This window comes from Xenopus laevis, chromosome 7S (genome assembly GCF_017654675.1).
Source record: "Xenopus laevis strain J_2021 chromosome 7S, Xenopus_laevis_v10.1, whole genome shotgun sequence".
NCBI classification, from domain to species: Eukaryota; Metazoa; Chordata; class Amphibia; order Anura; family Pipidae; genus Xenopus; species Xenopus laevis.
The window spans coordinates 28,158,705-28,230,793 of NC_054384.1; the positions used below are offsets into that span (position 1 = coordinate 28,158,705).

Below are 72,089 nucleotides of genomic sequence, written 5' to 3' on the forward strand. Positions count from 1 at the left end.
TACCAAAGTGCTACAGGTTACACTGGTGAACAAAAACCTAGCAGCACATTCTGTGGCAACAAATGCACCTCAAAATGCTTTTATCCTTGATTAGAGTTTTTGGGATTCTGGGAGTTGGAATCCTGCAACATATGAGGAGCAAAGGCTAAAAACACAGCTCTAGGGTTTTATTTCCCAAAAGTTTTAATCAGGGTCGGATATCTGGTGCCCCTCGGCCGGCACGTGTCTTTTAGCTCCCATCCCCTCTCGAGTGCTCATGCGCACGCATTTTAAGTGTTGGCAATAGGACGCTGTGTTCCACCTGTGTTCGGGGGTTACGTGAACACATTAAAACTGACCGCAGGGGAACAGAGCAAGAAATGCTTGTGTGGAAGTGCCCTTATAATTGGGCGCTGCTTGACCCACACATCACAGGTGTTTTTCCCATTTCAAGCCGGTGCTTATTAGAAGTATTACTGTGCCAGGATGTGCTCTGAATATTGGGGTACAACTAACGACACCCAATGAAGCTCCTTGTTTGCTGAGTTTGATCCCAGCTGTTGTGTTTGTTTGCAACTTGTAGTGTTTAGTCCTTAAATCATATTGGGTTTATGTCTTAAAGCCCGTATATAGTCAAAAGCAAAGATTTAAAGTCAGTCATGATTAGTTGACAGGCCCGTATTTTTGGAAAGGCCACCTAGGCCCGGGCCTAGGGCGGCAGGATTTTAGGGGGGCGGCATACTGCCCAACCACACCCTCATTGGTTCAAGAACACTGGGGATGTGCTGGAGATACAATAATTTCTTAATTTACCAGTACTCCAATCCTCATTACTCCGGTCCCGATGATCGATGATGAAAATTTGCATGAATAAAGGGGAGGGGACAGGGGAGACTGACGACAGTGGGCCTAGGGGCACCCACTATGTAAATCTGGCCCTGTTAGTTGATCCAAGGAATAATGTAGCCACTTGGCATCATTCTGTTTACATTACCTATGACAGTGTGGGACTACTGCCAGTGGGACCTAAAGGGGCCCCCCTTGTGACATCAATCAGTGCTTTGATTTTCATTTTTTCAGAGTTCATTTAAAGGGGGTTCTTCACATTAAAATTAACTTTTAGTATGATGTAGAAAGTGGTATTTTGAGACAATTTGCAAATGGTCTTCATAGTTTATTATTTGTGGTTTTTGAATTATTCAGCTTCTTGTTCAACTCTCCAGTTTAGAATGTCAGCAACTACACCTGGTTGCTAGGTTCTAAATTATCCTAGCAACCAGGCAGTGGTTTGAATGAGAGACTGGAATATAAATATGAGAAGGCCTGAACAGAATGATGCATATTAAACAGTAACAACAGCTTTTAGTCTGAAATACATTCAAAAACGATACAAAATAAAAAATGAAGAAAAAAGTTGCTAAAAATTGGTCTTTTTTTATAACATACTAATAAAAATAACTTAAAAGTGAACCAAACTTTTAAAAAGACCTCAACAGTGCAGATAACAGCAAAGGGACAGACACACACTATTTTCAACAGCAATTTCAGTGAAAGATAACTTTAAAACCACTATCGTTTGTAATAAGAATAGTATCACATGATTTTTTACTTTACATCCCCTATTTTGCTCGTACGGCCCTTTTTTATACGGTGTGCCAGCCACACACACTGTCACATACATACTAGAAGTAGCACGGTTACTATATTTAGAAATGTCTCCGAGAAGCATAATATTTTAAATAAAGTTTCCGGATTATGAATATGAGGAACGTCGTTGCGTTCTACTTCACGTGACCGTGCGTTGCTTGTATTGCGCATGCGCGGTATATGGCAGCAGCCTGTGAATCGCTGCAGCGCAATGGCCGAGACAGCTCTATGGGGGCTGTTGGAGGAGTTTCTGGTCGGAGAGCAGGATTCCAAGTCTGCCGAAGTAGCAGCAGGTGTGTGTAAATGTATTTGCTGGTAATTGCATCAGTGTGTTGGGTGTAGTGTAGGTAGAACAGAGCCAGTGTTATGTCAGAGTTACTCAGGTACCTTCTTTCAGGAATACTACAGGTCTCTGCTTCAGGTTACAGGGGATGCTGGGAGTTGTATTTCATCATTAACTTAGAAGTAAAGGAGATGCATGTTTGTAATATAAGCTGGCGCTCGCTGTCACCTTGGCATTGACAATTAGTTGCATTTTGCACGTCAGTGAGTGGAGGGATGTCTTTATCCTGTGCTAACCACACAGTGTTCTGTTGTGAGCCTCTTACTGTTATCATTCACTTCATCTGTTATTACAGGTATGGGACTCATTATCCAGAAATTTCAGAAATAAGGGAATGACATGTCACACAGAGTCAATTTTAAAGGAGTATTCAACCCTTACTGAAAAAAAAACCCTACCCTAAGTAGACCCCCTGCCCCCCCCCCCGGGGAAGGGCCCCTAACTTTTAACTTACCCATCGGTGCAGATTCAGGGATCGCAGTTCACGGAAGCCATCTTCCGGGTCTTCAAGTCTTCTTCAGCCGCTTCGGCAATTTCCGTCCATTTCGGTGCATGCACAGTTGCTCCAACTGTGCATGCGCTGCTTCGCCGGTCTCATTGTCAGATTACCGAAGACCCGGAAGATGGCTGCTGTGAACTCCGATCCCTAAATCTGCACTGAGGAGTAAGTAAAAGTACAGTACTAGCTGCATACTGCCATATTTTTTTTTTGTTTTTTTTTTAATGGACATAAGGTGGGGGGATCCAGATAATGGAACCCTGTTCCCAAGCATTCTGTATAATAGACCCCATACCTGTACTAGATCAGTGAAGGATTACATTTGGGAAAAACCACAAAAGACAATTTCCACGGATCCCTAAAATGTGGCACAAGCATATTTGATTAGTCCTCAGGCTGCAAATTGATACAAAGAAATATTTATTTACTGGAAATTTTACTTGCCTCACAAGGAAACTTCAGTATAATGTACTGTTGTGCTGATAAAACTGGTGTATTTGCTTCAGAAACACAACTATAGTTAATATAAACAAGCTGCTGTGTAGCCATGGGGGGGGGGCAGTCATTCAAAGCTGATAAAGAAGAAAAGGCACAGGATACAGAGCAGATAAAAGATACGATCTTTAGTTTACAATGGGATTCTTCAGACCTTATCTGTTATCTACTGGGTATCCTGTGCTTGAATGGCTGCCCCCATGGCTACACAGCAGCTTGTCTGTATAAAATATAGTTGTCATTCTGAAGCAAACACACCGGTTTTACCAGTGCATGGAAACCGTACATTATATAGTGAATAAAGTACCCCCTCTTGTAAAATATAAGGATATAATAAGTTACCGAGGAGTTTCATGACCATTTTTTTTAAATACAGGTCATGGAACTCCGAGGTAACATCTAATATCCTCGTATTTTACAACTTACCAATTTGTTATAATACATAAATTTCAGTGAGTCATGTGACAAAAATGACATCAGAACTCACCGTTTATAAGGATATTCTATAACATACTAAAAGTTGGTTTCAGTCACGTATTTTCATTAAGTTTAATACAGGTTCTAAGGCAACACACACTTTTTATATTTAAATATAGCCAAACTGCTTTTATTATCTGGTGTTACTGGCCCTTTATGAATGTGGATGCACTGTTGGAGCTATATGAAAGGGTACTGTGTAGTGATGAGCAAAATCTTTCACCAGTTTTCACCACAAAAAAAAGACACCAATAAATGTCAATGGGTGAAAAAAATTGTTGCTTGAAAAAAAATAAAAATAAATAAATTGTCGCCCATAGACATCAATGCATATGGCGAATATGGCATATGTATGCCGGCCGGTTTTACAAATTTACCGGCAATGTAGCTGCCGGTAAATTTGTAATACCCCTAAGAAATGCCCTTGGCCCATCCCCAATCCGATCCAAACCTACCTTTTTCGCCTCCTGCCCATTGCGTGCCGTAGCTCCACCCCCTTTGACATCATGGTCCGCCCCTTTTGTTTCCGCCCCCCACCACTGGCTGGTGAAAATTTTGTAAAAAGGTGGCAACACTAGGCATATGGCAGATTCGTCCTTCACCAGTGCTGTGTGCAAAGTTAAGATAAAGTTGAAAAGGACTGGTGCTAATGTGAAAATTGTCACTTTATCTTTTGTTGTCTTTCTTTTGAGAAGTGTTACTGTGCACCAAAGCGGCAAATGTACATTCTGTGTGTAATTATATGTGTGTGAATAAGTGTCATGTGCAATGCCTGCCAACAGAGGAAACATCTGGGCTTCAAACACCAGTGCCCAAAAAAATATGTTGTCTAGTTAAAAGTGTTCACGAAAACCCTAAGGATTAGGCCTTAAATATTTGTCTACTGTGACATTTCTGCAGGAGGAGTAATGCTCACTACCACTCTATACCGTCAGTCACTGACATGAATGGAAACCATTCATGTCAATGCATTTGCATATTTTGTGCTCACAAACAGAATTTTTTTTAAAATACGCACACCATCGGCTAAATTTTTATACAGGTAATAAATCTATTATCCAGAAGAGACAGATCGCATTTGGATTTTATTTTGTTTTTTTTTGTGATTTTTTTTAAAAAAAAATATATTTAGCTTTTTTATTCAGCATCTCACCAGATTGGAATTTCACCAGCTATCTGGTTGCTAGGGTCCAGTTTACTCTAGCAACCAGGCAGTGATTTAAATGAGAGACTGAAATATGAACAGGAGAGTGCCTGAATTAAAAGATAAGTAACAGGGGGATATACCGCTACTTTAAAAAGCCAGTTTGCTGTTCCTGTAAGTTGTTTAAGTGCACTGTTTATGACTGGGCGAGTGGGAGTAGGCACGGGGAGGCACATTTATCAAAGGTCAAATTTCGAATTCATGTGAATTTTTAAAAACTCCCATAAATTTGAAATTCAACCAATTGGAAATTTATTTAAAAAAAAAAAATCTAATTTTTTAAACTCGAATGAATGTAATCAACCCAAAAACTCGAATCGAATTTGATTCTGATTCTCCGAAAAAAACTTGAATGTTAAGTAGGCTGCAAACAATTCAAAATTGATCCCTGGACCTCTTCCATTGACATAAACAGCAATTTTCGTCAGGTTTTAGGTGGCGAATTTAAAAAAAAAAAACAACTCAAATCAAAATTGAAGAACTACCCATTTGAATTTGACCATAAAAAAAATTGAAAATTCTAATTTCGAATTCTAATTTTCAATTTGACCCTTTATAAATCTGCCCCTTAATGTTCCACCGATTTATGTCCTGCTTTGCTTAACAATAACTTTACAGGAGGAGGCCAGGTGCAGCTTCCTCTGCTGCAAAACAGGAAATGAAGTGTACAAAGGAAATTATATCACCATGTTGACTGTCTTGTGCTCTTTCCAAATGTTTCCTCTAAGATAATTCACGTGATTGATTATCAGATGACTGCTGCCTATTTTTGTGCCATACTACAGCAGCATCAGACAAGCATATGATGTTGCTGCATATTAGTTATTTCCCTTAGGGCAAAGCATAGAAATGTTTACAGTAGCAGGAACAAGAGGTAATGACAAAGATGTCATTGTAATTGCTGTTGTGTAATGCCACAGTTATAGCCTGAAGGGCTGGTGAGACGTGAATGGCAAGTACTGCTACTACTTCTTCACAAAGTCTGGAGCCAGTTTTCTTTGGTTTTTGCATGAAAATGTGATTCCAAAAGATTACTTTGTTTATGACTTGGATGGTATAGCTGGTACAGAAGCAATAGATTTTTGAAATGTTCCTGTTGATGGCAATCCTGTCCGTTAGAAGGTCTGCAGCCTTGTTCATTTGTTTTCATAAATAATTTTAACTTGGCTCATGGGCCTCATATAAGTATGGGACCTGTTATCCATAATGCCTATGGATATGACTAATCAGCCTTATATTGTGACATTTATATTCTATGTGTACTGTATATTGTGAGTGGGTCCCTAAGCTCAGTAAGTGACAGCAGCAAAGAGCATGTGCAGTGAATCAGCAGAAAAGAAGATGGGGAGCTACTGGGGCATCTTTGGCCACACAGATCTTTACTGCTAAAGGACTGTGGTTGCATTAGGCTGTGTGGTAGAGTGCCCAATGAAAAGTGTAAAAAGGTGTATTTTATCTTTGATTTCTCCCCAATAGGAGATGAAGGCTGCAAGGGAGATGTTACTAATCAGAGCATAGTCTCCCTGTTTAATGGATATTGCTATCTGGCCCTGGATGCTATAGTGTTCTGGTAGGAACAGGCATTCCATTCCAGTGGTCCAGTTTGCATTTTCGGGTTCACCTTCCTCAGGAAGGCTATCCTGTGGAAAGGGTATTTAAAGGACCAGTAACATCAAAAACTGAAAATGTTTTAAAGTAATGAAAATATCATGTAGTGTTGCCCTGCACCGATAAAACTGATGTTTGCTTCAGAAAAACTACTATAGTTCATATAAACAAGCTGCTGAGTAGCAATGGCGGAAATTGAAAAACGGCTATATGGCACAGGATAGATAATAGATAACATTATGTTCTACAGAGCTTATCTGCTATCTGCCGTGTAACTTTTCTCCTTTGAATAGCTGCCCCATGGCTACACAGAAGCTTATTTATATAAACAATAATAGTGTTTCTGAAGCAAACGCAGCAGTTTTACTAGTGCAGGGCAACACTGCACTATATTCTTATTACTTTAAAACAATATAATTTATTGATGTTACTGGTCCTTTAAGCTTAATTGGAAGTTTAGAGAGTGGCTCTCAGCAGGGCACTGCAGGTAGGAGACCTGGCTATGTTAGGAACTCCCAGTGGAGCTGGGGGTGTCGTGCCGCCATGACTGTGACTAAGAGACAGATTTTGTTGTCTGTGTGGGACATTGAGGAAAAACCAGGAGGCTGAGAAATTCCCTCAAAGACTGTGAGTACATGGGTGACCCCAACCTATGTTTTGACTGGTAGCCAACAACGGGCCCCGGTATAGTGAGGGAACACTTCATATGAAGGTAGCGCCCAGTGGGCAAGGATTTATTTTTATGTTTTGTTATAAATACTGAAATGGTCACCCCTGTTTGTGAATGATTATTCTAAGGAAAATAAACCAATGTTTCTTTGAAGAGCCTGTCCAACTGCTCTTTTACTATGCTGCCTGCCCTACCATTTGCTAAATTCCCCCCAAAGTTACGTGTTCAAGCCGCCAGCTTGCCAGAGCTGGTACACAAACCCAAAACATAATATACAACATTTCTAGCTACTGTACATCTTTAGTTAGTCTTTAGTTCTCCTTTAATAATCAGAATATGCAGACTGCACTGGGTCTGTGGATACTGACCTATACACAGTCACTTTATAAAGCTACTGAAGTAAGGAAGTAAGATTGTTTCCCTGCAGAGCAGTTAGGGACCGTCTGAAGTTTCCTATCTGCAGCAGTCAGAGCAAGCAAAACATTAGCGTTCAGTAAAAACCATGCACAATACAACCATTTGCAAAAAATATGCACTGTGCGAACTTTATAAATGACCCCCCACTGACTAACTCAAAGTTAGAGAGCTGAAAAGTAGGAAACTGGGTTCTGGCTATTATGTTACAAACCCAGTCACTCCAGCCTTTATAGATTACATTTTTGGCTAGCTAACTATATTAGAAACATATTTTTATGTTGCATAGCCTATCATTTTATCTAGTTTTTATTTTTACACTGAACTGTTCCTTTAACAGAGTTGAGTTTTTAGCCTTTTTGCAATCTAAAATTTGGCTAAAGTAAAGGAATTTGGTGTGAAGTTGGCAAGCATCTCTTCTTCTAAGCTTTAGTCAGCACCTGTTATTGTTCATTACAGCTATTCTTTACACACCAGAAACAGTTTTTTTTTCCCTTCTTCCTTTTTTTTTGTGGCGTAAATAGATATTCTGTTATTGCAAGTTATGTGCTGATGATAATTACAAATGCATGAGCAGAGTGGAGCAAATTCAAAGCGGCCCTTTACCTTGTTTGAACTATTAGATTTAGGCTAATTCCATTGGGGAAGCAAGCCTTTGTAATTATACATTTTCTCATTGGCTGTAAGTGAATATGAGTCACCTGAAACACACAACATTTGGTTACCATAGGTTACTGTCCAGGGCAAATATGCCCGGTGTTGATAAATGACCGCCAGTAGTTGTGGTAACAGGACGCACTATTGGGCAGAAGGCACTCGGTGTACAGTCTGCTTCTCTCTGTCTGCATTTTGTACATGGTTGGAGAGAAGTGGATCCATGCCCATCCCTCCTGCAGCTACATGAAGTGGAGATCGGCCTGAAAACCATGACAACATGAATTATCCGAATGATCTCTGCTCCATGTAGCTGATTCAGACCATGGAGCTACACACCTCCACACAGTAGTAGATAGGAGCAGATACGTCCTGTGAGCCCTCTGCCCAATAAATAATGGGGAAATTATTATTGCCATCAAGTATTTTAAGAGTGCCAACAGTTTGCGCAGCGCTGATGCCAATACAATTACCTGTGTAACATTCAGTAAAATTTAATGGCATCTGCTGCCATTGTGTACACAGGGCAGACTTTAGCTCGAGTCCCAAATCCACCCAATCTATGCAGTGATAGTTGGATGCTACTGATGTGAAAGACATTAGGTAGACGTTGGCATTTTCTCCACCCAGTCACAATTTTTTTTAAAAAAATTTGGCCTGTCCCAGAACCAGCAAAATCCATATTACATGGATATCTGTCACTATCTGTTGACCGCCATACACCTACCAAAAATCATATGCAAGTATAAGTATATACATGGCCACCTTTAGTGAAAATGTATTATTTATTATTATTTATTTATTACAGGTATGGGACCTATTATCCAGAATGCTCTGGACCTTGGGGTTTCCGTCTGGGTAACGGATCTTTCGTAATTTGGATCTTCATACTTTAAATCTACTAGAAAATCATGTAAATATTAAAAAAAAAACAGTAGAATGGTTTTACATCCAATAAGGATTAATAAAATCTTAGTTTGGATCAAGTACAAGGTACTATTTAATTATTATAGAGAAAAAGGAAATAATTTTTAAAAATTTGGATTATTTGGGTAAAATGCAGTCTATGGGAGCAAGCCATTCTGTAATTCTGCTTTCTGGATAATGGGTTTCCGGATGACGGATCCCATGCTTGTATTAATAATAATAATCTGATGCCATTCACTTTTTAGAGAATATTTTACTAATGTTTATTCCCTCTTTACAAAAAAGTCACCCTATGTAGGTGTTTTTCTTATACCCTAGTAAAGAAGGGAGTGATAGCGTCGGTGGTTCTTTGACAAAATACAAAGTTAGATTTTAAATTTATGTTCTAGAAAAGAAAAATGGTACACTTCTGGTTTGCAAACCCAATATGTTTGGAACTCTTGGCATTCACATTATATTGTTTGTTACAAAATTGACAGTTGTTTGCATGGTTTACATGCAGTAACAGCAGAAAATATGTATCCAGCTACCCTTATTATTTTATTAAGAGGTAGCACCTTATCTGGCCTTGGGTGCAGTTGTAGATCAGCAATAGACCCTCCATCACCCACCAGTATCTGTGCCCCCCCCCCCTTTGCCAATGGCATCTGAACTCTTACAGATCAGATGGGAGGCCTATTCATTACTCACAGGAGTAATTGCTCCTTTTATCATTTAAGGTCCTGATAGGTCAGAAGCAAGGCTCTTCCAAAACTATATTAGTGGTTATGTGCACTGTTTGCTCTGTAGAATAACAATATGGAGCATCTGAGGGCACCAATTGAATTTTTAAATTGCACTTGTCGTGACAGATCACAGGGATGTCATCTAATTAGAGGACAGATGGAAATCTAGAGATAAAGTGCACAGTGTTCCTATGGAAAGTAACGTTTTGTAACGACCATTACATTAATTTAATTTCCTCTGTTTTGTTCATGAAAGCCATAGGCAGTTTTGAGAGGGGTGATGTCATCTCACCCCTCTGTGTCCAGCAACCATTGTATTCCTTTATTTATTCTTTGCCATGTCTGATACTACTGAACTCTTTATGTCAAGGTTTCTTACGCTTTCTCAAATCAAGTTTGGCACTCTGCTTCGCAACCCCCAAAAATAGCCTTAGAAGTAATTATGCGCCTTATTTAATTATTATTGGCTGTTATATTCCACTAGGGAGTCTTTGAGACCCACCATAAACACCATAGGAGCCAAATTTTGGTTCCAGATCCATAAGTTAAGAATTTCTGCTTTTGTGTTATCCAACTACTGGTATGGGATCAATTATCCGGAAAACCGTTATCCAGAAAGCTCAGAATTACAGAAAAGTCATCTCCTATAGACCCAATTTTATCCAAATAATCCAAACGTTTAAAACTGAGTTCCTTTTTCTCTGTAACAATAAAACTTAGTTCTTGATCCAAACTAAGATATAATTAATCCTTATTGGAAGCAGAACCAGCCAATTGGAGTTATTTAATGTTTACAGGATTTTCTAGTAGACTTAAGACATGAATCCAAATTACAGAAAGATCAGTTGTCTGGAATGCCCCAGGTCCTGAGCATTCTGGATAACAGGTCCACACCTGTATACAGAAATGCATCTCCCTTGACTCCTTCCACAGTCCTTAAATAGGGTAATAATAATTCTTTTTGGAGAAGCTTGTAGGAGGCATTTCATAGTCATGGAAGGACAATGGGACACTGCTCAGCATAACTTAGGGCCCTTGCAAGCCAAATATTATTGCTTAATTGCAGCGGGAACAACCCCTTTAAATAGTCCATTACAAAGCTGTACTGTAAAATTGTCAGCACAACAGGTTTTGTAGCAGCGCACACCGGCACCCGAAGGAATCGCCCACACGAGGTTATGGTTAAAAAGGTATAACTTTATTTTCTCATCTGATCAAACATCTAGCGTCTGACCTAGCGACCTCAGACGCTAGATGTTTGATCAGATGAGAAAATAAAGTTATACCTTTTTAACCATAACCTCGTGTGGGCGATTCCTTCGGGTGCCAGTGTGCGCTGCTACAAAACCTGTTGTGCTGTGAATACGTCTCCTCTGTGAAGGACTCGGGGCGGCTGCACCCGGGTCACCACGTGGACAGGGTAAGACTCTACAAATATCTATCTACTAATAACTTGATGTTTTTCGATGGGGAGCCCGATGGGACGTACGTTTGTATAGAGCTTCAGTGCAGGGTACGGGGCTATTAGCACCCGGACCACTAGCCTTAAACGGTGAGCGACGCTAAGGGTGGTATAAGTTCCCGAGAGAGTTAAAATCCCTGTGCCCTGTAATTGATTGACTATATAATTCTTAATAGAAGCGCTGAATTGATGAATTGTCTGTAAAATTGTCAGCATAGTTATTTCCTACACTATGCAAAATTAAGTAGGGAAATATTTTTTTTTTAAAAAAAATAGCTTTTGTGAAACCACAAACATCTCATAATTTTGAATGATCTGTCATTTTGAGTAGGAGCACAATAATAAAATGATTTCAGCTTTGATCACTTGTAGGCCGAGTGCATTTTTCCCTCGGCAGTTTAGAAAATGTGGATTTACAGAGTTGAAGGTTAATTTGTTTAAACTGAAAACAGCACAGACATTTCAGTGTCTTATAAGCACTATAACGTGTTAGTGGAATGCAGTCTGCTAACTGCAAATGAATAGGCACTTTACAGCTTGCTTACAGACAAAATATTTGCTGCATAAGGGCTTAATTCATTTGTAATAGCCAGTAATTGGCCTAGAGGATTGGTGGTTTGGTGGGTTTCAGCTCTCCTCACCTCAGGTACCATAAGAGAAATAGTAAATGTGATGTTTTGTCACCTGTGCTAAACCGTCTCCAGCATGGGCAACAAAATGTCCAAAAATACCTTTGTATTGAAGTCAACTAGAATTGTTTCTCCTCTGGCAAGTACGCAACTAACAGGCAGCAATGCCAATTGACTTTGATACAAATGTATTTTCGGGCATTTTGTCACCCGCACTGGAGATGATTTTGCATGGGTGACAAAATGTCTGGTCGGCCATTAACCTTAGATTTTATGCTCTCGTGAGTATGGCCCTCTCATCCTATTATAATCTTGTAAATCTTGTTGGTTAAGTTATTGTTAGTCTCCTATTTGCTATAAATGATTGTTACTTGCTGGCACTGTATAAATAAATGATGAGATAAGGAAATAAATTGGATCATTGGTAAATTGTGGGGTGGTTCGTCTTTAACTTTTGTAAAAGAAGTTGGGCCTTTTACAGAAGCTGTCCAACTGCTTCTGTCCCAAAAGAAGCAGATATAATTAAAATAGTGAAGGCTGTGGATATAGGCTCGTAAATGCAGATACTGTGCTGCAAGGTTTAGTCGCACCCTGTGTGAATAAATAGTTTGTCAGTGAGCCTCATCTGAAAGCTACAAGGGGGCAGTATTGTTATTGCCTCTTTTCATAACTCATATTTCTATTCAGGCCTCTCCTGTTCATATGTAAGTTTTTTATTCAAATCATTGCATGGTTGCTAGGGTAATTTGAATCCTAGCAACCGGTTTCCTGAATTTACTAACTGGAGAGCTGCTGAATAAAAAGCTAAATAACTCAAAAAAACAAGAAAATAAATAATGGAAACCAATTGCAAATTGTCTCTGAATATCAATCTCTACATCATACTAAAAGTTAATTTAAAGTTGAACCACTTTTAACATCTCTGGGGGTGGTTGCATATGGTCCCCTGTGACCACATTTTGGGTAGTCCTGTCTTCTATATTAGCAAGTGTACAGTAAGCAACCCACAGTATTCATTCGGATATCAGTAAAGGAGCAACAAGTTGTGCAGCATTTGCTGTCTGTCTTTGTTTTTCCCAAAGTCTCTAGCCAACTGTCCACTAAAGGGCTTGGAAAGCATTTTGCTTTACCATCTGTTTGCGTCCCAGAAATGAGCAATTCAGCTATTTTACTGTGATAGGTAATCACATGGCTCTGTATCGTGTAGCTGCCCTAAACGCTCTGCAGCCTTCAAGGGAATCTTTATTGAAAATTAGTTCCAGATTTGCTAAATGAAGGCCATAACATAATACAGGTATGGGACTTGTTATCCAGAATCCTCAGGACATGGGTCTTTTTGTAATTTGGATCTTCATACCTTAATTCTACTAGAAAATCATGTAAACATTAAATAAAGGTAATAGGCTGGTGCTGCTTCTAATAAGGATAAATTATATCTTAGTTTGGATCAAGTACAAGGTACTGTTCTATTACAGAGAAGAAGGAAAAAATTTTTTTGGATAAAATGGAGTTTATGGGAGACGTCCTTTCGCCAATTTGGATCTATCTGGATAACGGGTTTCTGAATCCCATACCTGTACCATCAAGCATTGTAATTCTTCTTGTTGTAATCGGGCAGTTTTGGGTTCTTCAGAACAACATGCACATTGGCTTCATGATGCCATCAACATCATTTAGGAAATGTATTTAGGGGCCTAACTACAGAGAAAACAGACTCTGTTTCCATATGTTCATTAAAATTATCTATAAACCATGTCTTATCCCCAAAAGTTTAAGGGCTTAAGTGACTTTTTGTTGTAGGGCCTAGTAATTCTAGTTTCATTGCTGTGTGTAAGTTTTAGGGTAGGGGCACACTGGGCGATTCAGGGAGATTTTCGTCTTTGCGAGACCAATCTCCCTGAACGCCATCCCTCTTGCGCAGGCTAAAATAAAAAATCGCCTGCGCTAAAGCACACGCAGCATTTCGTTTTTTGAAGTCATCCGAATTTGCCTCACAAGGAAACTTCGGGCGACTTCGGAAAACGAATCGCTGCATGTGCTTTATCACATGTGATTTTTCATTTCCATTTTTTTTAAATGATTTCCTTTTTCTCTGTAATAATAAAAAAGTGACTTGTACTTAATCCAAACTTAGATATAGTTAATCCTCAATGGAAGCAAAACCAGCCTATTGGGTTTATTTAATGTTTACTTAATTTTCTAGTAGACTTAAGGTATGACGATCCAAAATATGGAAAGATCTGTTATCTGGGCAACTACAGATCCCAAGCATTCTAGATAACAGGTCCCATACCTGTATGTATCTCACTGGGAATGAGACGGTAGAGCTTTCAAAGTCAACTTTCTGCACCCTGGTACCTCTCCATCATAATGAACCAATACCCCTGGTCAGTGCAAATTGCTTTAGAACATTCTTTATACCAAACAGAAAACTGCTCTTTTAGATAACAATGTCACTACCCATGTGGACACGTACTCCTTCTATCATTATAAACTGATCTCACTTCTAGGGCTTCCAGGAAAACCATCATGTTATAATTCTGATATAATAAATAATCTTAATGACAGTAATCTTTGTGTTTATTTCTCTAGGCGTGAAAGATGGGGTCTTCACTGTGCTGCAGGTGGTGGAGTCACTTGGGTAAGAAATGTGAAATTCTTCTCTGTCTTCTGCTCTGTGACCTGTTCACGCTCTGCATGGCTGCTGTTGAAGGGAAAAGTGTGAAAGATGTTAATAGTGTTCTACCTATCATGTCCATTTAAAAAAAATATTTTATTGTTTTGTCTCACAACCCTTTAGTTAGAAGTTTAAGTGGGTTGGGTCACTGATCGTAGAAAGCAGGCAGCAGTTTAATGACAGACGGGAAAATTAATGCAAGATTGATTCTAATGTAAATAATTATCTTAATCCATTCACGGATTGCCGGCGTCACTTATCCCCAATAAAAATTAATAAAAAAAAAACTAGTAAGATTATCATTTTTTCTGTGCTGTTGGCATAAGGAAGATGGTAAATACCTACTTAGAGAAGCCTGAAATTTCATTACGAGGTAAAATCAAGTATCCCCTTTTTTTTCTGTAAACAGATACATTGCAGAACATTTGAAAAATGCTACTGGGTGCCATTTCTGAACTAAAGCTCCCCATAGACGCGATGATTCTTCTTGCCAAACTACCGATTTTAGGGAACCCCGACCAATCCTTCGAAATTATCGTGCTCTTAGTGGAATTAGAGCACAAGTCACAAGTCACATGACTTGGGGCAGCTGGGAAATTGACAATATGTCTAGCCCGATGTCAGATTTCAAAATTGAATATAAAAAAAATCTGCACTATTAACTGGGATTCATTTTGAAAAAAATTTTTTTTCCCCATGACAGTATCACTTTAAAGAAAGTAAAAATGAGATTCTATTTTTTTGCCTTTACATTCCCTTTAAGTTCTTTCTCTCTTATTACTGAAAGTGGACCCAAATGTTGAATTTCATTTGTCGGTTTTCATTATTTTGCCTGTTACGAGATTACTTAATCAGTCCCTTGGGTAGTTATTTCTTTTAGCGGCATTGGCCACATAAATTGGAGGTAATTTTGTCCACAGAGAGCCTTATCATGGTGTGCAAAATCTTTTCATCCAAGTTAAGCTGGCCATAGACGCCAGTTGTACGAATCGTGGATCGGACTGGTTAGAAAATTTCTGTCCCCTGCCGATAATATCTCTGCATGTATTGCCGATCGTACGATTTTCAGTGGGAGACTGTCACTAGCTTTGTCAGACATAACTATCATACGATTGCTGTCAGAGGTAGTACATTGGCTGATCTGTTCTTTTGTACTTTATTTGATCGGAATGGTTAGTGGCAGGTCTGGAGATGGGGAAGTCCGATCGTACATAGATTCATGCGATCAGATCTTTGCGTCTATGGCCAGCTTTATACTCTAGGAGAAGACATAGGCGAGGAACCCAGACTGAAGTGAGAGTATGGTGAATTTTGTAGCAGGCTGGCCATTATGAGTCTATTTTATTATATATGTAACCTTATAGGAGAACTTAAACCTCCCCCAAGCCTCAGCCCACAATTCAGGAGTGCAGCTGATTGTTCATACATGAGCCATCAGAACAATAGAAAGGCAGATATAAAGTGTGACCCCTCTTGCACGCTCATTCTGCTCAGCCCGTGGGTCAGCCCAGTTAGCCCATCTATAGCTGCCTTTACATAGAAGCAACTTTCCAAAATGAGTACCTGAGGTATGAGATATCTCATGGAGAAGTGGTGTTTGTGACCTGCTTTGGTAAGGTACAATCATCAAATCTAACTTTATGGCCGTTTCCATCTCTAGTACCCCCAAATATTCTCATTATTGCTGTTTATGTTGGTAATGCTTAAATATAAATTTTGCTTAAATGTCTCTCTATGGTTCACACACACACACACACACACACACACACCCTTGTAAATTCAAAATGCTCTATTTGAACAGTTTATAGAAGCCATTACTGATCAGTTACATTTTTTTCTCCCTTTATTAGCTCCTGCCTAGCAAACCCTGAACCAAGAATGCGAGGTAAAGGCGTGCAACTTCTGTCACAAGTTTTACTGGAGTGCTATTCCCAGATAACCGAAAAAGAAGGTAAAAATCAAAACACTAGGGTACCTGTGTGCTTGTCATGACCATTGACAGGTGTTTTCCATTTACATCAATCATAGGAGGCATGAGGGTTATCAGACATTTGTTCACTGGCTGAAATACACCAGCAGAGAATCACTACTTGAACCAGAAGCCTAATATTCCTTTGCCAACAGTTTTGACATTTTACCCCCAGTACCTCCTGTCACGCTCAGATGTAGATTTCCATACCGCAAAAAAACTACCGCAAGATGTGATTGGCAGCTTCAATTAATATGAAGGCATATTTACCTAGTTTTTATTTTTACACTGAACTATTCCTTTAAGAGTAGGAAAAAGCTGGGGTAACCTAGAAAAACACTTGTACACATATATAGAAGCATTTGCTATAAAGAAGCAAAAGTAACTCTCTGGAAGCATGTTCTCTTTGCAACATTGTTTATAAGCAATATATCCAATCTTCGGGATCAAAGTGCTGTTAGTTCCCACGTGTTCTTTAACCTTAAAAACAACGTGACAGCCAAAAGCATCAGGTTATTAATTGACCACATTAAATTGACCAAATTTATATATGTACCACAGTACATAGCTTATTATTTTTCTACATGGTACCTATTTTGTATATAGTGGGCTCTGTCATCTGGGCCAGAAGCGGTTCACAAGAAGTATATCCATGTATACGGGTCATTACACATAATGGGGGAAATACATAAAAAAAAATTGTCTTCTAGTTTGTTTCAGTGCCCAACAATAGTTCTTGCTGAACTGTAACTCATGCGCAACTTGGTGTGCAATTAAACGTCGGATTATTTAAAAAAAAAATAAAAAATTCACAAGTGTCCCAGTTGAGTGCGCTATGTTACTTTATTTACCTTATTTACCAGCACCCGGGCAAGTCGCTAAACTAGTTTAGGGTGTGCTCTGCCATGTTATATATATCCTGAAGACGGCTCGAGAGACAGAGCCGAAACGTTGATAATAAATTTTTCACTTTATTGAACATTGAAAGTCCTGGATGGTGCGGTTCTTTGAGTTGAAATTTATATATATATCTATATCTATATCTTTCATTGTTTTTACAAGATACCTTTATAAGCCTCCAGCTTTCACCAGACTTTAAGACTTTAAGGCTATACAGATTTCCCTTTATTACCTAACCGATACAGTTGATTTAGTGATTTCTATGGCTACTCATTGTGTCTTGGTAAAAAATAAAAACAACAATGCAAGTAAAGCATTTATGAGATTGAAGCCACATTTACATTTTAACGGAAGGGTAAAATCAAATGCTGACATTGCCCAATAGAAGTGAGGGTTTGATGTCTCAGTTTTCTTTGGCAGGACTTTACAAAGAAGGTTATAACTACATATCTTAATGGGAAAGTAACGGCACAATCACTGTGGAATGCCAAAATGTTAGGCACCCCCCTTCACGTCACTCTTCTGTGCATGTGCTCTAGACAGGACCACAGAGATGATCCAAAAACAGGAAGAACATTGCAATGTGGCCCTATAGTTTATTTAAGTAAGCTGCTGTGTAGCCATGGGGAGCTATTCATGTTGAAATAGGGATAAATGGCACAGGTTACACAGAAAATAGTTGAGTAAAATAGTAGAATATAGTAGGTTTTGATATCCAAGTACAAAATCCATTATGTTCTGCTGAGCTTATCTGTTATTTAACCTGCGCCATTTAGCCCTATTTCAATGGCTGCCCCCTTTGCTACACAGCAAAGCAGTTATATAAACTAGTTTCTGGAGCAAGCACACAACTTTAGGGTGATGGCACACTAGGAGATTAGTCGCCCACTTTAAATTCACAGAATCTCCTGAAAATCCTTTTCTGCCGGCAATAATATATATTCCCATGGGGAAACACTGGTGATTTACATTACTGTCGATGGAAAGGAAACTATGTACGTCTTGTCGCACAGATATATTGTGGATAACAAAATGTCCACTGTGCAAGGGTCATTATAAGCAAACACACCATTTTTTACAGTGCAGGGCAGCAGTGCATTATATTTCAATTTCCGGTACTTTAGAACGTTCATTTTTTGCATTTAATGTTTCTTTAAATCATGGAGTGATTGTTCTTTAAACATATTGTGCAGGCAGGTTAATTGAGCAACCTGTGCAGGCCTCTAATTCCCACATTGTTCTGATTTTAGTCGAAGTCCTGGTTGTGTTTTATGAAAACAGACTGAAGGATCATCATCTCATTACACCATATGTTCTCCAAGGACTGATGGCATTGGTCAGTATATATTCCTATTCTGCATGAATGCAATTTTTTTTGTTTTCACTTTGCTTTTCAGAAATGGTTATATTTAGTTGCACAAAACAACATTGTATGTCATTTGGACAGTTAAAAGTGACCTTGATCCATACTTGTGTATTTGTCAGGCTGTTAAAAAAGCATGTTTGCTTTCTAAGATATGCAATGCATTTTGAGGTAAGGAAGTAGCGGCAGTCAAAATGCCATGTTTACTATAGGCCTTATATTTTATTCCTGTAAAGATTGCTGCAGAGGCTCTCCATGTAAAAATGTAGGTTCAAAAATAAACATTTTTTAAATCCTGCAGCATTCCAGCTGTTGCTGGGTAATATGGTTGTCAGGGTGGTTTTAATATGAAATAGGAATATGAATTTATTTATTATATTATTTATTCCAGCAGAAGATGCTTTTTAAAATCTAACCCTTGTTTAAATAATACATGTTTTATTTGACAGAGTATGTGTAATGTCCTGCCGCAAGGACTGGCCGTTTCTGTGCTTAAATCAATTTTTCAAGAAGTCCATGTTCAGGTTAGGAATCATTCTCTGTCATTTTAATATTTTGAAATCTGTTTGTACTTTTTTCTACAATTGTTTATATAGTTCCTTAAAGGGGATTTGTCACCCAGACGCAAAAACTGTTTAATAAAAGTACTTTTCAAATTAAACATGAATCCCAAATTCTTTTTTTTTTTTTAATGAAAACATCCGTATCTGTTTTAAAGTTGTTTAAAAATCTTAACTGTCAATCATATTTTGCCTGCGCCTCCTCTATGCCTTAGGCATAGCGTCCGGCAGACAATTACTTTCACTTTTCACTCTGCTAGATGTCACTGTACTCCCCCCATCTAATTTTGGAGCCAGGACATGGGCATCCGGTGCCCCATTATGGCACATTATATGCATGATGCAAAAGCCGGTCTTACTTAAAGGGGTTGTTCACCTTCCAACACTTTTTTCACTAAAGTTGGTTTCAGCTAGTTCACCAGAAATAAGGACTTTTTTCAATTACTTTCTATTTTTCTGTTTTTCTAATATTGAAGTTCAAAGTGTCATTTTTCACCTTCTAACGCAGCTATGGGAGGGGGGGGGGTCGCTGACCCTGTCAACTGTTCTAAATTGATACATTTAGTTGACACGTTTCTTATCTTTGTCCCTGCTGAGCAGAATCCCTGAGTTTTATTAAAACTGTTAGAATTGATACAATAGTTGCTAATACTCCAGAGATGCTGCTGAGAAATGTATCAACTACCGTAAATGTTGCAAAACTGTAAACAGTTCAGAGTCTGCACCTGAATGTCCGACTCAAAACACCAGAGACAGTATAGTACTTTCATTTTTTTTTTTTAATATATCTGTGCTTTAAGGATATTAGAATTCGGTTGTGTTTGGTGACTATATGAAGGAACAAGGCTGTGGGCTGAGTTATACAGGGACAGAGATGGGCGAATAAATTTGCCAGACACAAATTGTGGTGTATTTCCGGGTTTTGCCGCAAGCGAATTGATTCTTGAAACTGAGGCAACAATTCAGCTGCAAAAATTGTCACACGTCAAAATTATTCGGACGCTGATTGACTTTAATGCATTTTGTCCAAATAGTTACGCGTGTTGCTCGCGTCAAAAATATTTTGACGCCCATTGACTTCAATGCGTTAAGCTAATCGCAAAGTTTTCGCGATTCGAAAAGGCACAGATTTGACCTTCCCTATACAGGAAACTATCACTCATGTATTATAAGGAATTCTGTTCCCCTTATTATAAATGGTAATGCACTATAAGGGATAATGTACCCCCACTGTCAATTATAAGGATATTAGATGTAATTGAGAAGTTCCGTGACCATAGAAAGGCGCATGGCTGTGGGCTGTGTTATACAGGGGACTTTGAGTATCACTTTTGTAGTATAGGCAATAATGTAACCCCTCTTTTTAGCCATAATCACTTATCATATGACTTATATACAGTATAGTACCCACTACTGTTAATGATGAGGATAGTAGATGTCAGTATGGGGTTCTCTGGCCATATAAAGACATACGTTACAGGATGTGATATATATGGGGAACTCTTTGTATCTCATATATTTTAAGGGATCATGTTGCCCCACTGTAAATTGTAAGGATATTAGATGTCACTGAAAGGCTCTCTAACCTTATAAAGGCACAAGGCTGCAGACTGAGTTATACAGGGGACTCTGAGAATCACTTGTGTGTTTAACGGGGTAATGTACCCCCTACTGTAAATGATTAGGATATTAGATGTCACGGAGGGTTTGTGTGACTATATATATAACAGCACAAAGCTGCAGGCTGAATTATACATGGAACAGTGGGTATCACACATCTATTAGGGATAATTTACTGGAAATAATATGGATATTCGAAGTCACTGATGCCTTGTATCACCATATAAAGGAACAAGGCTGTAGGCTACGTTGTGCAGGGAACTCTGAGTACCACTCATATATTATAAGTGATGATGTACACCCTTCTTTAAATGATAAGGATATTAGATGTCACCTAGGGGTTTTGTGACCATAAAAATTCTCAAGTCTGCAGGCTGAATTCTACAGGGATCTCTGAGTTCCACTCATGTTTTATAAGGGCTACTGTACTTCCACAGTATGTCACTGAGTGGTTTTATGACCATATAAAGGCACAAAGTTGCAGGCTGAATTTTACAGGGAACGCAGATCACTTTTTGTTTTTTAGTTCTTCATTTTTATAATTTCCCTTTTTTTCCCCCCTAAAGCTGTTGATTTCATACCGTGACTTTTGCCTTGAGTATTCTAACCACTAACCACGCTATCGGATCAGTTATTTTATTTTACTGATTTACAGCTTGGTGCTTTGGTGTAGAAAGACAAGCATACCCAATGTGGATTCAGGTGAATGTCTACTTTCTGAAAATATATGGTTTTCTGGGGTGAACATATTTTCTATCTTTGCCCCACAAATGAATGCTGCAAATGTGTTGATTTTGCAGTACCTGAAATGACAGAGCATGTGGGGGGCTCTTCAAAGCTGCAAAAAGACCCAAAGTCATGAAAAGACACGAAGTTGAAGTCCTGAAGCCGTGAAAGGACCCAAAGTAAGGAAAGGAGTCTAAGGTAAGTTCCACTGATCATAAATGTTTTTTTTTTTATTTTATTAAACCCCTGTCCACAATGTATTATGTTAATACTATATAGGCCCCTGGCCACCAATGTTTTTTTTGAATATTCTATGGGGCCCCTGACCACCAATGTTTCTTTTTAACTTTAAAGAGGGGGCCATAATGATTTTTTTTAACTTGTACAGGGGGTCCTAAAAAAACTTTTATTGGGGGCCCTGGCACCAATGTGTTTTTTTATTAACTTATGGGGGGGCCTGGCCACTAATGATTTTTTTAAAACTTTTATGTGGCACCCTGGCCAACAATGTTTTTGTTTTAACCACCGATAATGGCTTTTTATAAATCTTGTGTGGGAGGGGTTTAGTTTTTAGCACTGATATCTATGTGGCCTTTTTACTGTGGTGTAGGCTTGGGTGGATCTGGGGTGGGCCTTGGGGGCTGGACTGGGGTTCTATAACCATATAAAGGCACAAGGTTGCAGGCTGAGTTATACAGGGGAATATCACTGATTGATTATAAGGGATAATGTGCTCCCTACTTTAAATGATATGGATTAAGGATGCTAGATGTCACCGACGGGCTCTGTGACCATATAAAGGCACAAGGCTGCAGACTGACTTATATAGGGAACTCTATATACTTATTACTTGTATTATAAAGGATAATGTATCCCCACTGTAGATGATAAGGATATTAGAAGTCGTTGAGGGGTTTTGTTACCATAAAGAGACAGATGGCTGCAGGTTCAGTTAAACTGGGAGTATCACTCATGTATAATAAGGGATAATCTGCCCCACTGTAGATAATAAGGATATTAGTAGTGGGGCCACCCAATATTTTTAACTCTTAGGGCCCCTTGCCACCAATGTTTTAAACTCATTGTGCCCCTTCCCACCAATGTTTTAAACTCATTGTGCCCCTTCCCACCAATGTTTTAAACTCATTGTGCCCCTCGCCACCAATGTTTTTAAGGCTTGGGCCCCTTTACCACAAATTTTTTTAATCCTTAGGGCCCCTTGCCACCAATGTTTTTAATTCTTAGGTCCCCTTGCCACCAATGTTTTTTAATTCTTAGGGCCCCTTGCCACCAATGTTTTTAATTTAAACTCATTGTGCCCCTTCCCACCAATGTTTTAAACTCATTGTGCCCCTCGCGTTTTTAACGCTTGGGCCCCTTTACCACAAATGTTTTTAATCCTTAGGGCCCCTTGCCTCCAAAGTTTTTAACTCTTAGGGCCCCTTGCCACCAATGTTTTTAATTCTTAGGTCCCCTTGCCACCAATGTTTTTTAATTCTTAGGGCCCCTTGCCACCAATGTTTTTAATTCTAAGGGCCCCCGTGCCACCAATGTTTCTAACTCTTAGGGCTCCTTGTCACCAATGTTTTTAACTCTTATGGTGCCTTGCCACCAATATTTTTACCTCTTAGGGCCCCAGGCCACCAATATTTTTATCTCTTAGGGCCCCAGGCCACCAATATTTTTACCTCTTAGGGCCCCAGGCCACCAATGTTTTTAACTCTTGGGGCCCCAGGTCACCAATGTTTTTACCTTTTAGGGCCCCAGGTGACCAATGTTTTCAACTTTTATGACCCCAGGCCACCAATGTTTTTAACTCTTAGGGCCCTAAGCCACCAATGTTTTTTAACATTTAAGATTTAAAGAAGGGGAAGGTCATTTCATGAGTATATTCTCTCCTGACAGTAGCACAGATTTCCAGTGGGCAACACAGTTCCTCGTTTGTCATTGCCTTTATTAGGACCGGCTAGTGTTTGACCAAAGGATTTAACCTACTGCCTTATATTTACACATCAGAAATGCAGAAAAGTTCTACTAATACATTTGATTTAGGTTGAGTTAGGTAACTGCTTAAAGAGTCGACCTTGACCAAAAGTTACTGTTCCAGGTTCATGTCCATGTGAACTTTGGTACTGAGTGGGGGGGGGGTCATGGGTCCAGTGGCAGGGTTGGCCCAACTTGCACCTACCTTCCTTATTACCCCTCAAAGCTCTTGCTCGCTTAGCAAACAATGGAGTGTGTCATTGTGGGGGCAGGAAGAAATATAATAATCCTCCATCGCTTTAGCAGGAATCCCCCACCCAAAACGGATGTCTTGTAAGCTGGAGAGAGTGGTAACCAAAAAACAAACAGTGCAAAGAATTCACGCGGAATTTCACCTGACGAACGGGGAACGTTGTTTAATGCATTAAACACACCAGGGGTAGGACCCCGGTTTAAATCACTCTTTGCTTCTTCAAACCAAAAAACAAATCCAGCATAGGCGTTCCCCAATATCAAGCACCTTCATATACTAAATGTCTGGTATAGGATAAATAGGCTGGTGGGAAGTGGATGGAATTCCAATGTTAAGAAAGGGGCAACGGACTTGAATGGAAATGCTTACATTGTGGCCTATGGAGTAAAGCAATTTTGTAGTTCCTTCCAATCATTGGCGATCAATGTGTGTCCTTAGTAGAACGAGGCACAGGAGCCCCTTCCCTCAATATTCACCATAGGGATTAAGGAAAAACGCTGAGACATATTTATAGGGAAACCTGGCGGGGAGCACAGGATTTATTGAAATTAATAGCTAATTTATATTTGGGCATCCCTAACGACCAATGATCCAGAGGAAGGAGAAAAACCCTAGAGTACTATGAGGACCAATCTGCACTGAAGGTAAAAATGCCTTCCTGACTCCTAGAAACGGCAGTCGGTTTTACACCCTGGATCATGCTAAACACCCCCTCCTATACACACTCTTACCTATACACACCCCCTTCAACCTCTCTCTCTCCTATACATAACCATCCCTACTGTAGATATCCCCCCATCATTACCCCTACCCTCCCTCCTGTACATAACTCCGACCCTTCCTCCTGTACATAACCCCTCCTGTACATAACTCCTCACCCCACTCCTGTACATAACTCCCACACTCCCTCCTGTATATTACTCCCACCCTTCCTCCTGTACATAACCCCTCACTCTCCCTCCTGTACATAATCCCTCACCCCACTCCTGTACATAACTCCTCACTCTCCCTCCTGTACATAATCCCTCACCCCACTCCTGTACATAACCCCTCACTCTCCCTCCTGTACATAATCCCTCACCCCACTCCTGTACATAACCCCTCACTCTCCCTCCTGTACATAATCCCTCACCCCACTCCTGTACATAACCCCTCACTCTCCCTCCTCTACATAATCCCTCACCCCACTCCTGTACATAACCCCTCACTCTCCCTCTTGTACATAACCCCTCACCCACTCTTGTATACAACTCCCACACTCCCTTCTGTACATAACCCACAAACACACAGACAGACAGACACACAGACATACGCCCTTGGGAGAGGTAAACCGGAAGGATTTAGGCCATGGTGTTGGGTCGGCAGCAGCAGTTGAGTCTTTGGGTGGAATGCTGAAAAGAAAAGATTTAGAAAGTGTTGACATAAGAATAAAGACAAATACTTGTGTATTTATGATATTAGAAGTACTATTCATTGGGCCTGTGGGGACTGTTTTGGTCTCTCTACACATGGAATGCCTTGGCCTATTATGAATCTCAGTCTGAGCCTGCGCCATTTATTCTTTTATATGCTTTGATCACCTGGTGCCAGTCTATTACCCAGTAGCAACCCATTTCCAAAGGTGGATATCTAAGCCAGATGTCCAGCAGCCCTATAAGCATTACCTACCTCCCCTGTTATTGGCCTACTATAGAATCAACACTTTATCTGCAGACTTCGATCTCTGTCAGCAACCTCTTACAACCTAAAGGCAGCCAAACATCGGTCTATGGGGTGCCCTCAAAGTAATCAGCCTGCGGGCTCAACAGACGGTGTATGATTTCCTTTTATTGTTCTGATTGAAAATGCTCAGGAAGTAAAGTGGAGCTGCACTGGACAACATGAGGCATCTCTAGATAATGGGTAATTGTCAGTAAATTGATACATTACCCATACTCTCCGGAGCCTCTTCATGATGGCCTTCCTAAGCTGTTTTCGCAGGGTTGGCCTCTCCACCACCGGAGGATCTTTGATGATCTCTTCCACCTCAGGAGCTTCTTCTTCTCCATCCGCTCCCTCTTCTTTCTCCTCCGCTACAGGAGTTTTCTCTTCGTTTTCTTCAGGAGGTCCTACCTGTTCTTCTTCCCCTGCAGGAGACTGCGTCTCCGTCTTCTTCTCCTCCACTGCAGGTGCTTGATGTTCTTCTGCAGAACCTCCTACTTCCGCTCCCTCTTCTTTCTCCTCCTCTTCAGGAAGTTGCTTATCTTCAGCGGGAGCGCTTTCCTCTTCTTTTTCTTTATTGGAGCTTCCTCTTCTTCTTCTCCAGGAGCGGCTTCCTCTTCTGCTGCTGCTGCAGGGGCTCCATCATCCTCCTCCTCTTCTTCAGCTGCAGGACTTTGTTTCTTACTAGGTTTGAAGGGAAGAAAATGTAAAAAAAAAAAAAAAGGGTCATTATTGTAATTTGTTTCCAAAGTATTGCAACTACAATTCTGATCACTGGAGGATTAAAATAGCCAGATAGCCTTGTACCTAAGAAATAACATTATGCCTGCTACACACCTGTCCCTACTGTAACACATTGGGCAGTTACTGAGCTGAGTAAGTTCCATGCTAGACTTCACCCAGTGATACATGCTGAAATACATGCTATGTTTGTAGGGACCTAAAAAAGTTCAACAACTTTCTGTGCTATTTACTATTAGTATGGCCAAAGCACCCAGAGGTACGAGAAAACATCTATTTTTTGAACGTTATGTGCCAGTTAGTGTAATTGAAAGTGTTAATTGCAAAATACATACCCAGCAGCTTCCTGTAGCTTCTGCTCTCTCACAAACTCGTTGTGCAGCTGGTTAAGGTGTTGGTTGATGGTCTGTGAGCACATGGGAGGCACAAGGATAGGAGCAAAGGGGAAAGAAAGGAGACAGTTAGGATTATGCCTGTAGATGTGCTGCTAATAGTACCTTTATATGCTGAGGGCAGTGAGGGTGTGGGATTCCCTGCCGGCAGCTGATGATGTGATATTGTTCAGCCTTTTCTCATCATAGGGAGAAAAAACCCCAAATCACCCCGTGTGCAGTTGTCCTGATTGCAATGGACCAATCAAAGTTCAGTATCTAGTTGTTAAAACACCCAAGAAAAGCATCAGGGACAGTGATCCCAGGTGAACTTACATTCTCCAGCCGCAGATACTCAAGTTGCTGCCTCCGGTTTTGGACTCGAGTTGGATGATCCTGTGGAAGAAGAGAGTCAATGTTAAGCGCTTCTTTGTACCAATTATTATAGAGACACACAGTGAATAATAACCTCTCCCATAATAATACTAGTGACACTTACAGGAGGCAGCTTGGCAGACTTCCTGAGGGCGGCATATTCCCTCTTGATCACTTCCTGAAACATAAAGAAAGAAGCAGTGTGAGATAAGAGCTGGCAATCTAATATTATTTGTTCCCTATTTACCTAAACATCAATTCTGCATTACATACCAGTGAGTTGAGCATTTTCCAGTACAGGATAATGTTCTCCTTGGCCCTCATCCTCGGGTCCACTTCGCACGTAAGAAGGAAGTGCTTTCTGAAAAAGAAAGATATCACTGAATGTTAATTAAACATTTTCCAGCCTTATTGCCCTTGCAGTTACCCCTGGGGCAATAGCAAATGATTCCCAACATGTAACAAGTCCATTAATGGTTTACTTACAGGACGATGTTCTCGCTGTATTCGACCCGGTAGTGATGTTCTGCAGGAAAAACACATTTCTGTTAAATACTGAGCTATATGGGGAAAGGAATTCACATATGATAAAACAAATGGCACAACCTTAGGAACTGATAAATTATATAGGATTTTACCGTAATAAGAGGCGAGGGCCTCAAAGTCCGTATGTTCCCCCCTGAAGTCCTTCAGGACGGAGTACAGCGTCTGTAAGTGAAAAGAAAGAGCATTAGGGACAGAATACTAAATGGCTCTAAATGCTGCTCACAGTCAGCCTGGCTCTGAGGAGAAAAGAGACAGAAAAGGGTTTGGGTTTTTATGGGGCAAGCATGCCAGTAATAAGGGCATTTTATTCTGAAAATTAAATAAACGTAGTGATTGGATTCCCTGGATGTCAGTTCTACATGCACAGAGGCAAAAGGTTTGGCAGCTCCGACATATATATAATATATTTTTTTTATTTATTTATTTTTTTTCCATACAGCTGGAGCACTCTTGTAAATAGGCAATTGCCCAGGTGCAGGTTATAGTAAATTATACATAGAACAACGAAAAATCGCACACACAGGACTTATAAGGTGCAAAAAATAAAAAAAAGATTTATTGCAACGCTTCAGCTCCTGTACTCGAGCCTTCTTCAGGTGGCCTGAAGAAGGCTCGAGTACAGGAGCCGAAACGTTGCAATAAACCTTTTTTATTTTTTGCACCTTATGGGGCAAATTCACTAAGGCGCGAAGCGCCGAACGCTAGCGTTAATTCGCTAGCGTTTGGCATTTTCGCTACTGCGTAAATTCACTAACGAACGCTGCCGTAGTTTCGCTAGTGTTACTTCGCAACCTTACGCCAGGCGAATTTTCGCTAGCGACGAAACTACGCAAATTCACTAACTTGCGCAGTGTACTGAACGCTACCTTTTACGCTAGACTTCCTTCGCCACCTCAGACCTGGCGAAGCGCAATAGAGTAGATAGGGCTTGTTTAAAAAAAAAAATTTTTTCTAAGTCCCAAAAAACGCTGGCATGTTTTCTACATGATGGGTGATAGGCTGAAAAAGAAAGGCTCCCCTTCCTCCCCCCTACATTTCCTGACTCATGGCAACTTACCTAGACAGTGGGCACATGTGTAGGGCAAAATACATTTTTTATTTGCTGATTTGAAGGTTTTCTAGGCATTTGTAGTGCAGATACGTATTCCTCCATTGAAAGTTGAATTTCGCGCCGTATGCAAATTAGCCTTCGCTAGCGTAACTTCGCTTTATATAGCGAATCAACGCTAGCGCAACTTCGCAACCTTACGCTACCCCTGTGCGCAACTTCGGATTTTAGTGAATTTGCGGAGCCCTGGCGAAACTTCGCCTGGCGAAGTGCGGCAAAGTTGCGCCTGGCGCAATTCGCATCTTAATGAATTGCCCCTATAATCTTGGTGGTTTCGTTGTTATATCTATATATCTATATATAATATATATAATTTATCTATATATATATTATATTATAATATATAATATATATATATAATTATATATAATAATAATAATAATATATATTTAAAGAAGCAGTGCAGACAGACAGTTTAAGTAGAACTTATATAGAAGAGAGAAAGGGAAACACCAGTTCAGATGAGAGAGGATTGTTTTACACTGAGGCATTACCAGAAGAGATGGATTTCTCTGCACCTTGTCCATCGTTGAAACCTACAGGGACAAATAGACATAATCAGCCAAAGTGAAGGCAAGAGTTGTTTCCCTTTAAATGAACTTTTAGTATGATGCAGATAGTGATATTCTAAGACAATTTTCACTTGGTTTTTCTTTTTTTATTATTTGTGGGTTTTGAGTTATTGAGCTTTTTCTTCAGCAGCTCTCCAGTTTGCAATTTCAGCCATGTGGTTGCTATGGTCCAAATGACTCTAGCAACCATGTTCTTTGAAGAAAAGTAGCAATAACAATAAATGTGTAGCATTACAGACCATTTGTTTTTTGATGGGGTCAGTGACCCATTGAAAGCGGGAAAGAGTCAGAAAAATATCGAAAACATTTAATGAAGACAAGTGAAAAATTTGCTTAGAAGTAGCCATCCTGTAACATACTAAAATATACATTAAAGGTGAACCACCCATTTATGTATTTCCTTATCTATATTCTCCCATTTGTATGAAACAGTGTTCCAGTAAATGATTAAAGCCCATTATTAATGCTGCTGATGAATTGGCTTCTTATAAATACCATATACAGTAGCCGTATGGGCTCATATGCACAAAGCCGACCCCCGAGTGAATTTACGACAGACTCTCTGAAGAAGAAATCATGTGCTGAATCAGTTGAATTTGCAAGATTACCTCTTAAAGAAGATTCTCCGATGGGGGAAAAAATAGGGGGCGGCACAAGGCCGGGGCACCCCAAGGGGGGTCTCCCTAAGGAACCCCTGGCTCTCTCTTTCACTGTTCAGATAAAGATGTAATTATATGAACAATGGAGAAGCCAAAAAAAAACTCCCAGGTGTTAATGGGCAGGTGTGAATCACCGAAGTCGCGGTCCAAAAATGCAGGAAAGGCACTGTAGCAATCTGTATAGAAAAGAGAATATAAAGGCAAGTTAAGGAATTTAGCGCTTAATATTTCCTATTTAATACAGAGGAAAGCAGAAATGTATTTTCCCCTAAACTTTGAGCTTTGTATCAGTTCCAGCAGGTACTGAGCCTCGTCTCTAGAATGCTGGAAGTTTCCTCACACAGTCAATTAGCAGAGAGCCCTAAATAACTGCCAAAGTCTGTGTCTCCCAACCAGCACTAACATTAAAGGCTTCTCCCAAGCACATTTTAGGGGAAAAATCTCCAAATTCACTAAAATCAGGGAGAGGAGCAACATCTGCTAGTCTGAGGGGCGTCACCCAACCTTTTCCCCTCTTGTTTTTACTATAGTAAAGGTTATTTGGCAAAATATCTCTCAGAGGGAATATACACTTAACCAACGGACTAAACCAACTGTCAAACCCTAGGTGTAAAGTCTCCTCTCTTCTATGGGACCTGCTGTATGTCCCCCACTCATCACCCCCAACTGTCCCCATGGCACGTGCCTCTGCTTCCCACCCCTAGTTCCTTATGGTGTGCTGCAGGGTCCCCAAAAGTTTCCTTCTGAAGATAATGTGAATATTTGCTGGCAGCCCTGCATAATGCCAAATGCACAAAAAGTCTGTGTCTCCCAACCAGCACTAAGATTAAAGGCATCTCCCAAGCACATTTTAGGGGAAAAATATCCAAATTCACTAAAATCAGGGAGAGGCACACCACCTGCTAGTCTGTGGGGGACATTGCCCAAATTCCCTCCTCTTTTTCCATTAAAATAAAGGTTTTTTGGCAAAAAATCTCCCAGAGGGAAAGTACTCTTACCTCTCACCACAGGGCCAACCAACGGACTGAACCAACTGTCACACTTCCAGGGGAAGTCACCTCTGTCCCCTGCTCTTAAAGGGGAAGTGTCCCCTGTTGATGAGTGAGGTTTATATGGCATTTATTTCTAATTAGATGTGCAGCACATACACAGACTATTAAGTACACAGAGCATTGCTTTGTATGTGTGGCCTATTGAGTCAGTGCAATTACTGCGCTGCCATATCTGTTGGGTCCATTCATTCATCAGCCATGGTTTTGGGGGTCCTTTGCTTATAGGGGGCACCTTAGCCTAAATAGTGGGTAGAGATGGTGGATCTCATTGTTCTTGGTATTTATTGCTTATTGAGCATTTTGTGATTATTTGGAATATGTCCAGCCAATCTTGCTCAGGGATTGAGGTTTGTCTGTTTCCCAAGATTTAGTATAGTGAGGTAAGTTGGGGTGCTTATGTTCCAGCATGACCTTGTACGTTAGAGAGAGTCCGTGTCGGTGTATTTATAGAGCTGTATGTTTCAAAGCTGGTTAGTGGTCTACACACAGTGGGGCTCATTTATCAACACTGGGCAAATTTGCCCATGGGCAGTTACCTATAGCAACCAATCAGCGATTAGCTTTTAAAAGCCATCTGCAAGTAGAACAATGAATGCAGCAATCTGATTGGTTGCCATGGGTTACTGGCCATGGGCAAATGTGCCCAGTGTTGATAAATGACCCCCAATATTTCCTATTGATATAGACGTCATGTAATGTTTCAGCTGTCTGTACCTCCACTTGTCCCCAACTCACCGCTTTTCTTTGTTTTTTAGGAGCATGGGGATCTGGTCTTTTTCCATGCCTAGAAGGTGCCTCGATTGAAGATTCTGGAGCCCAAAAGCAGTTTCGTATCCCTTATGTTCAATCCCAGGTAAGTAGTCAGTGTCAGCCATATACTTAAAGGGGTTGTTTACCTTCCAAATTTTCAGTTCAATTGTTTTCAGATTGTTCCCCAGAAATAAAGACTTTTTTCAATTACTTTCCACATTATATGAAGAGCATATGTCAGATTAAAAGCCATCTACGTGTTCTTCTCTTCAGCTACCACCTAGCATCTGCAGTGGTCTCTGCAAATATTGGGGTCCTTGCAACACATTTGGGAAGGGAGTGTGGCTTTGGGATAGCAGCTATAGTAGGTAGAGATGGTGCCATAGTTTTATGGGATCTCTCTGTACAGGCTATGAGCAAACATAGGGGCTGTTCCTGCTGAATTTTGCTAAGTACAGTGGAATACCTTTGCTGCCATTGTTTTATGGGATCTTACTGTACAGGCTTTGAGCAAACTTTGGGGACTGTTCCTGCTGAATTGTGCTTAGTACAGGGGATATATTAGTACATAGTTATAGTTTTATGTGAACTCTCTGTACAGCCTATGAGCAAACTACCAAACTTAGGGACTGTTCCTGCTGAATTGTACTTAGTACAGGGGAATACCTATAATTTGTGGGTCAATGTTTGTGAATTACATCCAATAAAACTATTAATTTGCAAACCTCTGTGGTTTTTTTTTAGTTGAGGTAGGTCTAAACTCTGGATTTCAGCCAGTTGATTGGGTCAGTTTCTTAGGCTATCAGTCTGTCTCCGTTTCATTAGGATGAGGGCCTTTGCAGTATCAACAGGAATGGATCATTTTCTGTACAGGCTAGCAGAGAGGGAGGAATAATTTAAGACAACTGTGATTGAAGTGTGAGGGATATCTGTATCAGTAATTGTCTTGATGTTCCACAATAGTTTCAGGATAGGACAGTTCCCAGGGTTTGGCTGGGCCCAGACCCGTTTCCTGCACTCCTTCTCCTTACTTCCCACCGGTCTCGCTGGTGCGCAGCAAAAATGTGCAGGTGAATTCCGGACCTGCCTGAAACCCGCGGGTTGGGTGGGTTCTGGCCGACTCCTGCACCAAATCCTCGGGTCGCTGGCGGGTTCCAGGATTACCGGCCGGTAAAAATGATGGTTGATCCCAATGGTAATAGGGAAAAAAGATAATCAATCTCTCAGGGAACTGACAACGGAGCCTTGGAAACCATTGAACTACCAATGCTGGGGAATCAGGAGAAACAGAGCAAGTAGACCCTGCGGCTGCAGAGGGGCCCATAAATTATAGGGGCCCGTAAGGCCCTAATTCATGTGCACTTTCAACATATATGGATAAAACAGGACAACCTTTGAATATGTTGGGGGCCCTAGGGTTAATTTGTTTGGGGCCAGTACATCTAGTTAAGCCACTGCTTGTTTTACCAATATTCAGTGTTGGACTGGGGGTCCTGGGCCCACTGGGACTGATACCTCAGGGGCCCGCACACAGTGTCCGACTGGGACACCAGGAGCCACCCAAAAACCTTAGACCAGGGGCCACTCTCAGTAATATTATTTTTCCTCTCCTCACTCAACCTCTATTCTCCTAGTCTTTTTTCTTTACATACTATAATCTATTAATCCGTCTATTTCGCTTCTTTGTTCTCATAGAAATTGATAATGACCATGAAATAAGCCAAATGTTTAGAAGCAGGAGGGCCCACTGACACTTGGGGCCATCGGCAGTTTTCCTGGTATTCCGGTGGGCCAGTCCAACACTGACAATATTTATTGAAATTATATATGAATTAGGGCCTCATGGGACAAGGCTGCAGGTTAAGTATCACTCATGTATTATTAGGGATAATGTAAGACCTACTGTAAATGCTAAGGATATTAGAAGTCACTGAAGGGTTCTGTGACTATATAAAAACACAAGGCTGCAGACTGAGTTATACAGGGAACTCTTGAGTATTAATAATGTAGTATTAGGGATAATGTAACCCCTTCTTTAAATCATAAGGATATTAGAAGTCACTGAAGGGTTCTGTAACTATGTAAAGGCACAAGGCTGCAGACGGAGTTATTCAGGAAACTCTGAGTATCACTCATGTTGTATAAGGGATTATTTACCCCTACCCTCTTTCGGTAAATGATAAGGATATTAGTAGTCACTGAGGGGTTCTGTCACCATATAAAGGCGCAAAGTTGCAGTCTGAGTTATACAGGGAACGCTGAGCATCACAAATGTATTATATGGGATAATGTACCTCCTACTTTAATAAGGATGTTGGATGTCACCTAGGGGCTCTGTGACCATAAAAAGGCACAAAGCTGCAGGCTGAGTTGTACACTAGACTCTTAAGTATCAAAATAGTAACAATTGAATTGTTACAAAGTGGGATAAACGAATGTACCCCCTACTTTAAATCACAAGGAAATGAGATGGCGCTCAGGGGTTCTGTGACCATATAAAGGCTCAAGTCTGCAGGCTGAATTATACAGGGAACTCTGAGATTCACTCATGTAGTTAAAATGGATAATGTGCCCCCGCTGTAAATTATAAGGACATTAGAAGTCACTCAGGGGTTCTGCGGCCATGTAAAAGCAGAAAGTTGATGGCTGAATTATACAGGGAATGGCCCATGATCATTCATTACAAATCAAGGGATAATGTACCCCCTATTGTAAATGATAAGGTTATAAGATGTCACTGAGGGGTTCTGTGACAATATATAGACACAGGGCTACAGGCTGCGTTATACATTGAATTGTAAACATTGCTCATGTATGATATGGTATATTGTACCCCCAAATGTCATTGATAAGGATTTTAGATGTCACTTATATGATCATATAAAGGCATAAGTCTGCAGACTGTGTTATACAGAGAACTATGAGTATCATGTATGTGTTTATATTATAATCCCACTGCAAATTTTAAGGATAATAGGGGTCTCTGAGGGTCTCTGTGACCATATAAAGGCACACGGCTGCTGGCTGAGTTATACAGAGATCTCTGTGTTACCCAAGTATTATATGGTATAATGTACCCCCACTGTAAATGATAAGGGTGTTAGAAATCTCTAAGGGGTACTGTGACCATTTTAAGGCGCAAGGCTGCAGATTAAGTTATACAGGGGGCTCTGAGAATCACTCATGTATTTTTCAGGATAATATACCCCTTACGGTTATAAGGATATTAAAAGTCACTGAGGGGTTTGGGACCATATAAAGGCACATGGCTGCAGGCTGAGTTAGTCTGTTGACTATCATTCATGTATTATAAGGGATACTGTAACCCCCACTGTAAATGGACATGTGGCCATGTAAAGGTGCAAAGCTACAGGCTTACAGGGGACACTCACTAATTGATTATAAGCGATACTGTACCCCCTAAATGATAAGGGCATTAGATGTAACAGAGGAGTTCTATGACCATAAAAGAGACAAGACTGCAGACCAAGTTATGCAGTGGACCCTGAGTATCACACAGGTATTATAATGGATTGTGTGCCCCCTACCGTAAATCATAAGGATATTCGCTTTCACTGAGGGGCTCTGTGACCATAAAAATTCATGAGCTGCAGGTTGAGTTATTCAGGGAATGCTGAGCATCACTCATATACTATGAGACAATGTACCCCCTACTTTAAATAATAATTAAATCAGATGTCACTGAGGGGTTCTGTGACCATATAAAGGCACAACGCTGCAGGCTGAGTTATAAAGAGATCTCTGTTTCACCCAAGTATTATATGGTATAATGTACCCCGCACTGTAAATTATAAGGATGTTAGAAATCTGTGACCACTTCAAGGCAATAGACTGCAGACTGAGTTGTACAGGGAACGCTTGACAATCACTCACCTAATTTACAGGAAAAATGTACCCCCTACTATAAATGATACGGATATTAGAGGTCATTGAGAGGTTATGTGACTGTATAAATGCACAAGGTTATACAGAGAACTACTATTCATGTATTATAAGGGATATTGTACCCCCACTGTAAATTATAAGGATATTATAAGTCACTGAGGGGTTCTCTGACTATAAAAAAAGCTACAAGTTGAAGTTTTAGTTATGCAGGGAACTCTTGGTGTCACTTAATGTTTAGGATAATTTCCCCCCTACTGTAAATAAGGATATTAGAATTCACTAAGGCGATCTGTGACCATTTAAAGGAGACCGGCTGCAAGTTGAGTTACCGTATACTGAGTGTCACTTACATAAAAGGGATAAGGTACCTCCAACTGATAAGGATAGTAGATGTCACTGTGGGGTTCTGTGGCCATATAAAGACATAAGTTGCAGGCTGTGATTTATACGGGGAACTCTTTGTATCTCTCATATATTTTAAGGTATAGTATTGCCCCAATATAAATTATAGGGATAATATGTGTCACTGAGGGGTTCCCATACCATATAAAGGCACATGGCTGCAGATTGAGTTATAAAGGGAACTCCGTTTATCACGCAAGAATTTAAGGCATAATGTACCCCTGTTCTGTTCTGTAAACCAGAAGGCACAACGCTGAGTTAGTCACTCATAGATTACAAGTGATGCTTTACCCCTACTGTAAATTGTAGGGATATTAGAAGTTACTCAGGAGTTAAGAGACCAAATAAAGACACAAGGCTGTAGGCTGAATTAAGGAACTATCACTCATGAATTATAAAGGATATTATACCCCCACTGTACATTATAAGGATATTCAAAGTCACTGAGGGGTTCTCTGAAATGATAAATGCACAGGGTTACAGAGTTATTCTAGGACCACTGTGTGTCACTCATGTATTATAAGTGATCATATCCCCCCCCCTACTTTAAATTATAAGGACTGTGGGGTTCTGTGACCATATAAAGGCACAATGCTGCAGGCTGAGTTATACAGAGGACACTTGAGTATCAATGCTATATTATAAGGGAAAATGCCCACCCGCAAGTGAACACTGTGTATCATTCACATATTATAAGGGGTAATGTTCCCCCTATCGTACATTAAAGGATATTAGAAGTCACTGACGGTTTGTGACCATGTAAAGGCACAAGGCTACAGACTGATATATGAAGAATACTATCACTCATTGATTATAAGTGATACTGTACTTCCTACTTTAAATGATAAGCATTTTATAATGAATTCTGTGACCATTGCTGGGGACTAATTTATATAGTGGACTTTGACTATCAGTCATGTGTGTTAAGGGATATTGTACCCTACTGTAAATTGTAAGGTTCTGTGACTATATAAAGGCACAATTTGAAGGCTTAGTTATTCAGGGAATTCTGGGTATCACTCACTTTTTGTAAGGGATTATACCCCTTACTGTAAATGATAAGGATATTAGAGGTCAGGGGGTCTGTGACCATATATAGGCGCATGGCTGCGGGCTGTGTTATACAGGGGACTTTGAGTATCACTTTTGTAGTATAGGCGATAATGTAACCCCTCTCTTAAGCCATAATCACTTATCATATGCCATATACAGTATAAGGGATAAGGTACCCACTACTGTTAATGATGAGGATAGTATATTTCACTATGGGGTTCTCTGGCCATATAAAGACATAAGTTACAGGATGTGATATATATGGACAACTCTTTGTATCTCATATATTTTAAGGGATAATATTGCCCCACTGTAAATTGTAAGGATATTAGATGTCATTAAGGGCTCTCTAACCTTATAAAGGCACAAGACTGTTATACAGGGGACTCTGAGAATCACTCATGTATTTTACAGGATAATGTACCCCCTACTGTAAATGATTAGGATAATCGATGTCACGGAGGGGTATGTGACCATATAAGGCTTTTTTTAATTTTTATCATTTTCCCTTTTTTCCCCCTTAAACTGTTGATTTCATATCGTGACTTTTGCCTTGAGTATTCTGATCACGCTATCGGATCAGTTCTTTTATTGATTTGCCTAATTCTATTTGATTTTTTTTATGATTTTATTGCAGTTTTTTTCTTACATTGCTTTTTTGCAGTTTCCCAGTTTGGAGTAGAAATACATATTCACCCATTCTGGAGTCATCGTAATGTGTAGTTTACTAAATTATATGGTTTTCAGGGGTCACCCTAATTGTAGCTTTTATTCCACATAAAACTGCCAGTGTTTATACATGAGTGTAAGTGTAAGCCATCAAATAAGTATGCACAAGGTAGATTTTGTGTCTTTACATGCTATGTACTTCAATAAACCTATGTACATTGGGTATCAAACGGTTCAGTGGACCCCAGGCTTTCATATTAAGGGGTGTTTTATCTTGGTAACTAATAGTATGTGGTAGATAAGATGCTGCCAGTTAGAAGTTATGAGGTGATTTTTGTAAAAGTCACCAAAATCACAAATTTACGAAATGTTTGCAGCTTGGAGTAGAAAGACAAGCATACCCAATTTGGATTCAGGGGAATGTCTACTTTCTGAAAATTATATGGTTTTCTGGGTGAACATTATTTTTTTCTATCTTTGCCCCTCAAATGAATGCTGCAAATGTGTTGATTTTGCAGTACCTGAAATCACAGACCAAAGCTGCAAAAAGACCCAAAGTCATGAAAAGACCTGAAGTTGAAGTCCTGAAGCCTCGAAATGACCCAAAGTAAGGAAAGGAGTCTAAGGTAAGTTCCACTAAACATAAATGAGTTTTGTTTTTTTAATTAATTAAACCCCTGTCCACAATGTATTATGTTAATACTATATAGGCCCCTGGCCACCAATGTTTTTTTTAAATATTCTATGGGGCCATGGCCACCAATGATTTTTTTTAACTTGTTGGGGTTCCTGACCACTAACTTTTAAACTTTTATGGGGGCCCTGGCACCAATGTTTTTTTTTTTATTAACTTATGGGGGGGCCTGACCGCCAATGATTTTTAAAAACTGTTATGTGGGACCGTAGCCAACAATGTTTTTGTTTTACCCACTAATGGCTTTTTATAAATTTTGTGTGGGAGGGATTTCGTTTTTAGCGCTGATATCTATGTGGCCTTTTTACTGTGGTGTAGGCTTGGGTGGATCTGGGGTGGGCCTTGGGGCTGGACTGGGGTTCTATAACCATATAAAGGCACAAGGTTGCAGGCTGAGTTATACAGGGGACTATCACTGATTGATTATAAGGGATAATGATATGGATTAAGGATGCTAGATGTCACTGACGGGCTCTGTGACCATATAAAGGCACAAGGCTGCAGACTTATATAGGGAACTCTGCTTATTACTTGTATTATAAAGGATAATGTATCCCCACTGTAGATGATAAGGATATTAGAAGTCATTGAGGAGTTTTGTTACCATAAAAAGACAGAACGCTGCAGGTTCAGTTATACAGGGAACTCTGAGTATCACTCATGTATAATAAGGGATAATATACCCCCACTGTAGATGATAAGGATATTAGTAGTAGGGCCCTTGCCACAATTGTTTTTAGCTCTTTATGCCCCAGGCCACCAATGTTTTTAATTTTAAGGGCCCCAGGCCACCAATATTTTTAACTCTTAGGGCCGCTTGCCAGCAATGTTTTAAACTCATTGTGCCCCTTGCCACCAATGTTTTTAACTCTTAGGGCCCCTTTACCACCAATGTTTTTTATCCTTAGGGCCCCTTGCCACCAATGTTTTTAACTCTTAGGGCCACTTGCCACCAATGTTTTTTAATTCTTAGGGCCCCTTGCCACCAATGTTTTTTAATTCTTAGGGCCCCGTGCCACCAATGTTTCTAACTCTTAGGGCTTATGGTGCTTGCCACCAATATTTTTAACTTTTAGGGCCTCTTACCACCAATGTTTTTTATCCCTTAGGGCCCCTTGCCACCAATGTTTTTAACTCTTAGGGCCACTTGCCACCAATGTTTTTAACTCTTAGGGCCCCTGCCACCAATGTTTTTAATTCTTAGGCCCCTTGCCACCAATGTTTTTAATTCTTAGGCCCCTTGCCACCAATGTTTTTAATTCTTAGGGCCCCGTGCCACCAATGTTTTTAACTCTTAGCTTATGGTGCTTTGCCACCAATATTTTTACCTCTTAGGGCCCTAGCCACCAATGTTTTTAACTCTTAGGGCCCTTGCCACCAATGTTTTTAACTCTTAGGGCCCCTTGCCACCAATGTTTCTAACCTCTTAGGCCCCTGCACCAATGTTTTTAACTCTTTGGGCCTCCATGTCACCAATGTTTTTAACTCTTAGGCGCCTTGACCAATTTTTAACTCTTACGACCCCAGGCCACCAATGTTTTTAACTCTTGGGGCCCAAGTCCACCAATGTTTTTACATTTAAGACACCCAGAGTGACCAAGTTTTCAATTTTACGCCAGGACCAACACAATTTGTCAATCTGCCTTTATTAGGACCGGCTAGTGTTTGACCAAAGGATTTAACCTACTGCCTCATATTTACACATCAGAAATGCAGAAAAGTTCTACTAATACATTTGATTTAGGTTGAGTTAGGTAACTGCTTAAAGAGTCGACCTTGACCAAAAGTTACTGTTCCAGGTTCATGTCCATGTGAACTTTGGTACTGATTGGGGGTGGTCATGGGTCCAGTGGCAGGGTTGGCCCAACTTGCACCTACCTTCCTTATTACCCCTCAAAGCTCTTGCTCGCCTAGCAAACAATGGAGTGTGTCATTGTGGGGGCAAGAAGAAATATAATAATCCAACATCGCTTTAGCAGGAATCCCCCACCCAAAAAGGATGTCTCGTAACCTGGAGAGAGTGGTAACCAAAAAACAAACAGTGCAAAGAATTCACGCGGAATTTCACCTGACGAACGGGGATCGCCCTCCGAAACGCTGTTTGATGCAATAAACACACCAGGGGTAGGACCCCAGTTTAAATCGCTCCGTGTGCCAGCCTCTTGCTTCTTCAAACCAAAAAACAAATCCAGCATAGGTGTTCCCCAATATCAAGCACCTATATACTATCCATATACTAAATGTCTGGTATAGGATAAATAGGCTGGTGGGAAGTGGATGGAATTCCAATGTTAAGAAAGGGGCAACGGACTTGAAGGGAAATGCTTACATTGTGGCCTATGGAGTAAAGCAATTTTGTAGTTCCTTCCAATCATTGGCGATCAATGTGTGTCCTTAGTAGAACGAGGCACAGGAGCCCCTTCCCTCAATAGTCACCATAGGGATTAAAGAAAAACGCTGAGACATATTTATGGGGAAACCTGGCAGGGAGCACAGGATTTATTAAAATTAATAGCTAATTTATATTTGGGCATCCCTAACGACCAATGATCCAGAGGAAGGAGAAAAACCCTAGAGTACTATGAGGACCAATCTGCACTGAAGGTAAAAATGCCTTCCTGACTCCTAGAAACGGCAGTCGGTTTTACACCCTGGATCATGCTAAGCACCCCCTCCTATACACACCCTTACCTATACACACCCCCTTCAACCTCTCTCTCCTATACATAACCATCCCTACTGTAGATATCCCCCATCATTACTCCTACCCCTCCCTCCTGTACATAACTCCGACCTTTCCTCCTGTACATAACCCTCCATCTCCCTCCTGTACATAATCCCTCACCCCACTCCTGTACATAATCCCTCACCCCACTCCTGTACATAACTCCCACACTCCCTCCTGTATATAACTCCCACCCTTCCTCCTGTACATAAATCCCCCCACATCTCCCTCCTGTACATAATCCCTCACCCCACTCCTTTACATAACCCCTCACTCTCCCTCCTTTACATAACCCCTCACTCTCCCTCCTTTACATAACCCCTCACTCTCCCTCCTGTACATAATCCCTCACCCCACTCCTGTACATAATCCCTCACCCACTCTTGTATACAACTCCCACACTCCCTTCTGTACATAACCCACAAACACACAGACAGACACACAGACATACGCCCTTGGGAGAGGTAAACCGGAAGGATTTAGGCCATGGTGTTGGGTCGGCAGCAGCAGTTGAGTCTTTGGGTGGAATGCTGAAAAGAAAAGATTTAGAAAGTGTTGACATAAGAATAAAGACAAATACTTGTTTCATTATGATATTAAAGGCTCGGTCTTGCTTTAAGAACGCACTATTCATTGGGCCTGTGGGGACTGTTTGGGTCTCTCTACACATGGAATGCCTTGGCCTATTATGAATCTCAGTCTGAGCCTGTGCCATTTATTCTTTTATATGCTTTGATCACCTGGTGCCAGTCTATTACCCAGTAGCAACCCATTTCCAAAGGTGGATATCTAAGCCAGATGTCCAGCAGCCCTATAAGCATTACCTACCTCCCCTGTTATTGGCCTGCTATAGAATCAACACTTTATCTGCAGACTTCGATCTCTGTCAGCAACCTCTTACAACCTAAAGGCAGCCAAACATCGGTCTATGGGGTGCCCTCAAAGTAATCAGCCTGCGGGCTCAACAGACGGTGTATGATTTCCTTTTATTGTTCTGATTGAAAATGCTCAGAACTGCAGGAAGTAAAGTGGAGCTGCACTGGACAACATGAGGCATCTCTAGATAATGGGTAAATGTCAATAAAATGATACATTACCCATACTCTCCGGAGCCTCTTCATGATGGCCTTCTTAAGCTGTTTTCGCAGGGTTGGCCTCTCCACCACCGGAGGATCTTTGATGATCTCTTCCACCTCAGGAGCTTCTTCTTCTCCATCCGCTCCCTCTTCTTTCTCCTCCGCTACAGGAGTTTTCTCTTCGTTTTCTTCAGGAGGTCCTACCTGTTCTTCTTCCCCTGCAGGAGACTGCGCCTCCGTCTTCTTCTCCTCCACTGCAGGGGCTTGATGTTCTTCTGCAGAACCTCCTACTTCCGCTCCTCTTCTTTCTCCTCCTCTTCAGGAAGTTGCTTATCTTCAGCGGGAGCGCTTTCCTCTTCTTTTCTTTATTGGAGCTTCCTCTTCTTCTTCTCCAGGAGCGGCTTCCTTTCTGCTGCTGCTGCAGGGGCTCCATCATCCTCCTCCTCTTCTTCAGCTGCAGGACTTTGTTTCTTACTAGGTTTGAAGGGAAGAAAATGTAAAAAAAAAAAAATGGGTCATTATTGTAATTTGTTTCCAAAGTATTGCAACTACAATTCTGATCACTGGAGGATTAAAATAGCCTGATAGCCTTGTACCTAAGAAATAACATTATGCCTGCTACACACCTGTCCCTACTGTAACACATTGGGCAGTTACTGAGCTGAGTAAGTTCCATGCTAGACTTCACCCAGTGATACATGCTGAAATACATGCTATGTTTGTAGGGACCTAAAAAAGTTCAACAAGTTTCTGTGCTATTTACTATTAGTATGGCCAAAGCACCCAGAGGTACGAGAAAACATCTATTTTTTGAACCAGTATCCATGTGCCAGTAAGTGTAATTGAAAGTGTTAATTGCAAAATACATACCCAGCAGCTTCCTGTAGCTTCTGCTCTCTCACAAACTCGTTGTGCAGCTGGTTAAGGTGTTGGTTGATGGTCTGTGAGCACATGGGAGGCACAAGGATAGGAGCAAAGGGGAAAGAAAGGAGACAGTTAGGATTATGCCTGTAGATGTGCTGCTAATAGTACCTTTATATGCTGAGGGCAGTGAGGGTGTGGGATTCCCTGCCGGCAGCTGATGATGTGATATTGTTCAGCCTTTTCTCATCATAGGGAGAAAAAACCCCAAATCACCCCGTGTGCAGTTGTCCTGATTGCAATGGACCAATCAAAGTTCAGTATCTAGTTGTTAAAACACCAAGAAAAGCATCAGGGACAGTGATCCCAGGTGAACTTACATTCTCCAGCCGCAGATACTCAAGTTGCTGCCTCCGGTTTTGGACTCGAGTTGGATGATCCTGTGGAAGAAGAGAGTCAATGTTAAGCGCTTCTTTGTACCAATTATTATAGAGACACACAGTGAATAATAACCTCTCCCATAATAATACTAGTGACACTTACAGGAGGCAGCTTGGCAGACTTCCTGAGGGCGGCATATTCCCTCTTGATCACTTCCTGAAACATAAAGAAAGAAGCAGTGTGAGATAAGAGCTGGCAATCTAATATTATTTGTTCCCTATTTACCTAAACATCAATTCTGCATTACATACCAGTGAGTTGAGCATTTTCCAGTACAGGATAATGTTCTCCTTGGCCCTCATCCTCGGGTCCACTTCGCACGTAAGAAGGAAGTGCTTTCTGAAAAAGAAAGATATCACTGAATGTTAATTAAACATTTTCCAGCCTTATTGCCCTTGCAGTTACCCCTGGGGCAATAGCAAATGATTCCCAACATGTAACAAGTCCATTTATGGTTTACTTACAGGACGATGTTCTCGCTGTATTCGACCCGGTAGTGATGTTCTGCAGGAAAAACACATTTCTGTTAAATACTGAGCTATATGGGGAAAGGAATTCACATATGATAAAACAAATGGCACAACCTTAGGAACTGATAAATTATATAGGATTTACCGTAATAAGAGCGAGGGCCTCAAAGTCCGTATGTTCCCCCCTGAAGTCCTTCAGGACGGAGTACAGCAAATTTTTTTTTTTGGGGGGGTTTTTTTTAAAATTTTATTTGGGGGGGGTTTTTTTTTGGGGGGGTTTGTTTTTTTCCCCTTTCCAAAGGGGGGGAAAAAAAAACCCCCCCCCGGGGGGTTTTTTTTTCCCCCGGGAAAAAAATTTAATTTTTTTTTTTTCCCCCCCAAAAAAAGCCCGGGGGGCCCGGGGAATTTTTTTTTAAAAAGAAAAAAGGGGGCCCCCTTTTGGGGGGGGTTTTTTCCCAAAAAGGGGGAAAATTTTTTTTTTTTTTTTCCCCCCCCAACGGGGAAAAAACCCCAAAAAAAGTGAAAAAGGGGGTTTTTTAAAATTTTAAGGGGAAAATTTTTTCCCCCAAAAAAAAAATTTTTTTTTTTTTGGGTTTTTAATTTTTTTTTTTCCCCTTTTTTTTTTTTTGGGGAAAATTTTAAAAAATTTTTTTTGGGGGGGAAAAAAATTGGAAAAAAAAGGGTTTTTAAAAGGGGGGAAACCCCTTAAAAAAAATTTAAAAAAAAACCCTTTCAAAACCCGGGAAAAATTTGCAAAAAAACCCAAACCTGTAAAAAAATTTTTTAAATTTTTAAACCCCTTTTTTTTTTTTTTTTTAATTTTTGGGGGGGGAAAAAAAAAAAAAAAAAAAAAAAAGGGGGGGGAAAAAAATTTTCAAAAAAAAAAAAAAAACCGAAAAAAAAATTTTTTAAAAAAGGGCCCCCAAAAAAACCCCCCAAAAAACCCCCCAAAAATTTTGGAATTGAAAAAAAGGAAAAAAAAAAAAAAAAAAAAATTTTTTAAAAAAAAAAAGGGGGAAAAAAAAAAAGGGGGGGGGGGGCCCCCAAAACCCCAAAAAAATTTTTAAAAAATTTTTTTTTTTTTCCCCGGATTTTTAAAAGGTTTTAATTAATTTTTTTTAAAAAAAAAGGGGCCAAAAAAAAAAAGGGGTTTTTTTGGGAAAATTTTTAAAAAAAAAAAAAAAAACCAAAAAAAGGAAAAAAAAAAATTTTTTTAAAAAAGGGGGGCCCCCCCCTTTGGGGGGAAAAAGGCCCCCAAAAACGGGAAAAAAATTTTTATTTTTCCCCTTTTTTTAAAAATTTGGGGGGGGGTTTTTTAAAAAAACCCCTTTTTTTTTCCCCCCCTTTAAAAAAAACCCCAAAAAATTTAAAAATTTTTTCCCCCCCCCTTTTTTTCCCCCAAAACCAAATTTTTAAAAAAATTTTTAAAATTTTTTTTAAAAAAAACCCCCCCCCAGGGGAAAAAAAAGTTTTTTTTTTTGGGGGGGTTTTTTTTCCCCCCAAAAAAAAAACCCCTCCCTTTTTTCCCCCTTTTTTTTTAAAAAAGGGTTTTTTTTTTGGGGGCCCCCCCCAAATTTTTTCCCCCTTTCCTTAAAAAAAAAGGGGGCCTTTAAAAAATTTTTTTTTTTTTTTAAAATTTTAAATTTTAAACCCTTTTTAGGGAAATTTTTTCCCCTTTAAAAAAATTTTGCCCCCCCCTTTTAAAAGGGGGTTTTTTAAAATTTTAAAAAAGGAAAAAAAAAAAAAAAATTTTTTTTTTTTTAAAAAAATTTTAAACCCGGGGGGCCCCAAAGAAAAAAAAAAAAAATTTTTTTTTTTTTTGGGGAAAAAAACCCTTTTTTTTCCCTTCCCCAAAATTTTTTTTCCCCCCCCTTTTTCCCCCCAAAAACTTTTTTTCCCCCCCCCAAAATTTTTTTTAAAAAAAAATTTTTAAAAGTTTGGGGTTTTTCAAAAAATTTTTCCCACCCCTTTTTTTTTTTTTTTTTTTTAAAAAACCTTTTTTTGAAATTTTTTTTGGTTTTTTTAAAAAAAATTAAAATTTTTAAAAAAAATTTTAAAAAAAAAAAAAGGGGTTTTTTCCCAAAAATTTTTTTTTCCCCCCCAAAAGGGGGGCCCCCCCAAAAAAAAAATTTTTTTAAAAAATTTAAAAATTTTCCTTAAAAAAACCCCAAAAATTTAAAAATAAAAAAACCCCCCCCCCAAAAAAAAAAATTTTTTCCCCCCCCCAATTTTTTTTAAAAGGGGGGCCAAAAATTTTTTTTAACCCCCGGGGGTTTTTTTTTTAAAAAAATTTAAAAAGGGGTTTTTTTAAAAAAAAAAAAAAATTTTTTTTCCCAAAAATTTGGAAAAAAAAAAGGGAAAAATTTTTAAAAAAAAAAATTTTTTTTCCCCCCCCCAAAAAAAAAAACCCCCCCCCCGGGAACCCCCTTTAAAACCCCGGGCCCCAAGGGGGAAAAAAAAAATTTTTTTTTTTTAAAAAAAAAAAAAAAGGGGGGGGGGTTTTTTTCCCCCCCCTTTCCTTTTTTTTGGGGGGGTTTTTTAAAAAAAAAAAAAAATTTTTTTTTTTTTAAAAAACCCCCAAAAACCCCCCCAAAAAAAATTTTTCCCCCAAACCCTTTTTTTTTTTGGGGCCCCCCCGGGGGGGGGGGGAAAAAAAACAAAAAAACCCTTTAAAACCCTTTTTTAAAACCCAAAAAAAAAATTTTTTTCCCAAAAAAAGGGGAAAATATTTTAAAAACCCCAAAAAAGGGGGGGGGTTTTTTGGGGCTTGGCCCCCTTTTTTCCCCCTTTTTTTTTTAAAAAATTTTTTTGGGCCCCCCGGGGGGCCCCCCTTAAAAACCACCCCCCCCCCCTTTTTAAACCCCTTTTTTTGGGGGGTTTTTCCCCCCCCCCCCAAGGGGCCCCCGGCCCCCCCCCCCCCCGGGGGTTCCTCCCCCCCCCCCCAAAAAATTTTTGGGCCCCCCAAAAAAAAACCCCCCCCTTTCCCCCCCCAAAAAATTTGGGGGGGCCCCCCCAAAAATTTTAAAAAACCCCCCAAAACCCCCCCCCCCCCAAAACCCCCCCCCTTTTTTTTTTTTTTTAAAAAAAAAAACCCCCCCCCAACCCCCCCCTTTCCCCAGGGGAAAAAAAAACCCCCCCCGGGACCCCCCCGGGGGCCCCCCCCCCTTTTTTTGGGGGCCCCCTTTTTAAAGGGGGTTTTTTTTTTTTTTTTGGGAACCCCCAAAAAATTTTTTGGGAAAACCCTTTTTTGGGGGAAAAATTAAAGACCCCCGGGGTTTTTTTTTTAAAAAAAAAGGGGGGGGGGGCCCCCTTTTAGGGGGGGAAAAAAATTAATTTTTCAAGGGGCCCAAAAGGGTTTTTTTTTCCCCTTTTTTTAAAAAAAAAAGGGGGTTTTTTAAAAAAAAAAAACAAATTTTTAATTTTTTTTTTAAACCTTTTATTTTTTTTAAAAATTTTTTTTAATATTTTTTTCACCCCCCCCCCCCAAAAACCCTTTTTTTTTTTAAAAAAGGGGGGTTTTTTTGGGGGCCCCCCCAAAAAAAAAATTTTTTTCCCAAAAAAAAAAAACCCCCCTTTTTTTTTTTTTCCTTTTGGGGGGGGGGGGGAAAAGGTTTTTTTTTGGGGGCCAAAACCTTTTGGGGGGGTGAAAAAAAATTTTTTTTTAAAAAATTTTTTTTAAATTTTTGGGGGGGTTTTTTTTTTCTTTTTTTAAAAAAATTTTTTTTTTTTTTTTTAAAAAAAAATTTTTTTAAAATTTTTTTTGGTACTTCGACCATCAAATAGGCCATATTCGCACGAAAATAGACTTTGAAGAAGATTTTTAAATAAAGTAAAAAAAACTCTCCCCCTTTTAAAAAAAAAAACTTCGAAACCCCCAATCCCCTTCTTTACCCGTTAAAGGGGCCCGAAGTGGGGGGTTGGGTTTTGGCCCCCCCCCTTAAAAGACCTTTTTAAAAAAAAACCATTTTTTTTTAAGGGAAAAAAAACCTTTTATTCAACCCGAAATCCTTCCAAAAAGTCCCTTCGAAACAAATTTTTTAAGTTTTAACAAACGCCTTCAAAATAGCCAAAATTACAAAAAAATGGAAAAATTCATATTCGAAGGTTGAAAAATATTTTAAAATAGCCAAAGGGGGCCAATTCGAAGGGATTTTCCATTTAGAAATTCCCCTTAAAAAACTTGCCCCTTTGTCCAAAAAAGCCCCTACATTTCCCCCCTCTTCCCCCTTACGCTCAGTGGTCTCAAGGCCCAAAAGGGTTTGGGAAACATTTTGAAGGAGGTACTGTGGATACCTTTGTATAGAATTTTTGGGGCCAAGGTAACAGTGGGGAAAAAGTTTCTTTTAAAGGGGTGGGGTTAAGATATTTCAGCTTAAAAATTAAAAAGGGAGAGTTTTTTATGGGGCCTATACCTAAGGCCCCCCTTAAAGGGAAAATTTCCCCTTTAATTCCCGTATTTACCTTTCCGAAATACCCATTGCAATTAGTTTTTTATTTTTTTTCCCCTTACTTTTAAACAAAAAAAGCTGGGGCGGAATTTCCCCTTAATTTGATTAGGGACAGGGGAATACCCCAAGGGCCCTAGGTTTTTTCCCTGTATAGCCCTAAATTAAAAAAACCCCAAAAAAGGCGGCCATTTCCTTTCTAATTGTTCCCCCTTAAACAAGGGGAATTCCTTTTTTCCAGGGATGGGATCCCCCTTGTAAAAGGTAAAGGAAAACTTTAAAAGTCCGGGGGGAATTTGTTAACCCCCAGAGGAATTTTCCTTCTGCCATAAAAATTTTATTAAGTCTTTAAAAACTTCCCCCTTTTTTTTTTTTGGGAGGCTAATTTATCAAAATTTTGGGGGGGGCTGTTTCCTGCTGAATTTGGGTTTGTACAGGACAATAAACCCCTGCTACCCCTTTTTTTATTTGGGAAACTCTCTGACGACTATGAACAAACTTTGCCGACTGTTCCTGTTGAATTTGGCTTAGTAGAGAGGAATACCCATGATGCCCTACTTTTATGGGATCTTCTGAACAGGATATGAACAAAATTTGGGGGACTGTTAGTGCTGAATTGTGCTTTGTACAGAGGAGTAATCATGCTGCCCTACTTTATGGGATCTCTCTGAACAGGCTACAAATAAACTTTAGGGACTGTTCCTTAATTGTGCTTAGTACAGGGAATGCCTTTGCTGCCTTAGTTGTATGGTCTATTTTGTACAGGCGTTGATCAAACTTAAGGGCTGTTCCTGCTGAATTGTGCTTAGTCCAGGGGACCACCTTTGCTGCCTTAGTTATAAGGTATATTTTGTACAGGCTATGACCAAAGAAATCGGCTGTTTTTGCTGAATTGTGCTTAGTGCAGGGGAATACTTATGCTGCCACAGTTTTATGGTGATTCTCTGTACAGGTTATGAGCAAGCTTAGGGTGCTGTTCCTGTTGAATTGTGCTTAGTATAGGAAAATTTTTATAAGGGATAATGAAACCTCTACTGTGAACTACTGTTCTGTGACTGTATAAAGGCAGAAGGCTGCAGGGAAAATATAAGGGATATTATACACCCACTATAAATTAGGGTATTAAAAGTCACTGAGGGGTATTCTTATGCAGGGATCTTTGTGTATCACTCATTTATTATACGGGATAATGTTTCTCTTACGTTACTTGATAAGGAATTTAGATTTCACTGAGGTGTTCTATGACCATATAGAGGCACAAGGCTGCAGGTTCAGTTATACAGGGTTCATCATTCATTGATTATAAGGGATACTGTACCCCTTGTGTAAATGATAAGGATATTAGAATTCACTGAGGGGTTCTGTGACCATATAAAGGCACAAGGCTTCAGGCTGAGTTATACAGGGATCTCTGAGTATTGCTCATGTATTATAAGGTTTAATGCACCCCCTACTGCAAATGCTAGAAATATTAGAAGTCGCTGACGGGTTCTGTGACCATATAAAGACACATGGTTACAGGCTGAGTTGAACAAAGAATTGCCACTTATGTATTATAATGGATATTTTACCTCCTACTGTAAATTATAAGGATACTAGATACTGAGGGGTTCTGTGACCATATAAAGGCTGTAGGCTGAGTTATACAGGGGCCCTCATGGGCCCCGCCAGCCCAGACCCACTCACTGCTGGCAGAGCCTCCTTGCTGATCGCCTCTCCCCGCAGCATGAAGAAATGGCGCGTACTGAAGAAGGTAAGCACTGCCAGGGGAGGGGACATTGTGAGCAGAGGGATATGCAGCAGGGGTGCATGCGGGTGGCAGGGCGGGTCAGATGCCCGTGTGGGTGATGGAGGGCGGTCGGAGGCCTGTGGGGGTGATGGAGGAGGGGGGTTGGAGGCCCGTGCTAGTGACAGAGGGGGGGTCGGAGGCCCATGCTAGTGACAGGGGGGGGAGGAGGCCCGTGCGGGTGACGGAGGGCAGGTCTGATGTCTGTGCGGGTGATGGATGGGGGTCGGAGGCTAATGCAGGTGACGGAATGGGGTCGGGGACCGAAGGCAGCAGATGTGGCAGCCCCGGTAGGCCCGCCCCTTCCCAGTCCGACAGTGGATATTAGATGTTACTGAGGGGTTATCTGACCAAATAAATTCACAATATTTCAGACTAAGATTTTGGGGCAAATTTACTTACCTCTGAAAATTTGCCAGCGACGGCTTAAATCCGCCAGGACAACGCTAATTCACTAAAATCCGTAGTGCGTCCAGGGCGCGGGTTGTGGGAGGACGGGTCCGGCACGGGTTTTACCCGACCAGCACATCACTAGTGTGTTATACAGGGAACTCTGAGCATCATGCATGTATTATATAGTGAATAAAGTACCCCCTCTTGTAAAATATAAGGATATTATAAGTTACCGAGGAGTTTCATGACCATATAAAAACACGAGGCCGAAGGCCGAGTGTTTTTATACAGGTCATGGAACTCCGAGGTAACTTATAATATCCTCATATTTTACAACTGGGGGTACTTTATTAATTATAATACACAAATTTTAGTGAGTCATGTGACAGAAATTACATCACTACTCACCGTTTATAACTGATGACATCACTACTCACCGTTTATAAGGATATAATTTACAAGATATTCATGGCTTTTGTGTATTATAAGGAATTACATACCCCCTCGTTTAAATGATTAGAATATTAGAATTCACTGAAGGGTTCTGTGACCATATAAGGTCTCAAGGCGGAGTTATACATGGGATTATCACACATGTATTATAAGGTATAATTAATCCCCACTGTAAATTGTAAGGATATTAGAAGTCACTTAGCGGTTCTGTGACCATATAAAGGCACAGGGCTGCAGGAGTTATATAGGGGACTATCACTCATTGATTATAAGGGATAAGGTTCTCCCTACTGTAAATGATAAAGAGTATTAGATGTCACTGAGGGGTTCTTTGACTATGTGAAGGCACAAGGCTATAGGCCGGTTTATACTGCGTACTCTGAGTACCACTATTGTATTATAAGAGATAATGTACCCCCTACTGTACAATTATAAGGATATTCCATGCCACTGAGGGGTTCTGTGACCCTAAAAGGCACAAGGCTGTGTTATACAGGGAACTCTTGAGTATCAGTCGTGTATTATAAGGGATACTGTACCCCCACTGTTAATTATAAGGATATTAGAAGTCACTGAGAGGTTGTGTAAACATATAAAAGGCACAAGGCTGTGTTATACAGGGAACTCTGAGTATCACTCCTCTATTATTAGATATACTGTACCCCCTATTGTAAATGATAAGGACATTAGAAGTCACTGAGGGGTTCTCTGATCATATAAAGGCACAAGGCTGCAGGCTGACTTAGTCAGGGAACTCTGAGCATCACACGTGTATTGTAAGGCATAATGTCCCTCACTGTAAATTATGAGGATATTAGAAGTCATTGAGAGGTTCTGTGACTTTATAAAGGCTCAAGGATGGAGATTGGGTTAAACCAGGAACTCCCACGATCACTCATTTATCATAAGGCATAATTAAGCCCCTACTGTAAATGATATGGATATTAGATGTAACTGAGGGGTTGTGTGACCACATGATGACACGGGGCTTAAGGCTGAGTTTTACAGGGAACTCTGATTATCACTCATGTATTATAAGGGTAATGTACCCCCTACTTTCAACTACAAGAATATTAGAAGTCACTGAGGGCTTCTGTGACCATATAAAGGGGTTGTAGACGTGTGTCACTGTAGTTGGTAATGCCTGTCACTATCTGGCTGTCCCTTTCTGTCCTCTGAACTGCTGGTTCTGACTCCTGAATCAATGCAACGCTAAGCAATTTCCCAATATGCATTCATTCCTCAATTGTTACTGGTTTAGTGTTACTGTCGTTGGGAATGTCTATCACTTTACAAGGTGTTAAGCCCCAGATTTAGGGGGTTTTTTTTGTTAAAGGGGAAGAAAAGACAGCTGCAACAGATACGCTGTTATTAGTCTTAGTATATTCCGATACTGATTACAGAGTAATATTGGAAGCACAAACTGCATGGTATCTCAGTATGTTAGATAAGAGCAGTTGAAGGAAGTAGTGCGTCTACGGCTGATCTGTAACTGAGGTTGGGTTCAAACTATTTTTAAGGGTAGGAGACTAAAAGTGCAGTCAGTTTTCAGGTTTGGCTCAATATCAAACCTAACCCAAAGCCTAATTTGCATATTCACATTTGGAGTGGGGAGCAGGGCCAGAACTAGGGGTAGGCAGAAAAGGCACCATCCTAGTGCGCATAGCTGTGGGGGCGCTGGGCAGGTGCCTGTTCAAGAGTTTTGTACCTACCCCTAGTCCGGGCTGTTCGCTCCCCTGCTCCTCTCCTTCCTTCTTCACTCCCCTTGTCACTCTCCTCGTCACTCCCTCCCCTCGTCATGACTCTGCCCTCTCTTTTCTTTAAGTTTCCCTATTGCGTATGCGCACTCGCGCCTGCGCGCTGTCGCGAGTGTACGCACGCAAGCAAGATTATAAGGGGGAGGGGCAGGGGTAGCAGACCGAGCGCCTAGGGCGCCTTGTCCGCTTGTTCCGGCCCTGGCGGGGAGGGGCATTGAACCCCAAAGTACATATATACAGTGAGAGGCAGAGAATCCAGGCAAATACAAAAGGGGGGTTGTGGGAGCACCCGCATTGCTAAGTAGAAGTGTATATACGGATAAGGGAAGTGCCACTGACATAACCAAATGGGTCAGTGCACATTCCCTGAGAGTCCAGGCACCCAATAAATATATTTAAACCACCAAGAAGCAGTTGGTACCTCAAATACATTTATATGTAGTGAGTGCTAGCACCCTTATAGTACTTTCATTTTTTTTTTTTAATATATCTGTGCTTTAAGGATATTAGAATTCGGTTGTGTTTGGTGACTATATGAAGGAACAAGGCTGTGGGCTGAGTTATACAGGGACAGAGATGGGCGAATAAATTTGCCAGACACAAATTGTGGTGTATTTCCGGGTTTTGCCGCAAGCGAATTGATTCTTGAAACTGAGGCAACAATTCAGCTGCAAAAATTGTCACACGTCAAAATTATTCGGATGCTGATTGACTTTAATGCATTTGGTCCGCGTGTTGCTCGCGTCAAAAATATTTTGACGCCCATTGACTTCAATGCGTTAAGCTAATGTCGTTTTGCGTTAAATTTGCAAAGTTTTCGCGATTCGAAAAGGCACATATTTGACCTTCGCTATACAGGAAACTATCACTCATGTATTATAAGGAATTCTGTTCCCCTTATTATAAATGGTAATGCACTATAAGGGATAATGTACCCCCACTGTCAATTATAAGGATATTAGATGTAATTGAGAAGTTCCGTGACCATAGAAAGGCGCATGGCTGTGGGCTGTGTTATACAAGGGACTTTGAGTATCACTTTTGTAGTATAGGCGATAATGTAACCCCTCTTTTTAGCCATAATCACTTATCATATGACTTATATACAGTATAGTACCCACTACTGTTAATGATGAGGATAGTAGATGTCAGTATGGGGTTCTCTGGCCATATAAAGACATACGTTACAGGATGTGATATATATGGGGAACTCTTTGTATCTCATATATTTTAAGGGATCATGTTGCCCCACTGTAAATTGTAAGGATATTAGATGTCACTGAAAGGCTCTCTAACCTTATAAAGGCACAAGGCTGCAGACTGAGTTATACAGGGGACTCTGAGAATCACTTGTGTGTTTAACGGGGTAATGTACCCCCTACTGTAAATGATTAGGATATTAGATGTCACGGAGGGTTTGTGTGACTATATATATAACAGCACAAAGCTGCAGGCTGAATTATACATGGAACAGTGGGTATCACACATCTATTAGGGATAATTTACTAGAAATAATATGGATATTCGAAGTCACTGATGCCTTGTATCACCATATAAAGGAACAAGGCTGTAGGCTACGTTGTGCAGGGAACTCTGAGTACCACTCATATATTATAAGTGATGATGTACACCCTTCTTTAAATGATAAGGATATTAGATGTCACCTAGGGGTTTTGTGACCATAAAAATTCTCAAGTCCGCAGGCTGAATTCTACAGGGATCTCTGAGTTCCACTCATGTTTTATAAGGGCTACTGTACTTCCACAGTATGTCACTGAGTGGTTTTATGACCATATAAAGGCACAAAGTTGCAGGCTGAATTTTACAGGGAACGCAGATCACTTTTTGTTTTTTAGTTCTTCATTTTTATAATTTCCCTTTTTTTCCCCCCTAAAGCTGTTGATTTCATACCGTGACTTTTGCCTTGAGTATTCTAACCACTAACCACGCTATCGGATCAGTTATTTTATTTTACTGATTTACAGCTTGGTGCTTTGGTGTAGAAAGACAAGCATACCCAATGTGGATTCAGGGGAATGTCTACTTTCTGAAAATATATGGTTTTCTGGGGTGAACATATTTTCTATCTTTGCCCCACAAATGAATGCTGCAAATGTGTTGATTTTGCAGTACCTGAAATGACAGAGCATGTGGGGGGCTCTTCAAAGCTGCAAAAAGACCCAAAGTCATGAAAAGACACGAAGTTGAAGTCCTGAAGCCGTGAAAGGACCCAAAGTAAGGAAAGGAGTCTAAGGTAAGTTCCACTGATCATAAATGTTTTTTTTTATTTTATTAAACCCCTGTCCACAATGTATTATGTTAATACTATATAGGCTCCTGGCCACCAATGTTTTTTTTTGAATATTCTATGGGGCCCCTGACCACCAATGTTTCTTTTTAACTTTAAAGAGGGGGCCATAATGATTTTTTTTAACTTGTACAGGGGGTCCTAAAAAAACTTTTATTGGGGGCCCTGGCACCAATGTTTTTTTTATTAACTTATGGGGGGGCCTGGCCACTAATGATTTTTTTAAAACTTTTATGTGGCACCCTGGCCAACAATGTTTTTGTTTTAACCACCGATAATGGCTTTTTATAAATCTTGTGTGGGAGGGGTTTAGTTTTTAGCACTGATATCTATGTGGCCTTTTTACTGTGGTGTAGGCTTGGGTGGATCTGGGGTGGGCCTTGGTGGCTGGACTGGGGTTCTATAACCATATAAAGGCACAAGGTTGCAGGCTGAGTTATACAGGGGACTATCACTGATTGATTATAAGGGATAATGTGCTCCCTACTTTAAATGATATGGATTAAGGATGCTAGATGTCATCGACGGGCTCTGTGACCATATAAAGGCACAAGGCTGCAGACTGACTTATATAGGGAACTCTATATACTTATTACTTGTATTATAAAGGATAATGTATCCCCACTGTAGATGATAAGGATATTAGAAGTCGTTGAGGGGTTTTGTTACCATAAAGAGACAGATGGCTGCAGGTTCAGTTAAACTGGGAGTATCACTCATGTATAATAAGGGATAATCTGCCCCACTGTAGATGATAAGGATATTAGTAGTGGGGCCCCTTGCCACAATTGTTTTTAGCTCATTATGCCCCAGGCCACCAATGTTTTTAAATTTTTAGGGCCCCAGGCCACCAATATTTTTAACTCTTAGGGCCCCTTGCCACCAATGTTTTAAACTCATTGTGCCCCTTCCCACCAATGTTTTAAACTCATTGTGCCCCTCGCCACCAATGTTTTTTAATTCTTAGGGCCCCTTGCCACCAATGTTTTTAATTTAAACTCATTGTGCCCCTTCCCACCAATGTTTTAAACTCATTGTGCCCCTCGCGTTTTTAACGCTTGGGCCCCTTTACCAGAAATGTTTTTAATCCTTAGGGCCCCTTGCCTCCAAAGTTTTTAACTCTTAAGGCCCCTTGCCACCAATGTTTTTAATTCTTAGGTCCCCTTGCCACCAATGTTTTTTAATTCTTAGGGCCCCTTGCCACCAATGTTTTTAATTCTAAGGGCCCCCGTGCCACCAATGTTTCTAACTCTTAGGGCTCCTTGTCACCAATGTTTTTAACTCTTATGGTGCCTTGCCACCAATATTTTTACCTCTTAGGGCCCCAGGCCACCAATATTTTTACCTCTTAGGGCCCCAGGCCACCAATGTTTTTAACTCTTGGGGCCCCAGGTCACCAATGTTTTTACCTTTTAGGGCCCCAGGTGACAAATGTTTTCAACTTTTATGACCCCAGGCCACCAATGTTTTTAACTCTTAGGGCCCTAAGCCACCAATGTTTTTTAACATTTAAGATTTAAAGAAGGGGAAGGTAATTTCATGAGTATATTCTCTCCTGACAGTAGCACAGATTTCCAGTGGGCAACACAGTTCCTCGTTTGTCATTGCCTTTATGAGGACCGGCTAGTGTTTGACCAAAGGATTTAACCTACTGCCTTATATTTACACATCAGAAATGCAGAAAATTTCTACTAATACATTTGATTTAGGTTGAGTTAGGTAACTGTTTAAAGAGTCTACCTTGACCAAAAGTTACTGTTCCAGGTTCATGTCCATGTGAACTTTGGTACTGAGTGGGGGGGGGGTCATGGGTCCAGTGGCAGGGTTGGCCCAACTTGCACCTACCTTCCTTATTACCCCTCAAAGCTCTTGCTCGCCTAGCAAACAATGGAGTGTGTCATTGTGTAGGCAGGAAGAAATATAATAATCCTCCATCGCTTTAGCAGGAATCCCCCACCCAAAACGGATGTCTTGTAAGCTGGAGAGAGTGGTAACCAAAAAACAAACAGTGCAAAGAATTCACACGGAATTTCACCTGACGAACGGGGAACGTTGTTTGATGCATTAAACACACCAGGGGTAGGACCCCGGTTTAAATCACTCTTTGCTTCTTCAAACCAAAAAACAAATCCAGCATAGGCGTTCCCCAATATCAAGCACCTTCATATACTAAATGTCTGGTATAGGATAAATAGGCTGGTGGGAAGTGGATGGAATTCCAATGTTAAGAAAGGGGCAATGGACTTGAATGGAAATGCTTACATTGTGGCCTATGGAGTAAAGCAATTTTGTAGTTCCTTCCAATCATTGGCGATCAATGTGTGTCCTTAGTAGAACGAGGCACAGGAGCCCCTTCCCTCAATATTCACCATAGGGATTAAGGAAAAACGCTGAGACATATTTATAGGGAAACCTGGCGGGGAGCACAGGATTTATTGAAATTAATAGCTAATTTATATTTGGGCATCCCTAACGACCAATGATCCAGAGGAAGGAGAAAAACCCTAGAGTACTATGAGGACCAATCTGCACTGAAGGTAAAAATGCCTTCCTGACTCCTAGAAACGGCAGTCGGTTTTACACCCTGGATCATGCTAAACACCCCTCCTATACACACCCTTACCTATACACACCCCCTTCAACCTCTCTCTCCTATACATAACCATCCCTACTGTAGATATCCCCCATCATTTCTCCTACCCTCCCTCCTGTACATAACTCCGACCCTTCCTCCTGTACATAACCCCTCCTGTACATAACCCCTCACCCCACTCCTGTACATAACTCCCACACTCCCTCCTGTATATTACTCCCACCCTTCCTCCTGTACATAACCCCTCACTCTCCCTCCTGTACATAATCCCTCACCCCACTCCTGTACATAACTCCTCACTCTCCCTCCTGTACATAATCCCTCATCCCACTCCTGTACATAACTCCTCACTCTCCCTCCTGTACATAATCCCTCACCCCACTCCTGTACATAACCCCTCACTCTCCCTCCTGTACATAATCCCTCACCCCACTCCTGTACATAACCCCTCACTCTCCCTCCTGTACATAACCCCTCACTCCACTCCTGTACACAGTGCTTGAATTGGGATATAAAAGGTGGAGGGATGCTTGATTTGCCGTGCGTAGCGCGGTGGAAATTTTTTTAGGTCACGCCCACAATTATTGGCCACACCCCTTTTAATATGCCTCGCCCACCAATGTTTTTTTTGCTAATTCCATGTTTATTAAAAAATTTTTTTTAAATATTGCATTATTAATTTTTTTAAGTATTGTTATTGCTACTTTTTATTACTCCTTTCTGTTCAGGCCCTCTACTATTCATATTCTACACTATAATTCAAATCAATGCATTGTTGCAAGGGTAATTTGTACCCTAGCAACCAGAGTGTTGAAATAAAAAACCACAAATAATAAAAAATTAAAACCAATTACAAATTGTCTCAGAATATTGCTTTCTAAATCATACAAAAATTTAACTCAAAGGTGAACAACCCCTTTAATATTTATGTTTTCCAAATTAATTGGCACATCAAAAGATACAATTAACACATTGTTTAAGGCATTTGTGTTAAAATTCAAATCAATGCATGGTTGCTTGGGTAACTGGGACCCTAGCAACCAGATAGCTGAAACTGCAAACTGGAGAGTTCGCAAATAAAAAAGCCAACAACTCACACAAAACAACTCCTTACATCAGCAGGAGGTGAGGCAGGGAAGGTAAATAGAATAGGGTGCAGCAGGGCAAAGGGTCCTTTATCTCTATCTCTCTTTCTATCTATCATCTAATAATCCTCTATCCATCTGTCTATCTCGCTATCAGTCTATCTCGCTGTCTATCTATCTCTTTCTTTCTTTCTATCTATTTAGTAATCTATCTAGATGATAGATAAATAGATATAAAGAGATATATGATAGATAGATAATAGACAGATAGAAAGAGATAAAGAATAGATAGATAGATAGATAGATAGATAATAGACAGATAGAAAGAGATAAAGAATAGATAGATAGATAGATGATAGATAGATAATAGACAGATATAAAGAGATAAAGAATAGATAGATAGATAGAGATGACAGATGGATAAAGGATTATTACATGATAAATAGAAAGAGAGCTAGATCGATGAAGATAGATAAAGGGGCTTGCAATCATAACTAGACTGAGAAGCATTGGCACTATAACAGACAGAAGTTGTAGTTTTTAGAACACTACAGCATTAGGCATATTAAGAGGGGCCCGGAATGACAGCTTTGCTTTAGTGGCTTAGATCTTCGTGAGCACCTGCTGTGCGCGGTACTGTGCACCCCAGGCAGCTCTAGCCGAAGTTTTGTTCCGCAGCTGCAGCTCCGCAGCTGCCCCGTGTTCCCCCGAGCGACTGGCCGCTCCGTGTGTGCAGAGTTGGTGCGTGCGCCTGGGTGTGGCTGCTGCCCGGTGTGCGCAAGGCTGGAGGGAGAGTCGTTCAGGGCCGGGGTGTACACTGCGCGATGTGCCGGCAGGGGCCTGCTCCGATGTTCTACCCCTGGCTGCAGGTGCTAGTCTTGGGAGTCGGGGACTGGGAACTTGCGGAAAGACCAGGAGCAGGAGGAAAGACGCAGACTCGCAGAGTATGGGAGCAGCCAGGAGCAGGTAAGCGCAACGTGGGCTGCCTTGGCATACAATGGTAGCGCGATAAACAATGACTTTTTCAATTATATTATAATAACGTGGAATCCACGTTACGCTAACCTGTTCCGCGATCAAACTACTAGGCCTTTGCATATTTTAGGTATGTATTGCAAAAACCCCTGGCCCCTGCAAAGAAAAAAAGAGCGTGCAAATCATGCGATGAAACAAGTTAGTAGCTAAGAGCCTAGGGCAGCAAAATATTACTTACATGATTTACTTTGACGCGACAGGCCTGCCCAGGTCCAGCCCTTACACTCCGAGTCTCCGACTGCCTTCCTACGTACTAAACAAGACGCTATTCGTTACTATTTAAGGCCTGCACAGCCAATACGCTGTTGTTTCATTTGGTGCGCTCTAAATAATTGGACATAGCATCTGTCAGTCATTAAAAAGAGCGCAAAAAAAAAAAAAATGTTCCGGTATTATTTATCTTACCATCCCTCCCATGGGATGGAAACTATCAATTCTAAAAAAGAGTCGGGATGCCATCCCGCCGCATCCCGCCCCAATTCAAGCACTGGTTTTTCCAAAATCTAAGTTTAATGTCCCTGTCTCTGGTGTTTCAGTCTGTCAGCTCAGTAATTCAGGTGCAGACTCTAAACGGTTAAAATTTTGCAACATTTAGTTCAGGAGTGCCCATACTTTACTAATGCGAGGGCTACTTTTAGAGATGTTGTCCCATTAAGATCTAGATGTATATTGCTATATTTATTAAACAACTATTTCTTATGTAACCTTAACATAATAAATATCTGAATGAAAATCATGAAACAGGAGGGTCATTTATTCAAGCTTTTTGCTGACAGTGTCTTGAGATCTACTGAATATATTGTTTATTGATTTATTATTTATTAATTTTTTGCACAATCGCACTTTATTCACTTAGTCACTGCAATTACATGGTCATGTCTCCGATATTAGTGAACTTTCAAGTGATTTGGATAAAGATAATGTTACAATGCGGATTGAAATGAAATATAATATAAGTAGAAAACTGGGGTTAATGGGTACACAGTGGCAAGTTGAATAGATTTTTGGATTTGTATGTAACACATAGGTCACCCCTGAACCTGTAGAAAATAATTCTGCTGGTAATTATTGTGCATGTATCTAACCCTAGAACCTGCATTAAGTAATCTAGCAGGTATTTAAGGGACATGACCAGCACTAGCCACACCTCCTCTGATGAAGCGCCCAATAGCGCGAAACGCGTCAGGAGGGTGTGGCTGACAACAGGTAGGCAGACTGGGGGGGAGACACTGCTTTGTGGTGTGTGTGAATTGAACATTGATATGTTATTTTTTGTGGTTTATATGCACCAATAAATGTTTTTAAGCGAGAAACTGTGCATGTCTTTGATATTTACTTTGGTTTAATTGGACCTGTGCACAGTACTCGCTGTATAGACAGCAGCTACCCCATAATTGATTGTTGTTTTACTACAAGATCTACTGATCCCCAGCGAAAGATCTACTGGTATATCCCGATCTACCTTTTGGGCACCCCTGATGTATAATGTAAAGCACTGCAGAATATGTCACAAATAAATTTATTTTCCCCAAAATGAATCAGTTAATAGTGCTGCTCCAGCAGAATTCTGCACTGAAATCAATTTTTCAAAAGAGCAAACAGATTTTTTTGTATTCAAATTTTTAAGTCACATGACCAGGGGCAGCTGGGAAATTGACAAAATGTCTAGCCCCATGTCAGATTTCAAAATTGAATATAAAAAAATCTGTTTGCTCTTTTGAGAAATGGATTTCAGTGCAGAATTCTGCTGGAGTAGCACTATTAACTGATGCGTTTTGAAAAAAAACATGTTTTCCGATGACAGGATCCCTTTAAGGAAGGTACTCTAGACAGGGGTGATTCTAGTCCATGAACTAGCCTAAGGGGATTCTAACTATGCTGCCCCCTCACCCCATTGCTCACCTTTTCTGCTTTGGAGGGGGTCCAGGGGCTGCATCACTAATGTAGAGAGTGAAACTGCAAACTGCTTTTTGCTGCCCCTGGTCACTTGTGGGTCACTGCTGCTTGAGGCAAAGATCTCAATTTACCTCATAGCAGGAGGGCCCCAGACTCTAGAATAGCCTGCATGTATTAAGAAACTTTTGAATCCAAAGAAGGAACTGAAAGAAGTGAGATAGCAGATGCTCTGGATGTTCCCCATTTCTTACAGCAGACAATACTATTCAGTTGTTAGCATCATAAAAAAACATCTGTTTTGTAATGATGTAAATGATAAAAAATATGTTGTAAGGGATGTGCTGTGAGGAGAAACCTTGTAAATTTTGGATATTATGGTCCCGTTTATTTTGTTGAAGTGCTTGTAGCAATATACTCTCAACAAGCTCCAACATCCAGGTCTAAATAGGCTAATGGCTCTCTTCTTCACACTCAGGGCAGTTCAACTGGAGGCCTGTCGGCTGGATGTGGCCCTCCAAAGGACTTTTATGGCCTTTGATCTAGGGCTCCACTGTCTCACATCACTGAGATGTGTGGTTTCAGATTCCACAGCTGCCTCTAGCAGTCAGGAAAGTGTTAATAAATGCAACCCCATCAGTAATGACAGCAGCTTTCTGTTAAAAAAAAGTAGAATGAGAGAAATTGAGCAAAGTGGTCTATTGTGTTTTCTTTTGGCAAAGTAGCTGACCAGAGAAGGTCTAACTTCACTATTTGATGAGACTTTCATGAGACCTGCCTCATTTAGTTTCCTTTCATTAACTGTTTGCAGTAACTGTTCCACTTGGATTCAATGAGTGTGGTTAAGCTTTAAGCTGTTGCAAAAGTGTAAATATTTGCTTTTAAGAATTACTTTTTATGTACCAGTACATCTGGAAATGTATCTACATTGTTGGCAGACTGTCACTGCTGATGATATAGCACCTACATAGTCAGCAGGAAAAGTGTAAAGTACAGTTGTGTCTTGGGACCCGTACCCGGCGCGTACCTGCAACCTGCAACCCGGACCAGCTACCCCGCATTCTTACCCGACCCACTACCCGACCCGCAAGTACATTATCCGCAACACGGATCCGCTGACCATCAAGAATCGGGAAGTGCTGTCATTGTAAACCGGAAGTGACATCATCGGAAATAGTCGTGATCAGAAAAAAAGGAGTAAAACAGGAAGTGCTGTCATTGTAAACCGGAAGTGACGTAGACGTGACCAGAAAAAAGGAGTAGATATCGCTATTGAGAAGACCCGCGACCCGCAGAACCGCTGACCCGCGACCCAATGCAGGACTCTATCTTGTGATACCCACAGAGCTGCACGTGTCATCCTGCACCAGATGCAGCAAACCTAATTTTGTAAACACTACATGGATGGGTCCTAGAGACAAGCTTATCAGATCCATTTGGGTCATGTGAGCTACTGAAAATGTGTGTGTGTGTATATATATATATATATATATATATATATATATATATATATATATATATATATATATATATATATATACTTTAAAGCCTTTAGAGTGCTCCCACAACCCCCTTGTTTTGATATTGTATATTTAGCCAGGAGCTGTGGCATAGCTTCAGTGGTTGTAGCACCCCATACCCCCCCCTTTAAACTAGTGGTGATCCTATGCTTTTAAAATTGGGCGTTTGTTTTGGGAATATCTCTCCTTTAAAAGCCTGATTGCTGGCTGGGGAGGATTTAGCCCTCAGTGAAAAAACAGCGTTCAATGGACATTGATTACAGGTAATGCTAAAATGCACATAAAATATAAAACAAGTTAGGGACCGCCATTCGGGGTTTACCTTGACGTGGTATGGTGGCTTATCAATTTTATGATCATAACTTTGTAACAAAATAACCCCTGTTTTGGGTACATATGCAATAGCATTTATTATACTTATATATATATATATATATATATATATATATATATATATATATATATATATATATATACTTTAAAGCCTTTAGAGTGCTCCCACAACCCCCTTGTTTTGATATTATATATATATATATATATATATATATATATATATATAAATATATATATATATGTATAAAAAATGCAAAAATCAGCTTGTGACTAGAGTTCACCATTAACATTCATTCGATTTCTATTACATTCTACTACATTATCTTGCACTTATGGAAATATTACTCCCTCTGTCACTGCACCCTACATAAAGTTTGCATTCTGCTTTTCCTAATTTCCTTAAATGAATTTATTGGCAAATCAGTAAAATCTGCTTTTTAATTTGAAGAACACCAAACACAGGGAAAATGTAGGCAACAGGGTGAATGGATGTGTTCCCAGCTAATGCAGCTGCAGCAAATGCAGCATAGAATAGTGGGAGTATGCCAGCCCAGAAACCCTTATAATATCACCCCAGGAAGTCAATGAACTGCCAGCAGGACAGATTTCACTATGAGGGCAGGACTCCACTAACGATTCCGGTGCGATCCGACACGCTGCACAAAAACGCAGGCTTCACGTCGGATGCAACAGAAATAAGGTAAATAATTCTATTGTCGGATTGTGTCGCAACGGGACACCACTGTCAGATGCAGATGCTGCGCGTTGTGTCTACATCCGACAGTCGTGTCGCATCAACAATGCGTCCCATCCAACGTGACGCCTGCATTTTTGTGCAGTGTGACAGATCGCGCTGGAATCGTTCGTGGAGTCCTGCCCTAATCTGATGGATTAGCAGGGGTTCAAAAGTGCTCCCCAAATGTAAGTGCAATGGGAATTAGTGTTCATGTTGGTAAACTGCGTGCAATTTGCATTCATATATTGCCTACTTCATTATGGAGTGTGAATGGTTTCATCTGTGGCTGGTGATGTAACAGAACCTACATAGGAGCTTGCGTAAATTCCGTATCAAGCAATGGCAATACAGATAATCTTAAAAATAGCAGCAGGGGCAAACTCCACTGAGCCACCAATCAATGTTGTATCTAATCTGTGCACTTGTGCATGCACACACACATTTTAAGGCCAGTGCACATAATAAATTGTGGTGAGCACAAAGAATTTTGTGAGAATGCAACATTTTTGAACTGGGCGTACTGTTTTTTAAAAGTGTGCACACAGCCAAGAAACATTGCTCCCAGTCTTTTTAAAATCCCACTGACCCCCCAAATGAACTGAAGCCATTAATTCATTATTTCATTAACTGGTTATGAAGTGTTTGCGATAGAGTAACATCAGCAGTTTATATTGACATTGATTTTCTGAATTATATGAGTGTCTCTTACATGGCAGAATTAACATTAATTATTTTTACTATTTACAGTACATTACCTACTACTGACTAGTTATTGGGCCCCTTAACTTTGGGAACAAGACATTTTCCATGAACATGTGGGCAGCCAATAGCAGTCAGTATATGGATGAGTTTCAATATGGGCCAGTATTCTGAGCTTCTTTTCTTGAACTTCATTTCTCTCTAGCTCTTGCTTGCATGCTAGACCTGTCACTCCCCTAGACTATCTTACAACATAATTCAGGCATTGTAGCGGTGGTGGCAGCATTACACTTGATGATGTAGCCCCAGTGACACACAGACCGACGATGCACATCAGCACCCGATTTAGTTTCCCTTCCTGGCAATGTAAAGTAATATGTAATTAAGCAGTAAGTGGCCCAATCTTAGCCTACAGTCTGTGTAACTGTGTGGTATCATGCAAACTGGCCTTATGCCATGAAACCGGCCAGTATCCTCCGAAAATGCCCCAGCAGTGGCAAAGTTAACCACATGTGGCGCCATCTAGGATCTCAACAGCTGTGTCTCTTAAATTACATTTGTACAGGAGAAATGTTGATCTGATTGGGAAATACAAAGAGGGGCTCATTTATAAACTTCGCTCAGTCTTTCCTCAGATTTTTCATACCCTTTACCAGTTCAGTTGCCCTTCTCTGTACCCTCTCTAATACAATAATGTCCTGTTTGAGTGATGGAGACCAAAACTGTACGGCATATTTTAGATGGGGCCTTACCAGTGCTCTATACAGTGGAAGAATGAAACCCTCCGGCCGTGAATCAAGTCCCCTTTAATCTGAATGGTTAGTGGTAGGTGGGAAGATTGCAATGGGCGATCTATCGTCGGCCAAAAATGAGAAATCTGCATGTCTACAACCAGTTTTAGTTTTTGGTCAATTTCACCCATTCGGGCCTGGATTTGTGGAAAGGCCACCAAGGTTTAGGGTTTTCTGGAAAAAAATACCGTCCTTCCTATTTATTTATAATTTTTCCCTATTAATAACATTGGGATCAACCATCATTTTTACCGGCCAGGTGGCAACCCTACCCAGGGTGGCAGGATTTTAGGGGTGGCATGAAGCCCAACGCACATTATTTAGTAAGCTCTGGGGCTGGTCATGACATACAAGTTTATTTAGGTTTCCTAAGCGCCAAACCCCAGTGCTCCCAACTTGATGAAAATGTGTGTAAGTGCACAAATGAAAAGTGGACAGGGGTGACAAACAGCAGCGGACCTGCACCCATTGTCACCCCTAAAATAGAACTTATTCCCCCTTGTTTGCACAGATATAGCAACACCCTCAACTACCTCACTTTCACATTGCCCTAGTTTGCACAAAATCATGATTTTTCGTTCAAATTGGCTCTTCCCTGAACAATTGGGAGGTCTGAGGCAGACATTATACATTACTTGTCATGAAATTAAGAACAGAGAGCACAGCGGTAAACTAATACGAAGGAAAAGTCTTTTTATTTTTCCCCTCATAATAAAAGTGCGGGAAATACATTCTAGAGAGACTGAGTGAACAGACTGCCTCATACTAGCCGCCGGATTACGTCACTTCTACTTGTCCCGCCTACAAGGCAGCTAAGCGATGCGTCACTGAGTTTACGTGTTGCCATTGCGCAAGTCTCGCGTGATGAGATTTGCGGCGACGGGATTATGTGAGAGACAGGAGTAGGAAGCGTACAGCTGTGAGAGATGTAAATAGCGATCCGGGACAGCGGGTTAGGGAAAGCGGAAGTGTTGGACTATGGACGCTGTACTTGTATATGGATTACAGGCTAATGTTTGAACTCATTCGTCCAGCCCTACTCAATCCTCACACTGTTGTACTCGGACGAAAAACTTGCTGCACAGAAAGCTGTGTGGGGAAAAGAGGGCGCTGGCACCATAGCAACTGCCTCTCTCTTCGGAAGTCTGCAGCTCACTGGAAGTAGGAGGCCGGGAATACAAGTAAGTGTGGTGGTCAAAAGAGCAGCTTACATAGAGTCTAGATGTGCCTATGGCATGGGCTTCATTTAAGTGTTTACAATAAGAAGCCTTTCAGTGTATAGAACTGTTGCTCCCTCGGAAATGTGGTGCTGAGCAGAGAGCTGCTTCCCTTTAGGTCCCTGCACTGTACAGTCTTGTCAGATATATAGTGAATAAAGTACCCCCTCTTGTAAAATATAAGGATATTATAAGTTACCGAAGGCCGAGTGTTTTTATACAGGTCATGGAACTCCGAGGTAACTTCTAATATCCTCATATTTTGCAACTGGGGGTACTTTATTTATTATAATACACAAATTTCAATGAGTCATGTGACAGAAATGACATCAGAACTCACCATTTGTAACTGATGACATCAGAACTCACCGTTTATAAGGATATAATTTACAGGATATTCATGGCTTTTGTGTATTATAGAGCAATAAACGAAGAGCCACTTCTCTCTGGAGCAGCACCTGTATATTCAGTTTTCCCTACGGTTAATGATCCTCATCATTTGTGTCTTTGGGTTTTCATCTTCTCTGAGGATCAGTAACAACCGGAAATAAGTTTATTTTAATTAAGTGGTAGTTCATTAGTGTTATAGTAAATAGGCATCAGCCTCCTGCTATTTTTTTCTCAATTACACTTTGCTCCCATTTTATGGTAACACTGTTTGCAGAACATTATATAGATATATGGCACTGTATAAACAAACATTTATAGGTACATTGTTCTTTTTTCAGCAGTTCAGCAAGCAGTGCAGAGATAAGCCTGGCTATGCCTCAGTCTAAAGCAGGGATAGGGGGATCCAATCCCAATGCAGACTTACCGGGATTTATTCTTAAAGGACCAATGAGGTTACAGTAAATCTTAATAGGAGAAAATCTTCCGTGCACAGAGCTGCTGTGAAAAAGCAGGGGGGCCCGGCTAATCAAGTGAGTGAAGCAAGGCCGGGCCCCCACTTAGACACAAAATCCTGCGGGCCCAGGACAACTGTCCCCCCTGTGACCCCCTGATGGCGGCCCTGCGTTGGAGAGCAACATGTTGCTCATGAGCTACTGGTTTGGGATCACTGGTCTAGAGGTTGGAAAAATTCAGTAGAGAAGTTGTAGTCTGTGCAAGGCACATTATACAGTATCCAATACTAGTAAATATAAATCAAGTGGGAGTAATAAATGAAAAAGGAGTCCAGTTGCTTTAGAACTTAATGAATGGAATCCTTTACAGACCTAAAGCAAATTATAGATCTTTGGTGTGTCTGTTATGTATCTGTGCTACTCTGATAACTATGCAGCATTTATGGTTACACTACAGGGCTATAAATGAAATGGAGTGCAGAGAGACAAAAAACAATAAAGAATGTGATCACAGTTGCTTTTTTTCTTTAAAGGTGGCTGTTCACCTTTGGTTTAACTTTTAGATTACATGAGACAATTTGCAATCGGTTTTCATTGTTTATTATTTGTGGTTTTTGCGTTATTTAAATTTTTATTCAGCAGCTCTCCAGTTTGCAGTTTCTGGTTTCTAGGGTTAAAGTTACCCTAGCAATCATACATTAAGTTGAATAAGAGACTGGAATATTACAAGGAGAGGCCTGAGTCAAAAGCTGAGTAATAAAAAGTAGCAACAATAATACATTTGTAGCCTTACAATGCTTTTGTTTTTTTTAGATTGGGTCAGTGGCCCCCTTTCAAAAGTTGGAAGGAGTCAGCAGAAAACGGCAAATAATTTAAAAAAACTATAAAAAAAAAAAAAAAATAATGAAAGACTGAAACGTTTCTTAGAATTGGCCATTCTGTAACATGCTAAAAATTAAATTAAAGGTGAACCACCCCTTTAAATAAGTACTATCTTCCTCTGTGTCTCCAAAGATGCCCCAGTAGCTACCCATCTTCTTTTCTGCTGATTCACTGCACATGCTCTAAGCTGCTGTCACTTACTGAGTTTAGGGACCCACTCATAATATACAGTACACATAGAATATAAATGTCAGAATATAAGGCTGATTAGTAATTAATACAGATGATTATTACATCGGCTCAGAAACAAGCATAATTAGCATAATAATTTAATAGTCAGCCTTGTAGCATCAGCTTATATTACAGAAAACCCTTGATTTCTGCTTCTAAATTCACAATAACCCCCTAATCTTAGCTTCTCAACAGCTGCTCAGAGCCCACTGAGCATGTGAGTGTCACAGACACTTTCCAAGATGGTGACCCCCTTTGATAAGTTGGAAGTCCTGGATCATTGCTGCTATTGACAAGCTGGTGCACTAAGGTCAATATGTAAAATATGGCATTTTAGCAATATTTATTTTAAAAGTGTTTTTAATGTGTTTTTAGAGGAAGGCATAAGTTGCTCGGGTGAGATCTAGGGTGGGTGATTGCTTATTTGCTGAGTTGGATATTCCCTTAATTTTACCAGGGTGACTTATGAAAATGTTTTCATGTAGGGAATGATCCTGGTAGTTCTAGTCCTATCTGTGTAGGTACAGAGAGTTAATGGAACTGTATTTCAGTGCTAACACTGCTTCTTATTACACAGCAGATTCCTTGGATCCTTCCCACAGACTTTACTTTAAAGGCTGTGTGTAAATTTGCTTCCTAAACAGTCTACAAAGCAATGACACGTGTGCTGATTTGTATAAATACTTACACAAACACCAGCTATTGTATTTAAGCACTTACCATTAGCCTAGCTGTTTCTTTAGTGAGGAAAATAAAGGAAATAAAGGCACATATAGACTTGGCTTTTGACCTTTTATTTGTAATTGAATATGTAGCATATTTGGAGGACATCTGTGCACCTATGCCAGTGCTGCAGTGTTCCACATTCCACATAAAATTCTGCCCTATATTTTCCTGGGAAAAAGTTCTAGATAAAAATGCACATTTGCTATATATATACCTGTATATGGTGCTATAGGAGGTCGGGATTTTCAGTATATCAGTGTCATTGCCATTGGTTGATTGCATGTGACTTTCATTAAAGAGAGGTTTAAACTAAAAACATATTTTTTTTTAAAGTAATTTTAAGAAACTTTCCCATATTCATCAATTTACAGATCTCAGTGCTTAAAGTTACTTGTAAATGTAATTTCTATTGTGTCTAGTATTTTCTGTGCTGATGGTATTTCTGCTACATTGTTTCAGAGTACAGAAAAATAGACAAAGGTATGGGACCTGTTATCCAGAATGCTCGGGGCCTGGGGCTTTCCGGATAATTGATCTTTCTGTAATTTGGATCTTTATACCGTAAATTTACTAGAAAATCATTTAAACATTAAATAAACCCAATAGGCTGGTTTTGCTTACAATAAGGATTAATTATATCTTAATTTGAATCAAGTACAAGCTACTGTTATTACAGAGAAAAAGAAAATCATTTTTAAAATGGGGATTTGGATAAAATGAAGCCTATGGGAGACAGCCTTTCCTTAATTCGGAGCTTTCTGGATCATGGGTTTCCGTATAGCGAATCTCAATCTTTGTACTGCTTTTAGGGTGAAGTCACTCAGACCTTCTAGTAACAACTGCTTGTCATGGTTACAAAATAGATAATTTCGGTCTTGACTGTATTAATGGGACTAAAGAGTAAAACACTTTCAGGATCAGTACCCAATGCAGTGAAATTGGGAGAAATTTAAAGGGTCAATTTTGTTCATCCACTTTAGTGAACTAGAGGGCACAGTGGAACAGTTTTATGAAGGGTTCATATTCCCTTTTAAGTTTGTTGGAGGTGGTTTTATAGCTTCTTAGCTACATCCTTGTCAAATGTACAAAAATTTCATTTGCTGCCTACAGAGTAGATTTAGTAGTATAGCTGTACTGCATAAAAATAGAGTTTATTTCCTAAAACTATTTTATTTGTGTCCTGTCCTACGAGAAATTTTTAGTTCAGCTGCTATGTACTCCTGTGTGATCTGTAATTTTAAAAGTTTGAAACTACTAAACTTATCTTAAGCTATTTCCTATATCTACATAGTTCTTAAAGAAGTGGCTGTTGTCTATTTTTCATACTACATTACACAAAAACAATTCACTGTTTCCAGAATGCAGGCAGCGGAGAGAGATGCATCGTCTCTGGCGGGTTCCAGCTGGTCGGAGGGAAGCCCAACAATGACAGAATCACACTCGGAGTCTCCACAAAGCACCACCAAATCACGGGCATTTGACCTCTTCAACCTGGTAGTCTCCTATAAGAGAATAGAAATATATTTGGAGCCTATTAAAGATTCATGGGAAGGAATCAAATATCTACTGAGGTAATGCACCATTTTATGTATTAGCTGCAGCTCTTGTCTGGTGTGTCATTGTTAAAGGACCAGTAACATCAAAAACATTTTTTTAAAAATTAGTTCGCGATAGGGCGACCATCCATCCTGCAGCAGTTGATTTCTTCTCCAACGCTATCTCTCCTGGCCGCCCTATGTCTGGCCTGCTCTGCTCTGCTGGCAAGATTGACAGCCAGCTTCTTCTTCTCCTCCTCCAGGCACTTCTTGATGCAGCAGTACTGGTACTGGTTGTGATGATTTATGTGGCAGTTGCGGTTGGCACAAAACCGTTGTGCGCTGGCCTTGTCGCTGCACACTAGGTGTGCTGCTGCTGCTGACTCTGAGTCCTGCAGCCCCTTGTCTCCCCCGCACCCTGTGTGATGGAGGTCCCTGATGTCTGGGGGTCTGCGGCATGTGGGGGCAGCGAAGAGCGCTTGTTGTTGCTCCCACCACCCTGCCTGTCACTCCTGATCGCTGCTCCCATTGATAGTAGCGCAATGGAACTGACAGGCTCGCTGCTCCCATTGATAGTAGCGCAATGGAACTGACAGGCTCGCTGTTCGCCAGGAGAGATAGCCAGGGAGAAGAAATCAACTGCTGCAGGATGGATGGTCGCTCTATCGTCGTTTCTGAAGAGGAGCGGAAGTGGAGTTTCAGAAAGTTATTTTTTAATAAAGGCTTTGCCATTTAAAAGTTTAAAGGAGAAGGAAAGCTACAGAGGCATTTTATTGCCAATAGATTAGCTGCAATAGTACAAGCTAGAATGCTATATTTATTCTGTAGAATGTTTTACCATACCTAAGTAAAAAGCTCTTGAAACTCTCTGTT

The 72,089-nt window shown here is 40.4% G+C and overlaps 3 protein-coding genes across 22 annotated transcripts in view; 2 read left to right on the plus strand and 1 right to left on the minus strand.

The window, feature by feature from the left end:
* Window positions 1–1,752: 1,752 nt before the first annotated feature.
* LOC108697476 (MMS19 nucleotide excision repair protein homolog) lies at window positions 1,753–21,599 on the plus strand. Of its 2 annotated transcripts, XM_041571055.1 has the most exons (6): window positions 1,753–1,919; window positions 14,326–14,374; window positions 16,261–16,361; window positions 18,530–18,615; window positions 19,092–19,166; window positions 21,478–21,599. In XM_041571055.1, the coding sequence occupies exons 1-6, from the start codon at window positions 1,796–1,798 to the stop codon at window positions 21,493–21,495; spliced, it is 453 nt and encodes a 150-aa protein (XP_041426989.1). In that variant the 5' UTR covers window positions 1,753–1,795; the 3' UTR covers window positions 21,496–21,599. The 2 variants fall into 2 exon arrangements, with proteins under 2 accessions (XP_041426989.1, XP_018083031.1); XM_018227542.2 differs by lacking the exon at window positions 21,478–21,599 and having other exon boundaries at window positions 1,754–1,919; window positions 19,092–19,303.
* Window positions 21,600–24,924: 3,325 nt separating this feature from the next.
* Window positions 24,925–29,153, minus strand: LOC121396417 (WD repeat-containing protein 87-like). The gene is made up of 8 exons (XM_041571294.1): window positions 29,121–29,153; window positions 27,611–27,680; window positions 27,459–27,498; window positions 27,246–27,333; window positions 26,934–26,993; window positions 26,562–26,632; window positions 25,714–26,077; window positions 24,925–25,175 (listed from the first exon to the last, which is right to left on the minus strand). Exons 1-8 carry the CDS (start codon window positions 29,151–29,153, stop codon window positions 25,125–25,127), a joined length of 777 nt encoding a protein of 258 aa, XP_041427228.1. The 3' UTR covers window positions 24,925–25,124.
* Window positions 29,154–54,938: 25,785 nt separating this feature from the next.
* Window positions 54,939–72,089, plus strand: part of zfyve27.L (zinc finger FYVE domain containing 27 L homeolog) — a 137,451-nt gene continuing 120,300 nt past the window's right edge. For 8 of the 19 annotated variants that reach the window (XM_041570567.1, XM_041570566.1, XM_041570568.1 and 5 more), the window contains exons 1-2: window positions 70,178–70,242; window positions 71,040–71,252. In XM_041570567.1, coding sequence (XP_041426501.1) covers window positions 71,041–71,252 — 212 coding nt within the window. In that variant the 5' untranslated portion in view covers window positions 70,178–70,242; window position 71,040. 19 annotated transcript variants of the gene reach the window in all.

What these genes read in the sequence shown, in the direction of transcription:
- LOC108697476 (XM_018227542.2), top strand. Translation starts at nt 1,796, where the DNA reads ATGCGCGGTATATGGCAGCAGCCTGTGAATCGCTGCAGCGCAATGGCC. An exon ending in GTCTGCCGAAGTAGCAGCAG is followed by an intron (nt 1,920 to 14,325) that starts GTGTGTGTAAAT and finishes TTATTTCTCTAG; the next exon opens with GCGTGAAAGATGGGGTCTTC. An exon ending in CCAGATAACCGAAAAAGAAG is followed by an intron (nt 16,362 to 18,529) that starts GTAAAAATCAAA and finishes TTCTGATTTTAG; the next exon opens with TCGAAGTCCTGGTTGTGTTT.
- LOC121396417 (XM_041571294.1), bottom strand. Translation starts at nt 29,153, where the DNA reads ATGGACAAGGTGCAGAGAAATCCATCTCTTCTG. An exon ending in AGAGAAATCCATCTCTTCTG is followed by an intron (nt 27,681 to 29,120) that starts GTAATGCCTCAG and finishes TTTCACTTACAG; the next exon opens with ACGCTGTACTCCGTCCTGAA. An exon ending in AAGCTACAGGAAGCTGCTGG is followed by an intron (nt 26,078 to 26,561) that starts GTATGTATTTTG and finishes CTGGAGAAGAAG; the next exon opens with AAGAGGAAGCTCCAATAAAG.